We start from the raw sequence: 53,885 nt of genomic DNA on the forward strand, positions 1-53,885 counted from the left end.
TGGTCAGAAAAGGCTTCTCTACAAAGGTGATATCTGAGCTGAAAGGTGGGAAGGAGCCATCTTTGAGTTAGGGAAGTATGTGTGCTCTAGGCAGAGAGAACAGTAAGTGCAAAGGTCCTGAGGTGGGACTGGGTTTAGTCAATTTGAGACCCAGAAGAAACCTCACTGTGACTGGAGTATCATGACTGAGAGTCTGGTAGGAGATGGAAGTGGAGATGTGGTTAAGGACCAGAATATCCATGTGGTTAAAGAAGGAAAGGAGTGGGAATTTTATTCTGACTGCAATGGGTTACTGAGGTCTTTGAGTCTCGGTGCTCTCACTTCTGAATGGAGATAATGATGGTACTCACCTTATCCTCTTGTGAAGATTGAGATGACTGACATAGAAAAGAGTCTGGAACCGAGTCCAGGACTTTGCTTGCAGGGATCAGCAATTCACTCTGTGAGCTAAAGTTTAATGAAGTAGTCAGTTAGGAGTCAGAGGGTAGGGTTAGTAGAATTCACAGAGCTCAACTGTGGAAAACAGAGAGACCACAGAGGAAATAGAAGGTCAATGGACCTCTCTCCATCTCTATGTATCTTTTTATGTTGCCTCTATTTTCCTGTCTCTCTCTGAACATTATCTTAATTTTTCTCCCCATTTTTTATATGCCCTTTCAATTCAAGAGGTTACAATCATTTGATAGACTCAGTTTCTCAGTGTCTCAATTCCAGACACTGTCTCTTTCACTTGAGACAGAGGATTTGACAAACTGACTTTGGTCAGGAGCCAATACCTGGTCCAATCAGGTGGACTTCAGAGCATAGGGTCCCTGAGAAGAGGTTCTGGATAGAGCCAGCATGAATGGTATATTTCTCCACTGTAGAAACAAGTGCATAGGGAAGGGATGGATGCCTGCAGGATTTATGTACGCATGAATAGAAGAGGAATAAATGAATGGCAGATGGATGGATGCTTATCAAGCCCAAACTAATCAATTTAGGAGAGATGTGTTGTGGGTTCTTCTTTTAAGTTTAAATCCAAGTTAGTTAACATATAGTGTAATAATGATTTCAGGAATTGAATTTAGTGATTCATCACTTACAAATAACACCCAGGGCTCATCCCAGCAAGTGTCCTCTTTGTTGCCCATTGCCCATTTAGCCCATCCTCCCACCCAACACCCTACCAGCAACCTTCAGTTTGTTCTCTGTATGTAAGAGTCTCTTATTGTTTGTCTCCTTCTCTGTTTTCATATTATTTTTGCTTCTCTTCCCTTAATTCATCTTTTTTTTTGTTTCTTAAATTTGACATGACTGAAGTCATATGATATTTGTCTTTCTCGAATTTTGCTTAGCATAATACACCCTAGTTCCATCCACGTAGTTGCAAATGGCCAGATATCATTCTTTTGGATTGCCAAGTAATACTCCATTGTATATATACACTACATCTTCTTTACCCATTCATCCATCGATGGACATTTGGGCTCTTTCCATAGTTTGGCTATTGTTGATAGAGCTGCTATAAATATTGGGGTTCATGTATCCCTTCGAAACAGCACCCTGTATCCCTAGATAGATACCTAGTAGTGCAATTGCTGGGTCGTAGGGTAGTTCTATTTTTAATTTTTTGAGGAACCTCCATACTGTTTTCCAGAGTGGCTGCACCAGCTTGCATTGCCACCAGCAGTGCAAAAGACATCCTCTTTCTCCGCAGCCTCGCCAACATCTGTTGTTGCCTGAGTTGTAACTGTTAGCCATTCTGACAGGTGGAAGGTGGTATCTCATTGTGGTTTTGATTTGTATTTCCCTGATGATGAGTGATGTTGAGCATTTTTTCATGCGCCGGTTGGCCATCTGGATGTCTTCTTTGGAAAAGTGTCTATTCATGTCTTTTGTCCATTTCTTCACTGGATTATGTGTTTTTTGGGTGTTGAGTTTGTTAAGTTCTTTATAGATTTTGGATACTAACCCTTCATCTGATATGTCATTTGCAAGTATCTTCTCCCACTCCCTTGGCTGCCTTTTAGTTTTGCTGATTGTTTCCTTCACTGTGCAGAAGTTTTTTATCTTGATGAGGTCCCAATAGTTCATTTTTGCTTTTATTTCCCTTGCTTCCAGAGACACGCCGAGTAAGAAGTTGCTGAGGTCAAAGAGGTTCTTGCCTGTTTTCTCCTCCAGGATTTTGATGGCTTCCTGTCTTACGTTGAGGTCTTTCATCCATTTTGAGTTTATTTTTGTGTGTGGTGTAAGAAAGTGGTCCAGGTTCATTCTTCTGCATGTCGCTGTCCAGTTTTCCCAACACGACGTGCCGAAGAGACTGTCTTTATTCCATGCATATTCTTTCCTGCTTTGTCAAAGATTAGTTGGCCATACATTTGTGGGTCCATTTCTGGGTTCTCTATTCTGTTCCATTGATCTGAGTGTCTGTTTTTGTGCCAGTCTCACACCTTCTTGATGCTTAAAACTTTGTAATACAGCTTGAAATCTGGAATTGTGATGCCTCCAGCTTTGGTTTTCTTTTTCAGGATTGCTTTGGCTATTCAGGGTCTTCCCTGGTTCCATACAAGTTTTAGAGTTGTTTGTTCTAGCTCTGTGAAGAATGCTGGTGTAATTTTGATAGGGATTGCACTGAATATGTAGATTACTTTCGGTAGTAGCTACATTTTAACAATATTTGTTCTTCCTATCCAGGAGCATGGAATGTTTTTCCTTTTTGTGTGTGTGTTTTCAATTTATTTCATAAGCTTTCTATAGTTTTCAGCGTATAGGTTTTTCACCTCTTTAGTTAGGTTTATTCCTAGATATTTTATAGTTTTTAGTATAATAGTAAATGGGATTGATTCCTTGATTTCTCTTTCCGCTGCTTCATTATTGGTGTATAGAAATGTAACTGATCTCTGTACATTGATTTTATATCCTGTGACCTTGCTGAATTCATGGATCAGTTCTAGCAGATTTTTTGTGAAGTCTTCTGGATTTTCCTCATAGATTATCATGTCATCTGTGAAGAGTGAAAATTTGACTTCCTCCTTGCTAATTTTGATGTCTTTTCTTTCTTTATGTTGTCTGATTGCTGAGGCTAAGACTTCCAACACTATGTTGAATAACAGTGGTGAGAGTTGTGTTGTGTTCCTGACCTTGGGGGAAAGCTCTCAGTTTTTCCCCATTGAGGATGATATTAACTGTGAGTCTTTTGTATATGGCGTTTATGATCTTGAGCTATGATCCTTCTATCCTTACTTTCTTGAAGGCTTTTATCAAGAAAGGATGCTGTATTTTGTCAAATGACTTTTCTACACCTATTGAGAGGATGTGTTGTGAGTTCTTAACTAGAGGCTCATGGATAGGCTTGAGAGGGTCTGAGAACATTTGAAATCATCTTTGAAAAAGTACACATGTGTATACATGTATTTCCTGGGGAGAGGGTACATGGTATTCATCAGAATCCCTAAAAGCTCTATGACCTAAAATGTTCAAGGCCCCTGCCTCTACATTTTTGGGATCTTGTTCTTACTAAATAAGAAAAGCACCTGACATTATAACATCTTACAAAAACATCCTTTCAGGGGTGCCTGGGTGGCTCAGTTGGTTGAGTGTCTGACTGTTGATTTCGGGTCAGGTCATGATGTCACAATTCATGAGTTTAAGCCTCACATTGGGCTCTATGCTGATGGCATGGAGACTGCTTGGGATTCTCTCTCTCTCCCTCCCTATGCCCCCTCCCCCTCTCTTAAAATAAACATTAAACAAACAAACAAACAAATTCTTTTGCATGCATGGAAAAACTATTTGAGCCAGAAACAATCAGGAGAGCTGATATTCATCCCCCTTCCGCTAAACCACCTCCATCCCATGGACTCACTAAGCCTCACTCACTCTGTCCATGTTCTCTGCTTTTCCCATAAATAAGGTCTGGTTAAAAAGTAGGTAAAAGCAGACAGTTTCTATGTTTTAACTTAAATCGAGGAATGTTGGCTATATCCCACTCTCACTCCATTCCTGGCCATGAGTGTGTTTCCTGGTTTATCTGGCTGCCTAAAATCATGTCATCAGAACCACAAGGGCCTTGAGAAATCAATTTGGTTAGTATGTCTAAGTGGGTGGACTCACTCCCCAAAAGATATCAGAATATTCAAGTGCTTAGAACATTTAAAAAATATTTAATATCATCATATTATTATATATATAAAAAAGAAATTAATTTTCTAATAAAGGCCATCAAAAGTAAAGCTTGAAAATATTTTTGTTTAGTGGGAATATATGGAAGATAAATTTAGCAGGGGTAGAAAAAGATATTATAAGGCCTGAAGTTTATGTAATTTGGAGATCCTCCTTTAAAAATAATATAAAATAAAAAGAATATAAAATTACAAATAAAGCAATCCCTATCAAAATTACACCAGCATTCTTCACAGAGCTAGAACAAACAACTCTAAAACTTGTATGGAACCAGGGAAGACCCTGAATAGCCAAAGCAATCCTGAAAAAGAAAACCAAAGCTGGAGGCATCACAATTCCAGATTTCAAGCTGTATTACAAAGTTTTAAGCATCAAGAAGGTGTGAGACTGGCACAAAAACAGACACTCAGATCAATGGAACAGAATAGAGAACCCAGAAATGGACCCACAAATGTATGGCCAACTAATCTTTGACAAAGCAGGAAAGAATATGCATGGAATAAAGACAGTCTCTTCGGCACGTCGTGTTGGGAAAACTGGACAGCGACATGCAGAAGAATGAACCTGGACCACTTTCTTACACCACACACAAAAATAAACTCAAAATGGATGAAAGACCTCAACGTAAGACAGGAAGCCATCAAAATCCTGGAGGAGAAAACAGGCAAGAACCTCTTTGACCTCAGCAACTTCTTACTCGGCGTGTCTCTGGAAGCAAGGGAAATAAAAGCAAAAATGAACTATTGGGACCTCATCAAGATAAAAAACTTCTGCACAGTGAAGGAAACAATCAGCAAAACTAAAAGGCAGCCAAGGGAGTGGGAGAAGATACTTGCAAATGACATATCAGATGAAGGGTTAGTATCCAAAATCTATAAAGAACTTAACAAACTCAACACCCAAAAAACACATAATCCAGTGAAGAAATGGACAAAAGACATGAATAGACACTTTTCCAAAGAAGACATCCAGATGGCCAACCGGCGCATGAAAAAATGCTCAACATCACTCATCATCAGGGAAATACAAATCAAAACCACAATGAGATACCACCTTCCACCTGTCAGAATGGCTAACAGTTACAACTCAGGCAACAACAGATGTTGGCGAGGATGAGGAGAAAGAGGATGTCTTTTGCACTGCTGGTGGCAATGCAAGCTGGTGCAGCCACTCTGGAAAACAGTATGGAGGTTCCTCAAAAAATTAAAAATAGAACTACCCTACGACCCAGCAATTGCACTACTAGGTATCTATCTAAGGGATACAGGGTGCTGTTTCGAAGGGATACATGAACCCCAATATTTATAGCAGCTCTATCAACAATAGCCAAACTATGGAAAGAGCCCAAATGTCCATTGACTGATGAATGGATAAGAAGATGTGGTGTGTGTGTGTGTGTGTGTGTGTGTGTGTGTGTGTGTGTGTGTATACACAGACACATACATACACACACAATGGAGTATTACTTGGCAATCAAAAAGAATGATATCTGGCCATTTGCAACCACATGGATGGAACTAGAGGGTATTACGCTAAGAGAAATTAGTCAGAGAAAGACAAATATCATATGACTTCACTCATATGCGGAATTTACAATACAAAGCAGATGAACATAAGGGAAGGGAAGCAAAAAGAATATAAAAACAGGGAGGGGGACAAAACATAAGAGACTCTTAAATATAGAGAACAAATATAGAGGGTTGCTGGAGGGGTTGTGGGAAATGGATGGGCTAAACGGGCATGGGGCATTAAGGAATCTACTCCTGAAATCATTGTTGCAATATATGTTAACTAACTTGGATGTAAATTAAAAAAATAAATAAATTTTAAAAATTACAAATAAAAATTTGGCCTCAAAAGTGAGTATTTATTTAGAATGAGAATAAAAATTTTAAAGTTGACAGATAACATTAATATCAATGGTCCAAAAGGTAACACATATTTATTAACACTGACCCACCTTTCTATTTTTCCCCGCATCTTTGGCTGCTTTTGGCTTACCTGTTCATATGACAATGATTTAATGAGATCATTTTCCATCAAGAGAACAGAATGAATGTATCCCTAACACGGTTGGCTGAAAATTGTTTTTATTGTGTTTTATTTTTATTGATAGCTTAGACAAATTCCTTTCTGTACATCTGTAACTTTCTAGGCAGTTGCTTACCACGTGTGCTTCTTTCCCGATGGCAAGTTCTAGAAGAATGCCAGCCCTTTGTCTACTTCTACGTGTCTCACCTCTCTTTCCCCACCTTCCCACTGTTGTTTTAGGGCAGCTCCCCTATGTAGCAGGTGGTCCCCAATCAGGGAGCTGAAGCCTCTCTTTCAGATGCCTATTTTAGGGGTCACATTAAGGTCTGGATGCTTTTGAGTCCATCAGGAGGAGCTGGCTCTGGGGGCTGGCTGGTCCACAGTCCCTTCCAGAAGGGCCTAGAACCATCATTAGGGCATACGGGGTGGTCCTTCCACCACCCTCCCAGGCTGGGGTGGTTCCAAACAAGGGAGGCTGGGCAGGGCTGTTTCTTCCCCAGAAGCCTCAGCTTCCTCTGCTTCCAAAGCAAACCTGATTCACTCTGGGCTTATTAACTATTTGGCCTTAGGAAGACTTTTTAACCTTAAAAACTATTGAAGACGCTAAGAACTTTTATCTATTGGCCTTTACTATATTGGGAATTAAACCTGAGAAGTTTTAAAAAGTGGTTATTTATTGATTTATTTAAAAACAGCAATAATAAACCTATTACATGTGAGCATAAATATTTTTATGAAAAATAACTATTAGCCAAATAAAATAATTAGAAGGGAGACATTGCTTTACATTGTTTGCAAATGTCTTCAATGTTAGCCTTACTAGCTGGATTCTATTGTCTCCGCTTTATCTGTTGCGATCTGTGTTTTCGGTGAAATGTGTGAAGAAAATATGGGAGAAGGAATTACTTTAATGCTCTTTTCAGATACCGGTGGATGTTCTTTTAAACTTCACAAAAGCTCTGCCAGGGGTAGTTTCTCAAGGATGAGTTACAATGTTGAGTGCGAATCCTTTGGCCTGTGGTGTACATTGAAATGTCTTTTATCATCATTTTGTCCTATCATCATTAGTCATTTGGAAAATATGAGCTGACAGAGTTATGCAGATCTTGTGACTATTGCCCTAATGCATTATACAATGTCAAAATCACACTTGTTAATATCACCACACTCTCATCATGGGAAGCTAATGAGCTCACGGTAGCAGACGCAAGTTTCCCAAAATTCCAATTCTCACTTGAGAGCTTGAGTTTTATCACTGGCAACACATTCTGTCAGTTATTTTTCTTGAAGTGACAAGTTAACTTTGTTCTGTTTTTTAAGAAAATGTCTGCCAAGTATCCAATTCTGAGTAACCATGGTCCGTCTGTCGGGGGTTCTTCCCAGTAGAAATGATGTTCCATGAAAATGGTAGCTACTTCGGCTCACAAAGACCATCATAAAAGTGTTTTTCCTCGAGCTGACCATCCTCTTTCCATACACAGGAGACATGCTTTCTGTTGATGTGCACTTCCCAATTTGTCATGCAGAATGTTCTAAAGATGTGTACTCAGGACCAAGATTTAAGAAAATTGACCATTTTGTTGCATCTTTTAAAAGAAAAGTTATTTTTGAGACAGAGAGAGAGAGTGAGCACAAGTGAGGGAGGGACAGAGAGAGAGGGAGACAGAATCCGAAGCAGGGTCCAGGCTCTGAGTTGTCAGCACAGAGCCCCACACCAGGCTCAAGCCCACGGACCGTGAGATCATGACCTGAACCAAAGTTGGATGTATAATCAAATGAGCCACCCAGGCGCCCAGTTTTATTGCATCTTTAAGGACAGTTTGAAGTGGAACCAGCTTTGTTTTTCTTTACCACGAGTGTGTGGCAGTGAAGAATATGATAACTACTCAGTGCAGCTTAGAGCCACTGCCTTGATTCACGCTACGTAGGGCACTAACAGATCTACCTACCAATGCTTTGGAACGGGTAGATCACATTTTAGCCAGCCAAAGGGAAAACAATGTCTTAATTTTATTATGAAAATCGTTCTGACCTCATGGACCCTGAGAAGCTTCTTAGGTACCCCCTCCCTGCCCCCCCCAGGCTTCCATGGAACACACTTTGAGAACTGCTGGTTTAGGTGCCAGAGTCATTCTCAGTGAATCACACTGTATGGTAGCTGGGGAGATGGGAGGGCAGGGCAGAGGAGAGTTGTACATCAAATTCTCCTTGGAAACGTTGACCTGACCCAATACTCTCAGGGTAAACATGGAGAAATGGAGGCACAGGGAGATTTGTTTCAAGTCGCCCAGCTCGACTGTGGTAGGGCCAGGATTCATTTCCAGGTCTCCCGACTCACACAGTGGATACGTAAGCCTCTATCAAGTTAGGTCCCTCACACTTTGTACACCTCTTATGACGACCTATCAGGCTCTTATTGTGTGCTAGGTATATTAAAGATAGGAAATCAAATGCTGTTTTCCTGCTCTTTGGAGCCTGTAGTCTAGGAAGCCCATGGACAGGTAAATCAAAGGTTACGGTGCAGCCAGTGTTAAGATAGGTAAGTGGGGGAGACTCAGGAGCTCAGAGGAGAGGTGCTAGAATCTGACTTCAGCTCCTACTGACCAGAGTTGGTGATTCTGAGGCTGAGTTGGGAAGGAGGAACAAAAGTTGGCCAGATAAGAGAGAGTGAGGCTCTTCCAGTCGGGGGAGAGTCCACGGGAAGGATCTGGCATGGCGAGTCACAGGAACTTCAAGCATCCTGAGGAATGAGTACGGGAGGTGGCTGGAGGTAAGGGATGGGGTGCAGGGTCTAGGTTCTGGAGAACTATGTGTGTCAACCCAACAGGTCTGGACTTTGGTCACGAAAGCTTTTGTGACATTCCAGCTTGGCTAGAATGACAAGCTGGGGCTTCTTCTAAATACCAGGTGGTCATGACACTAGGACAGGCCGTGCACTCTCAGGGCCTCTTCTTCCCCAACTACACCTTGAGTCACATGCTTACACAAGTTTGTTACATGGATTCTCTACCTACCAGAAAGGAGCTCTTGAGGGAGTGATTTCCCATGGCTTAGAATTGATCCCATTTTCTTGGCCTGAAACTTGCTACAACGTGCTATTTATTTTTCCTGTGGGCTTTATGGCTCACTCTGGACTCTTAGAAACCATTACATCAGTTGTGTAATGCTGAACAATGTAAGATCTATAATTTGTAATATGTGGCCTTGCCAGATTGGATCCTAGAAAGTGTTTCTGAGCAGTGGTTTCCAAGCCTTGGAGAGATATCTGAGATGAGTGGTTAAATAAATATGGATTTCCAGGCACCGCCTCTAGGGCCCAGGAATCTGTATGTTTATTTAGATCCCCAAGTTATTCTGGAGTAGACAGCCTGGCCCTGGTTTCCTGCCCAGTTACTCTGGGTATCACTAGTTAAAACTAACTAAAGAAAGATGTACATTTATTTATTTTTAACATTTATTTTTGAGAGACAGAGAGATAGAGACAGAGACAGAGCATGGGAGGGGGAGGGGCAGAAAGAGAGGGAGACACAGAACTGGAAACAGGCTCCAGTCTCCGAGCTGTCAGCGCAGAGCCCAACACAGGGCTCAAACTCACAGACCATGAGATCATGACCCGAGCGAAGGCGCCCCCAGAGGCACGTACATTTAATGGCCAACTACTCCCGTTAAAGACTGATTCGCCAGATCTCCTGGATATGTGTATGTGTGGCCACCTCTGTGGTTGGCATTTTTCACGTTACGTGAAACGTGCTCCTCTTTGTGTGAGTTTGAAACGTCAACTTACTTCATTTCCCACACTGCTTTTCCAGCCCCCAGTCTTTTAAAAATGTCTTCTGAGGGCCATTTCTCTCTCCTTCCCTTCTTAGCGGAGGTTTTGCCACCTCGTGGGAAGGTTACCAATTGGCTTATTTATTTACTTTTATTCTTTGCGAACATATTGCTTCACTATAGCAGTTTGAATGACTATATATGCAAGCAGACACTGACCCTGTGGGAGGTGTCATATACAAGATTATGAAGATCAATAAGCAAGGCTGGCAATTCCTGTGTAATCATAACAGTCTGGGCATGTCTGGCATCCCAGAGACAGGCAACATATATACAGACCAAATCAATATTTGACACTAAAGCATTACAAGTTCAGCCTATAGGAAAGGAGAGGCTGCCAGATCCAGACAGGGATGGGTGGGTGGTCCCACCAGAAGCCTGGGAGGTGCAGCGGAGTCTGTTACATTTCCAAGGGTCTTGGAGATGACATAATCCCTTTGGGGGCCTTCTGAATAAATGATGATAACACATCAGGTTTAAATTTGGACGTCGCTCATGGTGTTTCTATGAAACAGGCATAGAAGCAGGGTCCAAGGTTTCACAAAGGCCCGCAGGCCCTGGGCAAGTAGATGGAGGGTGATGACAACACGGCAGAGAGCTCCCCGCTGAAGAGAGTAGCGGTGGTTAAGGGCATCCTTTGTCTGCCCTGGGGGTCACATTCAGCTTTTCTGAACAGTTGCCTTTGATGATGCTTAGAACGCACTGTACAGACATGGACCAGAATAGGAATCTTACAAGTGGAGAGAAACCCAGAGAGCTTCTAGTTCATGATGGTCAAGTGCCCCTACAGGGCTGTTTGAGAAGCTCTAGCAGGTGTGTGTGGGGTTAGGAGGGGAACATGGACTGAAACAAAAGGTTTGGGGCACCTGGGTGGCTCAGTCGGTTAAGCATCCAACTTCCGCTCAGGTCGTGATCTCACAGTTCGTGAGTTTGAGTCCCGCATCAGGCTCTCTGCTGTCAGCACAGAGACCACTTCATATCTTCTATCTCCCTCTTTCTCTGCCTCTCCCCCACTCTCTTTCTCTCTCTCTCAAAATAAATAAACATTAAAAAATCTTAAAAACATTTTTTTTTAAGTGTTAAGGAATGCTGATCTTACCAACCACCTCCTTTACTTTACCAGTAAGGATATCGAGGTGCAAAGAGAGAAAGTCATTTTCCCTCAGAGCTTGTTTGTATCGGGGACAGATTTGGAACCAGATTTCCTGGCTGGGTCACCCCTGACACAACATGCCGTCTCTGTGCCCTTTGTTTTATTACTGCAGCTCCTCCTTGCATCCGTGTGGTACTTATTCTCTCCTTTCACTCCGGCTACCCTCTTTTATCCTCATCAATACTCCTGCCAGAAATGTGGGACAGGTGTTATTCTCCCATTTAATAGTGAGAAAGATGAAGTCCAGGAAGATGAAGGAGTGTCTAGCCCGGGGTGGGGGCGGGGAAAGCTTTAGGAATGAATAAAGATCTTCAAGTATTAGAGGGCTGGTATCTGGGGGTGGGACCACCACCATCTGCATGTCCCCAGGGTGCAGATCCAAGACCGGTGAGTGGAGCTACAATGGCAAGGTGCCAGGACTGTGTGGGCTTCAGAGCTCAGAACCCAGATCGCTCACACGTCAGCTGGGGGATGCTGGCAAGACAACCTTTCTGAGCTCCCGTTTCCTCAACAGTAAGGGGGATGATCAGAAATAATCTGTCAGCTCCATGGCCAAAAGCAGATGCCCATCACCAAGGTCTAGAAGTAGGTTTCGGTTCAACGTAAGAAAAGACTTTCTGTCCAAGAGAGCAGCCTGTAAATCTAAGGTGCTGCCTTGCAGAAGAGGGAGATTCTTGGCACCGAAAGCCTTTAAGAAGAAACTAGAAGGCTAGCAGTCAGAGGTAATATAGAATGGGAGAATTGGACTACTAGGAAATTTCATGCTCCTTCCAAGATTCTGTGACGTGTTCTGGGATAAACTCAAATGTTTTGTATTCTTCTTGGTTCTTCATTCTCTCTGCTGCCTTGGAGCCTATTCACTCTGTCCAGAATGCTGGTCTCAGTAAATCTCCCTTTCTCAGGGAAGCATTCCCAAGCCCAGCCTCCTGAATTGACTGAATTGCTACATGCAGTTTAATGGTTCACACAAGAAGCAAGCCAAGAGCCTAACTCCCAGGTTAAGCCCTTTTTTTTTTTTTTTTTTTTTTTTTTACCAGGTTTGGCTAACTGTTGTAAGCCTAAAGTCCATCGCCAGCTCCTAAAACAAAGCTACCATGGTGCAAAGCAGTGAGATTCTCAAGCAGCTGTCTTACTTGCTTTAGAGAATGAGGCTCTGCGACCACAGAGTTCCGTGTTCACTAACACGTATTAGGTTCTTGACTTGTGCCAACCACTGTAACTCTTGCTGGGGGTTCAAAGATAAAAATAAGTCATAATACCTATGCTCAAGGGGCACAGTCTAGAGGGGGAGACTAATAATTTTGATATAAATTAGGGAAACACCTAGCCTACCGTGGATACTTGAGAAGGGAGCTCTTGCCTGAAGCTGGTGTCCGGAGAAGACATCTTGGAGGAGAGGACCCCTAAATACTCCACTGCCTCCTGTTCCTCATGATCGAGAGTGTTCTTGCTATATTATATCTCGCGAGTTACTGAGTATATCCTTGAGGCAAAGCTCCAGTTGCTGGGTTTTCATTGCTTCATGGTTTATCTTTCAGAACTTCCGCAGAAGTGCAAGATGCCTTCATGACCTACACGGTGTATGATGACATCATCACCATTAAGCTCATCCAAGAGGCCTGCAAGGTTCTCGGTAAGTCTGAAGAGGGCTTTGTTTTGGTATCTTAGGGCTGCTGTAACAAAGTACAATCGATTCTCATCAGCCACAGTGGTTCTGCTCTACCAAGTCCCTGCGAACACTGAATTAGCAATACTGAGCCATTGTTCCGAGAAGAAACACAGGTTAGATTCCTGAAAGCCTTTGGTCACAATATTTTCATCAACCAATAAGTCAATAACCTTGTTTTATGCATTTCTGTTTAAAGATCTTAATATATTTATATATATTATATATAATATGTATATTGTTAATATATATAATGCTTATATACATTTATATATTGTTTATATATATATATATATATATATATATATATATATATATATATATATAGTTATTAACATTGGACTCATGGCCAGTACCGCTATAACTCATACCTGAATGAATCTTATCTAACACACGTATTTTGTCTGTAAGGTACATCACAACCTTCTTAGGAACACCAGACAGCACTTCAGCACTGTTCTTGGGGCATTTTGAACAGCACAATCACCAACAAAAAGTGCACAAATGTAAAACCATAGCGCTAAATGAATTGCAGAAAGGCCGCTTATTTATGAGAAATGAAACAAGAATACAGAGCACACGGCCTCATTTGATGTTAGCTAGAAACATGTGTGTTGGGGGACTCCATTGTTTTGCCACTCTGCACCTGCTCAGGAGCGATGGCTAAGGCTCTGTGCTAGAGATTTTGGGGTTACAGATACATTTTAGTGAGTGGGTAAATATGCAAATATGGAATCTGCAAATAATGAGGATCGACTGTACCTACAAACTGGATAGTTTTTATTCTTTCATAGTTCAGGGGACTGGAAGACTGAAATCAAGGCATCAGCAAGGCCAGGCTTCCTCTGAAGGCTCTAGGGAAGGATCCTTCCTTTTCCAGGTTCTGGGGGCCCCAGGCGCTCCTTGGGACAGCATCACTCCACTTTCTGCTTCCATCCTCATGTGGCCATTTTCTCCCTGTGCCTGTGTCTCTATGTCCACGTTTCCCTCTTTTTATAAGGATTAGATCCAGGCCCCACCCTAATCCAGTAATCCATCCTTTCCATTTGAATAGCTTCTTACCAACGAACATCATGAGTGTCACTCTTGAGTTTTATCATCTATACACCACTTTCATGTTTGGCCTTGATGATGGCTTTGACAGAGGTAATAACTTTGAAATGGATCGTCACAATTAGCCCTGGGTTCACAGGAGGAACAGCATTGAAAATCCTCTTATGCCAACCACACTTGCATTTTTCTAGAAATAGACACGGTGTACTTTGTGGGGGGCTGAGGGCCCTTCTTCCCCATCTGCTCTGCCACGGGAAGTCTTCCTATCTATCCAGACATTAAAATGCCATTGACGGGGTCATAATGGGGGAACCCTTGTGAATGGTCCCACTTACAATGCACGTGGACTTTCAGGCTGATTCCTGGTGCAGATGACTCAGCAAGGGATGGTTTATTCTATTAACTTGCTCACTCCCCTGGCCCAGATGGGAAGAGGGTCAGGACGAAGAAAGAATACAGTTCTGCTTCTTTCTAGTTTAATGGCTGAGGGCAATTACTTACTCAGTTGTCGTCTTCTCATTGGTCTATGAGAATAATAATATCTACCCCTCAGAGTTATTTTTCGGATTATATGAGATGATATATGTGAAAATATCAAATGTGGTCTCTGGCATAATTATACGCTCTCAGAATCTATTTCCTTCTTTCCTTCCTTCTTTCTGCATTAATTTCCCATTTCTAAATAAGGTGACATTTGGAGGTTCCAAGTAGACATGGACTTTGAGGTGACACTTTGACCCAGCATACCCTCCTTTCCTTTACCCTCCCTTCTCACCAGCATGGAGCACACAGTGAGCTGGGGCCTGGAGAGGAAGGAAAGGCCAGCAGCCTCTGCTGCCCAGGCTCCAGGGGGCTTGTGCAGAAAGCAGAGAAAGTCCTCTGGTGCCTTCAGGTTCTTGGACGACATGACATCCCTCTTTGGGTCCCAGTTGATCTTCCTTTGCCCTCTCCTGCAGCCACTGTGGCTTTGGGTCGTGCTGCGATGGCGTTTAGGGATTATTGCTGGCGGACCCTGTGTCAGCATCCTTGCCTGGTACCTGAGACCCTGGGGCAGAATTGTTGCAAGTGTGAGTGAGGCTGGGGAGGTTTAGGCTGGTTCCTGTGCAGCCCACAGGGGTTCAGGCAGCAGGGGCTGTGGTTTCTGTTTTTCATGGCGTCTCTGAGGGCACAGCAAGTCAGCCTTCTGTCCTTAGGGCCTCCTCCACAGGTGGTCACAGGGAAAAGCCAGCCCCAAGTGCATAAGAACCAGCCCAGCAGATGCGCTTGAGAATGCACGGGGGCAGTTAGCTGACACTAAGCCCGAAGAGACAGGTGGCTTCTCCAGAGCCCAGCCGTGTAATGTGCCCGTGTTGGGCGAGGCAATGAATTTGTTTGTCTTTCCCCTGAATATCAGAGGAATTCTCTGATGAAAAAAAAAATTGCACCGGTTTTAACCCCATGCACCTGGATTCAATAGAAAAGGTTTCCCCCTTGTTATCACCTGGCAGTTTGACATCTGTGTCTCTTCTCATGTTCCTGGTCATTTCCTGGATACGGAAAACCTTTCAGGTGTCTGCATCTGGGAGAAGCCCCAAGTCTCCGCAAAGTTGGGTGGGGGAAGCTTTTAAGGCTCAAGGAGCTGAGTGTGCATGATGAGCAGATCCTCTCTTTTAAGGGACTGTCCCCTGCTGCCGCTGGTTCATCTGGCTGTTTTGGGTCTGTCTTGGAGCCACAGGGCCAAGTAGGGGCCAACAAGGGTTAGTGGGATGATGACAGTTGGAACTGGGAGGAATCCAGGCTATAACTGGTCATGAACTTCCAAGCAGATGTGTGTTAGCTCCTGGTCACTTGCCATCCATACCTCCTAATCGAACTAGACAAGGTTGTGTCTGAGACTGGACATAAGGTATAGGAATGAACTGTTCGTTTGCTCCTTCAGCTCCTGGAGCTTGGGCTCCAAGAGCAGCAACATCTCCTGGATGCCTTCTAAAGACAGTGCACAGCCTCCCCCTGCAGTGATCCTCGAAGGAAGGCAAAGGAAGTTGGCAGACAGCACTCATGTAGCTTCTCAGAATCATAGCTGAGCACCTGTCCCCCATTCCCCATTCCAAAGAGGTTCACAGAGAGAGTTTCTATGAAAAAGACAGGCCAGGGCCTGGGCTGTATCAGCAACACCTGCGAACCCCACCTCTACCCTGTCCAACCTGCTTTTAGGGGGCTCCTTTGGGCCCCTTGCCTCTCCTACAGTTGATGCCAATGGGAATTTGCATGGAGCTCGGCCTATCAAAAAGTAGGTGGGGTCGGGATTTCAGGAGGAGTCTTACCCCAGGGTATGTACTCTTCATAGTGCTGTGGGGCCCGCCCTGGGCTGGGATCCTGGAGACCCACCTTCTAGACCCAGCTCACCTCCTGGGTAGCAGTCTTCCTGCCCATCACCCAGCAGCCTGTCCGCACCAGAGTGAAGCTCTCGACCTTCTTGTTTAACACACCTGCCAAAGAGATTGTGTGGTTTATTTCCTTAAACACCGCATTTTAATCTTTTAAAGTATGTGATTATGGTATTAAATATGATTCTCAAACCACGCAGGCAGACCCCTTCCTTATTCTGCTTTGCTCTACCCCACATATGCGAGACCTGGCCCTCAAATAGTCCTGCGGGCCCCCAGGCAAGTCTGAGTGTTTACGATGGCCACCTTTCTCCCAGCTAACGTCAGGGGAGCATCCGGTTACTTTTCTCCCACAGAAAGAATAAAAATCATGAGGTGGGAGTTCTGTACTGGGAGGTGACTCTAGATTGACCTGAAAAGCTAGAGTTTTGACAGAGTTCCGGAAATAAAAGAGCAGTATAGCTTGCACTGGATGGTTGAATGAAGGTCTCCTTCAGACTTCTCTTGATTTGCTTTCAAGGGATCCCAGCAGCAGGGGCCTGTAGTGGCTACATCACGCAGTTTCCGTTTGGTTCCGAGCCCGCTGTCAAAGGAGGTCCTGTCGATATTCTAGAATGGGGGCCAGGGGTTGGATTCTGCTCTGTCATGTCAGCTGTGTGACCTTGGGCCAGTGATAGAAATTCATTGACAGGGGCGCCCGCCTGGGTGGCTCAATTAGTGTAGGGTCTGACTCTTGCTTTCGACTCAGGTCATGATCTCACGATTCATGAGTTCAAGCCCCACGTTGGGCAGGTCCTGACAGTGTGGAGCCTTCTTGGGATTCTCTCCCTTGCTCTCTGCCCATCCCTGACTCACTCACTCGTGTTATCTCAAAGTAAATAAACTTAAAAAAGTTCATTGGCAGTTGATGGCCTCCTCAAAAAGAAATCATACTGACTTCAAACGGTCATGGGGAAGGAAGGAATCAAATCAGGCAACAAACGTGAGGCACTTGGCAACATGCGTGGCCTAAAGCGGGTGCTCAGCAGATGTAAACAGAATGGTGACTCTGGAAGGGAGGCAGGGACATATCTATGCCTTGTGTCTCTGGCTGTTGCCCCTTAAAAGTAGAGATAAGCTCTGCTGTTCACCTCATACAGCTGTGGTATAATATTCTGGGCCCTGGGGCAGTGATTGACAAACCACATGCAGCCCGGTGGCCGAATCTGGCTCCCTGCCTGTTTTTGTGAGTAAAATCTTCTCGGAACTCAGTTGTGCCCATTTGTTTACAGATGGTCTATGGCTGCTTTTGTGTCATCGTGGCAGAGTTGAGGGATTGCAGCAGATACCTGGAAAGCTGAAAATATTTACTATTTGCCTTTTGCAAAAAACGGGTTTGTCATCTAATTCTCTGGAGAATGGATCTTTTTCAAGATGTTTTTAAAGCCCTTTTTATTTGAGAACTACTATGGACCGAACTATGTTCAACCCCCACCAAATTCGTACGTTGAAGCCCTTCTCCCCAAAGTGATGGTATTTGGAGATGGGGCCTTTGGGAGATAACTAGATTTACATGAGGTCATGAATTAGTGCCCTTATAGAAAGAGGCATCAGACGGCTAGCTCGCTCGCTCTCAGGAAGCACGGGTGTGTGCTTTCTCTCTCTCTCACACTCCCAGGCCCACATCATGTGAGGACATGATGAGGAACCAGGAAGAGAACTCTTGCTAGAGCCTGACCACACTGGCACTTTAATCTTGCACTTCTGGCTTCCAGAATTGTGAGTCAGTAGGTTTCTGTTAAGCCACCAGCTCACAGTATGTTGTTAGTAGCCCAAGCAGACTGGGTTAGGAGCTCAAGTAAGCTTTACGTCTCCGGAAAGAAACACTTCCTATGTCTGATATCACACTCAGACCATTTTGTACTTTTGTGAATGTGAACACCGTTTGGGGTGGTGGTACCTTTAGTAGAGAGATGCCTTCCCATACCTGCCCTCAGGCGTTCATAATTCCAAACCAACCAATACATTTGGAGGCAGAAATGATTTTATAGACTTTTAGAGATTTTATAGTGTGTGGGGCTTTCTACCCAAAGCCAAAGTCTATCACTGAGATTTCTCTCTTTAGCTTCTTGTTGCTTATTTCCATAACATCTCTTGGCCTATACCTGAAGGGGTATATACATATGGTGAATGCGTTTTTCAAATAAAAAGTTAGGATGCAAAATCAAACGAACATGTGCGTAAGTGTTGGAATCTGGATAGCTCTGAGAAACACGGGCTGTATGGTTTCTCTCTCTACACACACACACACACACACACACACACACACGCACACACAAATACATACATACACATAACATTCCATGAGTCAGAGAGGGAACATGGCCCTGCCGGTGGTGAGGAAGTCTACAGGAAGGACACTTAACTGTTTAACAAAATACACTGGTCAGTTGAGACAAACTCTTCCCTTAGACAAAGAAAAAAGCATGCTAGTTAACCACTAGTCCATGCTTTGCTTTCTGAGTGAGCTCCAGAATGCAATTTCCCTACCTTTAAGCAATTGTTGGGACTTTTGCAGACCATTCTGCCACTGCATAGCTCTGTGCTTTCAATTAGCATAATTCAGGATGGGACCAGATGGCAGGTTAAGCATTGCATAAGGCATTGTTCTGTACATGAATAAGTGCCTACTTAGTGTGTAAGTGGGTTATTAGTGATCTGAAGTGACAAAATGCAAAACAACACACAACAGCCATTTGGCACAGCTGTGTCGGTCTAGACTTTGCTTGCTAAGAAACCAATAGTAAAATGTGTTTCAACAGTTAGCTATCAGCAAATGCCAACAAGCCTTCTCTGCACTCACTTCCTTTAAAAGAAGAGTAACACCATAAAATTTACAAAGTCCCCAAATCAGGCATTATAACATTTGATCTTTCCCACGACCCCCGGAGGTGGGACAAGTAACCGAGGAAAGTGACTAACTGAAAAAGAAGGCCTGAACTCTGGCGTCCTGGCTCTGAGCCCCGTGCTGAAGCACACGGGCTAGAGGAGCAGCTGACTGGTGGGCACCAGGTCTGTAGCAAGGACTTTGGGGTCGGACGGACCTGGGTAGAACCCCTGGCCGTACCGTCCCCTAATAACGTAACGTAGGGCAAATCCCCCATCGGTGATTAGCCACGATGCCTACGGCCCCTACCTCAGAGGGCCATCCTAAAGATGAAGCACAATCATGTGAGCAAAGTGCCTAACACAGAGTGGATACTCAATGGAGCAGATGCCTCTCCTTGTCCCCCTCCCCGAGCCTGACCCAGTGGAGTCCTGGTTAGACCAACTTCTCTGTTCCAAAGTTTGCCAGGAAGCAGGCAACTTGTTACCTATCAGGCTTATGTGAGACTGCTTCATCACCGCAGAGGACCTCCCGCCTGAGCTGGTGTGGTCCATGGCCAAGCTTCCTTTTCTCTATGCCCTGGTAAACTTATTGCTACCTCTGGACCCAACCCTCCAAGCTTAGAGTCTGTTTCCTCCTTGCAACCTGTGGGTAGCTGTTTCCTGCTTTTCTTCAACTCCTTTCTCCTACTCAACAAGATTTCTCCCACCCATTATCTCATGCCTGGCTTAGGTGATACTATTTGAGGAGAGTATGCTCGATGAAGGGCTCCTTCCAGACATCTGAAGATTTATTCTTCTGGATACATAAGCCTTGGGGGAAAAAGTGCCCACTTTCGATGGAAAATTTTGTAAAACATACCACGTACACTTGCCTGTCTTGTGGAAGAACACGTGTTTTCTCTGGGTGCCTCAGGTGGGTCCCTTAGAGGAATAGCTCTTGTTGCCTGTATCTGGGTGATGGGAGGTGGGTCCCTATAAGGGTGGACCCCATGCCCAGAAGGCCCAGAATAGGCAGCTGTGTCTCTGGCTTCCCTCTGCCTGTGAGCCCCCGCTCGGGGTTTAGAGGGTATCCTGTCCCCTGGACAGCCCACCTCTGCTCTTTCCAGTCCCTTGAGCTGTCACCAGGAAGAAGTAAACATTTCCTGGTGCTGCTGAAGACCCAGGCTTGTTAAGTCAGAAAATTTGAGTTTATATCATTCCAACTGAAAAGCTTCTTAAAAGACTCCATACTTCTTCTAGGAAGGCAAGCATTTAGAAAATGGACACTTCCCGACAGCTGTTTCTCTTCCAGCAAAGATGTCTTCCATTAAAAGAACCCCCCAAACAACCCTTTTAATAGAATGTTTCACACACACACACACACACACACACGCAGAGAGAATTGTACATTTAAGCGCTTGTATCCTTCACCCAGCTTCAATAATTATGAATATTTCACCAATCCTGTCTCATTTCTCTGGTCCCTCCACCCTTTTTCTGGTTTTGTTTTTGCTGGAATGTCTTAAAGCAAATCTCAGGTTTCCCATAATTTTACCCATAAATATTTCAGCATGAGTCTCTAACAAGATAAAGACATTTTAAAACATAATCATAATGCCTTGATTATACCTAACAAAATTGATAATATTACAGAGGCCCAGAATCCAGCTGTATCTCAGCTGGCCGTGGATAAATGCGGTCTTTGTGGTCTTTTTGTATTAGATTTACTAAGGTCTTTTCAGGACAATCAGCAAAAACTTCTGCTTTGACATAACTTCAAACTCACAGGAGGTTTGCAAGAATAGCACAAGGAATTCCTATATACTTTTCATCTATATTGCCCAAATGTTAACATTTTACTATATTGGCTCTATCCTTCTCTCTAGATCTACGTATTTTTTTCCCTGAATCATTAGTATGTTACAGATATGATGTCTCAGTATCCCTAAAAAATTCTCTTACATAACTACAGTACAACTATCAAACTCAGGAAATGAACATTTGTGTAGGGCTATTATCTAATCTGCAGACCTTATTGAGATTTTTCCAGTTGTCCCCATGACATCCTTCAGAACAAAAGAAAACCTTGGATCATCTCAGCTGTCACATCTCTTTCATCTTCTGACATCTGGAATAGTCCCCGAGTCTCTCTTTGTGTCCTATAACGTTCGTGTCTTTGGCACGTTCTGGTCAGCTATCTTGTAGAAGGCCCCTCAATTCCAGATTATCTGACAGTTCCTCCAGATTCAATTCAGGTTATGCTTTCTTGGCAGGAAGACCACAGAAGTGATATTTTGTCCTTCCCAGTTCATTATAGCAGGGGGTATACGATGTCCATTTGTCCCATTGTCCCATTACGGGTACTAACTTTGATTGCTTAAGGTGGGATCTGCCAGGTTTCTCTACTGGAAGTTCCTATCTTTCCCTTTCAAATTCAGTAGCTTGTGAGAGGATACATCGAGACTATGAAAATATCTTGTTGTTTCTCAAACCCCTCCCTCCCCAATTTTAGTACTCATTGGTGATTTTTGCCTGAAACCATAATTATGGTGACCAAATGGTACATCATTTTTTATGTTTATTAGTTGGATTTATAGTATAAAGAAGAATTTCTCCCTCTTTCCCATTTATTTGTAGCAGTGTGAACTCTTGGTTCTTATTTTTTAAAAAGGTTGTAGACCTTTGCTTTCATTATTTTTTTGATGCTCAAATTCTCCAAGATTTATCCCGTGGGAGCCCTTCCACTTTAGGCACATCATCATTCTTTGATTACTTCTTTTTTTTGATGTTTATTTATTTTTGAGAGAGCGAGCGAGCAAGCGAGCACAAGCGGGGGAGGGGCAGAGAGAAGGAGACAGACTCTGAAGCAGGCTCCAGGCTCTGAGCGGTCAGCACAGAGCCCCATGTGGGGCTCAAACTCATGAACCGTGATTTCATGACTTGAGCCGAAGTTGGACACCCAGCCAACTGAGCCACCCAGGTTCCCTTTACTTATTAACTTTCTGGCATGACTAGATGCTATAGACTCATCTTATCCTTTCCGTGTTCCAGACCTGAAATCTGCCATTTCTTCAAGAAGACCTGAACTCACTCTCTCTCTCTCTCTCTCTCTCACACACACATCCATCCATCCATCCATCCATCTATCCATCCAACCAACTAAAACCATGATGAGTCCTGTGGTCTTATTATGGTAGATTTGCTAATTCACTCCCACAGACTTCATTCTGTTCTTCCCCTTTCCATAATTGTAACTTCCTTCTCACACAGTGAGGAACCTGCTCCCCATTATTCATAGTATATTTACTTATAGGATGAATCCTCAAATGTTCAGGAAGTTATTTCAGAATTGCTCACCACCATCTTGGGAAGGAAGCATAGAAACTACAGTCAATTATTTGTTTAAAGTCTGGTTTTGTTTTTGTCTTTAGCCCGAAGACAAAGCAGTCTGAACCCTATGTTCAAATGTCACTGGGTTAATTTGTTTCCTGGGTAATTCGATCATTCAAAACTATTCTGTTCAAATAGTTTTCTGTTCAAATAGTTTTCTGTTCATCTGTTTGTGTTTGTATTCTATCTCAGGGTTTTCCCAATCTTTATTGACTGTATTTATCTTCTTTATTTTCACTATATGAGTCATTAACATGATTCCCCAAACCAAAACGTCCAAATAGTTATGCTCAGAGCATGTCAGACCCCCAGCCCCTACAATTTTTTTAGCCTTTCTACCTCATTCCCACCAATACCCTGTAGGTAAGTCATCTCAATAGTCCCTGGTGTTTAGTTTTGCACAAATAAGAAGATAGACGCATATTTCCTTATTTCCCCAGATTTGTTACACAAAAGATAAAATACTAAGCATACTACAGATTCTCTTTTGCACTATCAAAAAACACGGGGCACCTGGGTGGCTCAGTCAGTTAAGCATCTGACTTTGGCTCAGGTCATGATCTCACGGTTTGTGAGTTCGAGCCCCGCGTCGGGCTCTGTGCTGACAGCTCAGAGCCTGGAGCCTGCTTCAGATTCTGTGTCTCCCTCTCTCTCTGCCCCTCCCCTGCCCATGCTCTGTCTCTATCTCTCAAAAATAAATAAACATTAAAAAAATATGGGGGCACTTGGAGGTTCAGTCAGTTAAGCATCTGGCTCTTGATTTCAGCTCAGGCCATAATCTCCAGGTTCCTGAGATCAAGCCTGCGTCAGGCTCCGCACTGACAGTGTGGAGCCTGCTTGGGATTCGCTCTCTCCCTCTCTCTCTCCTCCTCCCCTGCTCATGCTCACGTGCACTTTTAAAAAATATGTTAAGGCACCTATGGCTTGTTCAGTTTTCACATTTTCTTGCCGTTTCCTATCTGTCCCTGACTCCCTATGACTTAAGAGAACTCACGCAATCCTAAATTCACAGAGATGAAACTGTGTAACGTAACAACACAGGAGTTGGTTTTTTAGTGACCTTTGTCCTCTGCTAGACAAACATTCTCAGTCAAGAATCTGAGAAGAAGCCCCAAACCCAGCACGGATGGAAAATGCCACGACCAAACCCGAGATCCGTGTTTAAGCAACAGTCTCCGAGCCAGCCGTCCTTTCCTATTAACAGAGCTGGGCGCCCAGAAACAAAATAACAGGGTCTGGAACGGGCATCTTCGCGGAGTTTTGTAGGTTTAAAGACCTGAAAGAAAAGTCAAGCAGATGCTCTTTCTTCACAAGCCTGCCACCGTCACTTTACTATACCTTGCTTGCTGACAGCCCAGTCCTCCTGAGCGTGGTTCCCCGGGAGAAGGAGGCCTCTGGGACGTGTGCTTTCTTGGCCGGTAACAGGATGCACCTGCTTAGAGCTCCAGCCTGGGGGACGCACAGCACAGCTGTTTTTTCTCAGCCCGAACAAGCTAGATTTAGCAGGAAAGGAGTGGGGGAGGGAGGGAAGAGGAAGGAACGATTCCACACCTGTCCCTGTACTTTTCAGGATCTCTCCTCCCAGGGACTCATAGGCAGTGGAAAGGACTTGAGTGGAATTTTTCTCAGTTCGTTGGGGCTTAGGAGGTGGCTCTTGATTGCTGTTATAGACAAGCCTGCCTGCATCCAGTTAGGGATGGACCCACAAGCAGAGAACCCAACAGAGGCAGTTAATGTAAGCCATTACCACCTCTGCCCTGCCATCCCAAGCTTTGTCTAGATTCAAAAGAGCTGGCTAATACATTTTTGGGATGTATGTGTAACTCATCCCTGATAAGACCAGGCCAACTCAGTGGGGACTCTACCCCGTTCAGACTGCAGAACAATTATCTGCCCAATAGTCTAGGTGTGGACACGAGCTATAGGGACGAGCTGCTCAGACCATCTCTGGAAGCAGGTAGAGGCTGGGAAGTGCCCAGACCTTCTGTGGTCCCCTGCCACCCGTGCAAGGATTGCTCTTACAGACATAGTTCAATTGTGTGTGTTTGAACACTGAGAAAGAAATTGGAAAGCCCCTTGCTGTGAATTCTAGATCCAGCCAGAGCATCACAGGACCCAGCCAAGGATTATGGTGATTGTGAATTCCTCAGGACTCCCATGAACCTGGGCATTCCAGACCTTCTTCCAGCCCCCAAGACCTACCAGAGTCACCACACCACAGGAAATACGAGAGTGTTCTCTCACAGATGTGCCAGGCCACCGACATCAGTGAATGCCCTGTCTCCTGTGTCAATGGTGACAACCCATCAGTAGCCCTCACCCTGGGGGAGACCTCTTATTTCTTTGCTGCTCCAGGGGCTATGGGATTTGGTATGGGAATTACCGAATTTAGACTTAGAAACTCTGCCACTCTGCGTGATTTGGGTGAATTTACAAAGCTGACGCTCACCCTCAGAAAGGGGACATGATAATAAGATCATCTCCCTTACAAGGTTCTGGCAAGCACTGGGCAAAATAATTGATGACGTTGATTACTGAGCGTTTAATGACTGAGTGCTTCGGAAATTACAAAACATCCTGAAAAAACACTTCCGCCCCTCTAGAAAGCCACCGATCACATGCTGTCTATTGCAACAGTGCAGACAGGGGCAGCGGCTCCAGCTAGAGCTACAAATCTGCCCCCAGGTATGTATCAAGCACCTGTGCTGTGTATCGCCCAGAAAACGTGTCGTGTGCGGTCATCGCCCCTCAGAGTTATCGCAGAGTTGGGAAGAAAACAAAATGCTGCACTTCGGGAGGGTGCTCAGGGTGACGTGGGATATTCAGAGAAGACTTTATGAAGGATGCGACGTGAAAAGTGCGCCCCACAGGGACGCCAGGATGTGGAGAGGGTGAGAGAGAAAGGGGAAGCCACTGTGGGTATTTGGAGATAAGTTTGTCAGTGTTGTTCTGTAGTCGCAGTGTTAGTTCTTCCTCAGAGATAGCTTTTTATTTTGCTTAAAGCCATAGTATTTGAAGATGTCCAGAGGTGGAAGGGAAGACCGCAGAGGACCATCCACTGCCCTGCCCAGGGCGAGCCTCCTTCTGGGTGCCAGACTCAGCCATCATGGGAATACGACAGCTTCCCATCCCCTTCTGGACCGGAGAGGGATTTAAGCCACGGGGACCACAGAAAAGATTGGAGTAGGGGGTAGGAGGAACTCACGTTTAATGAGCACCTTCCAGACGCCGGGGCTGCACTGGGTGCCTCACTGTGGCCCCGAGACAGGGATGTCATTGTTGGCATTTTACTGACGGCGAAAGTAAAACCTCAGGGAGATGTTCAGTCGTGTCATCACACAGCCAGGATTTGAACTCTTTGGGAATCACTGAAGACCCCCAGAATGAGAACAAACATTTTGCAGGTGCTTTTATTTTGGGGGTGTGCTTTGGGTTCTGCAGGTGTCTCCATGGAAGCCATTCTGAGACTCTTTGGAGAATATTTCTTTAAATTCTGTAAGATGTCTGGCTACGATAGGATGTTACGGACACTGGGAGGAAACCTCACGGAGTTTATTGAAAACCTAGATGCCCTCCACAGTTACCTCGCACTATCTTATCAGGTAAGGCTATCTGAGTCCAGTCTTGTTGGCTCGGTGAGGAAGCAAATGCCTGTGGGAGTTCTGGGCCATCTTCCCACAACCCCGGAGAGGGGTGCAGTTGGAAGGGATGTGCAGGATCCCTGGTTCGAGGTGTCAGGAGTCCCCTGGGGAAAGGAATGGAAAATGATAACCTGTTGGCCACTTTTATTAACTGGCCGGCAACAACCAATGAGGGACAAGCTGAAGAGGTTGGCTTTGTGACAGAGGATGGTCTCTTCTGACAGTCGCTGGTGTGGGCTTGGAATTAGATCTGGAAGACTGATCACAGTGGGGACAAAGACGGGGAAACAATCGGGTTGTAGTGGACTTGCAAAATCTCCCCTCGGGTTTCCCGGCTTTGATGGAGCTGAGAAATAGCTTCGGTAGCCAGATTCATTTATTCACGTATCAGAAGGAAAGATTTGATAGGGCCAAGAGCCAGAGTCGGAAACCGTCCGATGCTGATTAACCCGCGGGGTGACCGCCGGAGGTGTTAAGAAACTAATTTCCCTATTGGGATATATCCTTCTGGAATTCATTCCTTGGCTTTCTTGTTTGTAGGCATCGTTGGGAATTTAAACGCCTAGACTTCCTCTTCTTTTTTAGAAAAGAAACAGCCTTATTAAAAAGGCAAACAGGCATTTACGTAGCTTTTAATAATAGTTTGTTATTTTATATGAATTATTTGTACTTATTTTTAGGGCCCTTTATAGTTTACCAGGCTCTTTCTCCACTATTTTTATATTTAATGCTGCTAACCACCCTTGAAGGGTTGTCGTGAGGGTAAAATGGGGTTGTGTGTGCTAAAGTAACTCATCAACCATAGTGCACCCTTACACGTGTTCAATGGGAAAACTATTATTTTCTCAATTTTTCACGGAATATTTCTCCATATTTCAAGGAATAAGAAAAACCTTAACTGACTTCAGACAGGATGAGTAGGTGGGTCTGTCCTGCTGTCAATGAAGGGAACTACGCAAGGGGATAGAAAGAGCCCTGGATATGGGGTCAGATGCACCTACTGCGCTGTCTGGCCAGCTCTGCAATTTACTAGCTGTGTGATCCTGTACAAGTTATTTGCCCTCTCTGGCCCTTGATTTTTTCACTTTACTCATTTCGTAAATATGTATTGAGGCTTTACTCTGTAATAAGCCCTATTTTAGGCATTGGGAAAACACAGAGACAAAGAGGAGTAAATAGGAAAAAAACTCCTATCTCATATATTGTGTGAATTCAAAGAGATCACATGTGGAAGTCCCCAGCATCATAATCACTTTACAGAAGGCATTTCATAAATAATAATAACTTCCTTCTTTTCTCTTTTCTCTCTGTTCAATACGGCCGGTTTAAAAATTACAATAATTTATGTGGCAGCTTCCTTTCCAATTTCCTAGCTACAGCACTGCACTTAGACACAAAGAAGTACAGTTAGGCTCCTTCCAGAATCTCCCATAAGATTCCTTAATATGACATCTCTCGTCTGAAAATTTGGCTAATATTTCAAGTCACGGTTCTGGAGAAAGTTAATAGTCTCCCATTCGTGTTAATTCATGGATGTGCTCCAAATACTGTAGTTACCATATTACTGCCACTCTTGTGAATAAGTGTGAATGGGACCGAGAGACTGAAGTCCCCGCCCATTGTTTGCACACAGCCCCACTACCTTTCCTCTGGGGCAATCATCGGTCATTCCTTCCTGTGCCAAAGTCAATGCTAAAGAAGAGAACTTCTCAGGGTGTAAGTGAGGACATTTTGCACATAATGAGATGAATAAAATATATCAGTGTTATAATATGCAAGCTGTAATAAAATACACGCAATAATAACCTGGTAGCTCCGTAGTGTTTTACACTGGACGGAACGTTCTGTCTCTTTAAGCAAAAATAAAATAAGGTAATGCTGACTTTTCACTACGTTTGCCTCTAGTAATTTGCCAGTGCCTTAAGGCATACATTTCTGGTTGTAGCTGTGCCTTTAATCTTTTCTTTTTTTTTTAAGCTAACTTTCATTGGGTGCTAATTATGAAGCAGGTGTGGGGCTAAGTAATTTATAAACATTGAATTGTCCTCCTTACACCAAGATTAAGTACTCTGATTTTTTTTCTCATGATACAGATGAGCAAACAGGTCCAGAAGGGTCAAACATTTGCCCTAAGTTGCTGGGTTGTGGTGGCCCAGCCAGGACATGACCCCACGTGTCTGTTTCCAAAGACCATGCTCTGGTCTGTTTCCCATTATTTTCCCTTTTCCCTGATTCTCTACTTTCGCAAGACCCTATTTTAACTAAGAAATAGAAGTACAATCTTGCTATTTAGAGAGTCAGATACACTTAACAGAAGAATTAAAAGCACAAATTTTGGGAAGTGCCTCTGGGAAGCAGCCTCGGCTGGGGGCGACGAGTGAGGGGAGACAAGGTAGCAAGAACATACGAATTTTCATTTTAGCCCCTTCTGGACTCTGGTTATTTTTTTTCACGGTGGAGAGTTTGGATGGAAGTTTTTGAAATAGCCTTTAATCTCCTGGTTTATTTCATACTTTTTATATGTGCCACCTCAACTCCTCTGAAGATTTAATCAAGATGCAAACACACATACATACAAACATATACTTTCTCTATGTATATGCTTTTGAAAGATAAAATAAATTTGTTTTTTAAAAGAAGCTCATTTTAAGTGGAAACCCTCCCACCATAGAAGGAAGCAAAGATCTTGGTACGAGCCCAGCTCCTTAAACTCTTCCCTCGCTCAGACCACAAGCTGTAAGCCAGGGTACTCAGCGGCCTACACATCAGGTCGGGGAGAAAGGTGCTTCTCTCGGGGATCCCCCAGGTGAAGTCTTCATCCTTATTTCCTGACGTACATCTACCGTGAGATGGTGCATACTTAAGCGTCAACATTTATTCCTAGAGAAAGAGGATCTCTTCTGACATATCTTGATTTTCCAAATGAGTGACTTTAGACCGCAGACGGCATCCTACTTCCAGGATGAGAAAGCAACTCCTCTCCAAATTGCTCTGAGCGCCTGATCTTTCTGAGGGTGAAGATGCCCGTGGTCCCTTGGTCACAGGCCGAGCACGGCCGCTGGCCCCGCCCTGGAGTGTGGGCAGAAGCAACACGCGTGGTGAAGGCTCACTGGGGTCCAAACATTGTTCCTCCCTTCCTTTACCCTTGACTCCACTGAGCCTGTTTCTTCTCTTTAAAAGGGAGATAATACTTGCCATCTAGGGTGGGTTAGGGAATTAGGGATAATATCAAATTCCTGACATAGGGTGCCCCAAACCATAGTGGATTTTATGTGATTGGGGGTATAGTTCTGTGTGCTGTAATGGATAAGCACTGTTGTTTCACAAAGCCTCAAGAGCATAATTTAAACAACCTGGGTTCACTGAGAGAAAACACGTTGTGTCTTTTGGTTAGGAGATGAACGCGCCATCGTTCCGCGTGGAGAGAGAAGCAGACGGGAGGATGCTTCTCCATTACTACTCTGATAGGAGGGGTCTGTGCCACATCGTACCAGGTATGGGAATGTCTTAACCAGTCCCACCGCTACGAGGCCTCTGGGGGATGGTCCCCTCGCAATTCTCCAGGATGGCTAACAGCCAACCCAGCTCTTCCATAATCTGAGTCTTTGCTGTCTTTACCGTTACTTCCAAAGTCTTTGAGCCTTTAAAATAAGTTCCCAAAGTGCCAAAAGGAGGAATAATTTCCATTTTTGTTTTAACATTTTAAACTAGGTATTTACATAGTTATGATAATTCTGCATATATTATTTTGTATCAACCTTTCTTGTGTATTCAGCATTATGGAGAAAGCATCCTTCCACGTTTTTACGTGGTCTTTAAAACTCATTTTCAGGGGCTCCTGGGTGGCTCAGTCGGTTAAGCGTCCGACTTCAGCTCAGGTCACGATCTCGCGGTCCGTGAGTTCGAGCCCCGCGTCGGGCTCTGGGCTGGTGGCTCGGAGCCTGGAGCCTGCTTCCGATTCTGTGTCTCCCTCTCTCTCTGCCCCTCCCCCGTTCATGCTCTGTCTCTCTGTCTCAAAAATAAATAAACGTTAAAAAAAAAAAATTAAAACTCATTCTCAAAGGCCGAACGGTATTTCATATAGTAATTGACCAGGCCCCACTGTTGAATTTGTAGTTGGTGCTACTCTTTTGCTATTGTAACCAGTGCTGTGGTGAACATCCTCATGCGTGCTTTTCCCATGTTTACATTATAACCCAGGGATAGATTTCTGGAGAACCTCTTTTTAAAACATGATCCTTAATGCTTTTACAACTAAACTTTGTTTACATTATTTCTAGAGTGTGTTTGTTTAGTGAGTGAAATGCCTTCCTGAAATAAACAAATGAATAGATGCTGAGCTAGAAATTAGAGTGGCAGGGATATATTTGGTATCCAGACATGTACAACTTAAACCTCTACCTGTAAGTTATTTTATTTTTGAATTTTATTAATCTACCGTATGCTGCCTGTCTTGATGCAAGGCCTGGACTTAGTGAACCCTGGAATGTTCATCTGAAGTTGTATAACTTGATTATTTTATGACTTTGGCTGACATAACTGCTTCTTGCCATCCCTCATCAGTAGGTGTCCTTCTGCTGCAGGTATCATTGAGGCTGTGGCCAAAGACTTCTTTGACATTGATGTGACCATGGATATCCTCAGCAGGAATAAGGAAGAGGAGAGGACAGGAAAGAAAGAGCATGTTGTGTTTCTGGTTGTACAGAAGTCTCACAGCCAGATGGGAAGGGCAAAGCCAAACAGGTTAAAAGGCAATCAGGATATCCAGAGGGACCAAGAGGTATTGGGTTTGCTATGTCTTCAGAAAGCACAGATCCTCCTAGTGGATCTACTGGTCTTGGAACAATCTGTGCAAAGAACAGAACCAAAATGGACCTTCTCATAGTGGATTTAAGGCAGATATTCTTAATCTCCACCATTGGCATTTGGGACCAGATCGTTCTTTGTTATGATGGCCTGTCCTGTGTGTGTTTAGCAGCATTGCTAGTCTACCCACTAGATGCAAATAGCACCCCCGCTCCCCGCTCCTCAGTTGTGGCAATCAAAAATGTCTCCAGGCATCACCATGTATCCCCAAGGCAGGGGTGGGGGACAAAAATCATTCCTCGTTGAGAACCTCTGGGTTAAGAAAACTTGGATAAACATTGGGAAGTATTCTGGGATGAACCTTAGCCTGGAACATTTTCACCCCTGAAAACACCAATATAAAGGCCGGAAATTTGGATTTGGTGGCTTATTTTGCAATCCTTCTAAAATAAATTGACCTTTTGAAGTCCTTAGTGCCCACTTCCGTAGCTGGGGCCAGTTAGGAGTCTGGAGTCAATGTGCCATCCTGGGATTGGCTGCCTCAGCTGCAACTTGTGGAGTGAACATTATCTATTTAGGTTCTACATATATTAGGTACACAGCTCTCTGTGTCCACACAGCTTATACAAATATCCAGATAATGTTGTGGTTCCTGGAGCCCACGGTGTTGATATCTTAGAGCATTCAAAGCCCACCTCGGAGCCTGTTTGCTACAGAATCTACAACCACAAGGAGACAAGATGGTCAGATGTCATTTTTCTGCCAGCCCTGTCTTGAGATTTGCAAAAAAAGTTCTTGCTGCCTTTGGCAGAGAAACAACATGAGGATTAATTAGATAAAAATCTTGGGGATAACAATGTGTTGCTAACGTTGACCTTGCAAGGCCTTGCTGTTCCTCTGGTCCCAATTACAGCAGAAGGGGCTTGTGTGTCTCCAGTTACACGACCAGTCACATGACACGCGTGCTTCTCTCCCTGCCACCTGTAGGCCCTGGAGGCAGCTTTCCTTAGGATGAAGGAGAAACATTTGAGTGTCTCTGTTTGCCCTGTGAAGAAATCCCACTGGGAAGTTGTGAGAAGTATAGTCATGTTTGGAAAAGGTGAGTCGGCCATTCTCCTGACCTTGGCTCTCAGAGCAGAATCATTGCTTGGTGCACACAACTGGGCAAAGCCGTCTATGATGATGACGTCACTGATTTCTGCAGAGCTTGGATTTGGCGGGCATGGTCTTACGCATTCAAACATCAGACTCTAACTTGCCTTCCTTTGCCCCTTTTGTTTGCGCTGGGTGGCACAGACACACAGTCTCCCCAGTAGTCAGGGAAAGCCACCAGAGAGAGGAGGGGAATCTGTCCCAATTGGTCACTGTGTTGAAAGGAAGGAGGAGTGACTACTGACATATTCTCAAGAACAGTGAATTTTCTACAGCTTCTCAGGCCTTCTGGACTGGGATGCATTTCAGGCCAGGAAGCCTGTGGTTAATAACCACAGTATCCAGTAGTGCAAAGGACACTGGATTAGGAGCCAAGAAAGCAGATCTCTGGCTCTGTCCCTCAGGAGCTGAATGACCTTGAACAAGGTCCCCCATCTTCCATGTGAAAAATGAAGGCATCTGGCTTTCAAGGCGCCCTTGTTGACACTGAGCCCGTCTCATGATCAGCACCTAATGGCTGAGCCAGAATGAGAGCCCCGCCCCGTGGGGAGCCGGGGAGCTAGAGCCCTCCCCATCATGCCCTGTGGGTCACGGTGACATGCATCTGGGAGGAGGTCTGCAGGGCTCAAAAGGCTGCATTTTGAGTCCCTCAAGCCATGGCAAGCGAGTCAAACATGCAATTGACATCCTTTGTCTGGGAGATTTTCATATCAAAAAGGCTCCATTTCGAATCTCTACCCCCTGCCAAATAGGGCTGTTGGTTAAATTTTCATGTGCCACCCAAAACTGTCAGTCTAAAAAGCTCCATGGCAAATGTCCCTGACGCTGGGCCGGGCACACACGCTCTGCTCCGCTAGCTCATTGTCTGGCTGTCACCGTTTCAATGCCGGCTCTGTTTTCCTGGCGAGACGTACTCAATTGGCCCAGAGACTCTTCAGCGGCGGGCAGAAACTTGGCAGGGGCTGGGGGGGCGGGGGGGGTGCTTCTCAACCCAGTAGCAAGTTTTCTGTTTGTTTTAATTTGGAAGAATCGCTGTGGCCATCTGGAGACGCCAAGGGGGCCTCTGATAGAGAGTGGGGACTGCTCTGTGGCCATGAAACATTTAAGACACTACCCCAAGCTCTGCTCTGTGTCAGCTTGGTGGCGTGAACGGCCTCTGAACAGGACTCTCTTTTTCTACATCCAGGGCATCTCGTGAACACCTTTGTGCCCATTTATCCCGAGCGTCTCTGGATTGAACAGAAGACATTCTGCAATGCTTTTCCTTTCCACATTGTATTTGATGAATCAGTAAGAGGCCCTTTCCCGCTGTAGCTTGGACTGGGGCTAAGCTGGGAAGGGAGTATGTCGTATAGTCTTTCATGTCAAGTCCCTGAGGAGTCCCCAGGGGTTGGGGGACTAGGGTTTAGCCTGGCATGACCATTGGCTTCCTTTTCATTGTGGCCTCCTTCAGAAACTAGAATGTTGGAACTTCTCCGTGCATATGGTGGGGGGGGGCAGCAGCAAGGGGTCTGCACTGATGAGTGCACGGGAAGGTTTGCCATTAGAGAAAAAGGAAGTGATACCAAAGTTCACGACGCCAAGAGACAATAGAATGCAGTCGGTAATGGCAGGGTGAGATTCTAGATGTGATCCCTCACCATCCTCGTGGCCACTGCGGTTGTCTCAGTCCCAGTAGGGTTCTCCCTCTGCATCTTGAAGGCAGGGGAGAAGTCTGTGCCAACTCATGCCACTGTTCCGTGGGAGTTGTGACGATGACCATTAATGACAAACGTTTGGTTGTTATCAGTTTCCTTGGATGAAATATATGTCAACTGAAGTGACTATGAGCTCCTTTCAAAGGCAGTTAGGTAAAATAAATTTGGTCAAAAAATCAATTAAAATGGCTTCAGGTAATTGCGATTTTCTCTGCTAGTTGTTTGAATGCAGAGATATGTTTGGATCATCACCTACCAGTTGACTGCTGGATACAGAATCTATGAAATTTACTCATTTGAGGGTCATCTTTGCTTGCAAAGAATTGATCTGAGGAAATCAAACACTCCTATAAGAAACAATTAGGGAGGGGCACCAGGGTGGCTCAGTCCGTTAAAAGTCCGACTCTTGATTTTGGCTCAGGTCGTGACCTCAACAACTAGGGAATTGTAAAGTAATGTACTTTGGCTTTTCCCCAATGCCGTGAGGACACTATTATTGCTATTATCAATGTTTTAAATTCCGATGTACTTTCTTTTCATTTTTTTTTTTTTTTTTGAGAGAGAGAGAGGGAGAGAGAGATTCCAACCAGGCTCTGCACAGTCAACACGGAGACAGGCTTGGGGCTTAGTCTGATGAACCTTGAGATCATGACCTGAGCCGAAATCAAGAGCAGGTGTTTAACTGACCGAGCCACCCAGGTGTCCCTGATGTACTTTTTTTTTTTAATTAAAAAAATTTTTTTAAATTTATTTTTGAGACACACACACACACACACACACACACACACACACACACAGAGCAAGCAAGGGAGGGGCAGAGAGAGAGAGAGAGGGAGACGCAGAATCCGAAACAGGCTCCAGGCACTGCGATGTCAGCGCAGAGCCTGATGTGGGGCTCAAACTCACAAACCATGAGATCATGACCTGAGCTGAAGTCAGATGCTTAACCGACTGAGCCACCTAGGCTCACCGGTACCCCTGCACCCCCACCCCATCGCCCATACTTTTAAAACTCCTTTTCCTTTTTAAGTTTTGGGCATAGAATAACAGTAAGTTTAATGATAGTTATTCCATAATGTTAAGTTGATTTCTGTAGCCTAACAGAGTGCCCGTGGTTAGTGAAGTTATGTATTCCTGGACAGCCTGTGCAGGCATTGGATATTTTATGTACTCTTTGCTTCTTTCTTCCGTGTGTTCCCTGGAAACAGCAGTGAAAAATGTCTCCCCACCTCCATGATGGACGCCTTCACCTGGGCCTGGGTGTCAGATCTAAGTCACAGAATTGGCTAGTTTCTTTGTTAGTGAATTCTAAGAAGTCCCACAAAGCTGGGGAAGAACTGTTACTCCAACTGAAACATTTAACCTCTGTTTCTTGTCAGTCAAAGGTTTGCTGTTGAACACCCCATGCTATCCTTTTCTCTTTCAGAGATGAGCTGCAGATTTGATTTTTAAAATAATATTTATTACTTCCACGGTGTCTGACCATTACTGACCCCTTTTAGTGAGTCGCAAAGCATGCGGAGTGATATTTGCAAGGGAGAGTTTACGGTGAGGGTTGCTTTCTGTTCCCCGGTCTTACACCTGTCCTCTGTGGGTAGCTGAGGGTCAAGCAAGCCGGAGTGAATATTCAGAAGTATGTCCCAGGACTCCAAAACCAGAAGATTCGATTGGATGAGTATTTCTCCATCATTCATCCCCAAGTTACCTTCGACATTTTCAGCATCTGCAAATTTATCAACAGTCAATTTGTCCTGAAGGTCCGAAGAGAAAGGATGCCTGAGGCATGGAAAAGTCAGCCCGCACTCAAACTGCGAGGTAAGTAACTCTGCCCTTTCCCATTGCTCTCTGCAGTGTGGGAGATTTCTCGGAAAGGGACCAGGCAGAGCTTTCTGATTTCTTCAGAAAAGCTGGCTAAAAAGCTGGAGGCTGCCCCGGGAGAACTAGTGAGAAGCTTTAACTGTTTATTTTTATCATTGAGAGAGCGAAAGCACATGCAAGCAGGGGATGGGCAGAGAGGGAGACAGAGGATCTGAAGCGGGCCCTGTGCTGACAGAAGAGAGAAAGCCAGATGCAGGGCTTGAACTCACAGACCAGAAGATCATGACCTGAGTCAGATGCTTAACTGCCTGAGCCACCAGGCATCCCTAGAGAGAAGCTTCAAAGTGTTGAGTGCAGCAAGCCGTGGCGCCGGGGTGGTAACTGAGGAACAGATTCAGGAGATAATTAAGGCAGGAGTTGCAGACTGGATGTCGGTGTTGAAAAAGAGAGGATATTTAGGATAAGGATTAGCTTTCTTGCTCGGGTAACTGGGTGGTGAAGGTGTGATTAACAGAAAAGACCCCATGTGAACTTCCTGGGGCAGGGACTTTGCCCATTTGGGTCACTGCTGTATCCTCCAAGTCTAGAATAGTGTGCCTGGCTCACAGTAGAGACCAAGTGCATGTGCGATGAAGCAATTAAACAGAACATTTGCAAAGAAGCTTGAAGACGAGTTCAGTTGCAGACATCCATGCATAAATATTAATAGGCAATTAAAAAAATCACTGTTGATGGGAGTATAAATTGTCACAATCATTTTAGAGGGCGTTTTAGCAATACGCATCGAAAACATTAAAAGTGAGCATATTCTTCGCCTCAGTAATTCCATTTCTGAGATTATATCCTTAACAGAATTGTCACGATTATCCACAACGACTTACCTTAAGCTTGGTCATTGCGATGTTGTTTATAGGGTGATAAAAGGGGTGTAACATAATCAGTGCTAGCTAGTTGCTTAAGTAAAATACAGTATAATCAATGTGGCCAGCGAAAAGTATGATGCATATCTCCATTTATGCCATGGAAGGATATATCTATTATAAAATTGAAGTGGAAAATTCAGATTACAGAAAAAGAGGGCAGAGAACCCCATTTTTTAGTAGTTATCTGAGCGGTGTGATTATGGGTGACTTAAAAAAATTTTATTACAAAAATATTAATGTCTATTTTTGAGAGAGAAAGAGTATGAGTGGGGGAGGGGCAGAGAGAGAGGGAGACACAGAATCCGAAACATGCTCCAGGCTCCGAGCTGTCAGCACAGACCCCGACGCGGGGCTCAGACCCACAAACCGCAAGATCATGACCTGAGCAGAAGTCAGGCACTTAACCGACTGAGCCCCCCAGGCGCCCCTATGGGTGACTTTTAATATTGTCTTCAGCCGTTTTCATTTTCTGCAATGCATGTGTACCACTTTCATAATAAAATAATAAACAGATCTGTTTTTAAGGAAATACGCATTGAGTCCAGGCAGCAAGGTTTTTCTGGGAATTCAGATTCATTGTCAGCATGGTGTCGGAGGCTGTTGTGGAATACTAAGAGAGAACGCCAAGACAGAACCCCGGGGAACACCAACTCATTGAAGGAATGAGCGAAAAAACCTAAAGGAAAAATTGCAAGAAGTGTCGGGGAAGTCCGTGAAAGTGAGGTTTCAGGGAGGGGGTTCTGCCCAACGCCATCCAACAGCAGAAGGCCTCAGTAAGGGAGAGACAGATAGACTCATATTGGAGTAGGTAGATCGGAAGCCGGGGATGGGGCCACTTCCAAGTAAAGAGAGGCGCTGTGAGCCAGGGAAGATGGGTAAGTGGAGACAGGATGTATAGACAGATGGCTGTCAAGAAATTTGGCTAGAAGGGAAGGGGTGAGACCGTGAGGTGGATACGAGGGCATATTGTGTGGGTGATGATCTGGCGAGCTGTAGCACCGGCGGGTGACCTGCTGCATTGTCACCTTTCTCTCGTGACGGCAAGGCCAGATGATCTGGATGGAGTCCGCGCGGTGCATGATATACCTGTGCTCCCCGAAGCTCCGCAGCCTACGAGAGCTGGAGGCGCACCGGATGCACCTGTCTGACATCGCCCCCCACGACACCACCAGGGACCTCATCCTCCTGAACCAACAGCGGCTGGCAGAGATTGAGCTGTCCAACCAGCTGGAGAGGAAGAAGGAGGAGCTGCGGGTCCTCTCCCAGCACTTGGCCATAGAAAAGAAGAAAACCGAGACCTTGCTTTATGCCATGCTGCCGGAACATGTGGCCAACCAGCTGAAGGAGGGCAAAAAGGTCGCTGCGGGTAAAGCATTCCCTCCCCTTCATGGGTGCCTCTGGGCAAGAGTAGCGGTGTGCCTCAGGGGTTAGGGGCACAGGCTCCGAAACCAGACAGCTCTAGGTTTGGATTCTGGGTCCATCGCTTGTTAGCAGCATGATCTTGGGCAGGTTGCTTGAGATGCACGTCCTCAGTTTTTTTCTCCCAACATCAAGAATAATAAAAGTAATACCAGAGTGAAACATGGATTAAGTAAGAGTGCCTGTCAACTTCACCCACCTATGGCACATTCTCTAAGACCCGAAAGCTATGGCTTGACACTGGCCTTTTCGTCAGTGGCCACGAATAGAGTTCTTTAGCTGGAAATAATACACCCACACGTTACCTAAATCATGGGCCTCTAAAGACCATTCTGGGAGAGCAAGCCATTTCTGGAGGAAATGATGCCATGTTTACTCTGACCTCACGTCCCATTTGTCACGGGTGGGTGTTCACCCCCAGACATGTGTGGTAAACTAACTCAATGCCAGGGTGCCGCCAGGTCTCGAGGACCCAAAGGAGGTCACAGTCTTGGGTTTGACAGACATATACAGAATAATTTCACAGGGGTGGCGGTAGCCAAAGGAAAGGGAACTAATGTGCATTAAAGAGCAATTATTGTGCCAGGATCTGTGTTAGACGTTTTTAGACGTGCCATTTCATTGAATTCTCTGAACACTTCTATGAGCGAGGTGCTATTATCCAAAACAGCTGAGTAAATCCACATTCACCCCAGTTTATGAGTAAAAGAGCTGAAGACTAATCAGAAGTCCGTCTAACTCCAACATTCATACTTTTTCCATGACAAAGGTGTGGAAACACAGACGCCAGGGAAATTCATGATAAAAAGGCGTCAGAAGGGAAGAGACCGGAGGCAGGGGCTGTGAGGGTTTGTATATATCAAGTGTATGGCACTTGAATTAGACCTTGAGACTTTATTTCAGAGGAAAAGCAGGGAAAGGCATTTTGGGAGAACGGGATTGCAGGAGCAAAGGTGAGGCAGTCTCAAGATAAATACCGCAGCCTGTAGGATACTCCACTTGACATGACCAGTAGGTAGCTAGGAATTGTGGGGAGAGCTCGAAGAAAGTTCCTTGGGTAAGCTATCGATCTAGGAATTATTGCAGTGTTGGTGGTGGTTAAACACCGACTCTATGAATTATAAATAAGGTCATCCAGGGGGCAGGAGGTGAGAAGGGACGAGGGTTAGGTTTTGAAGCTTAAGGAACACCTATTATTTAAGGAGGAAGAAAAGCCAGTGGAATGTGTGAAACAAGGAGATCAGAAAGGTAGGGAGAATATGAGGAGAGAATGGCAGGCCAGAAGCCAGAGGGCAGAGGAAGCTACGTGAAGGAGAGATTATTACCAGAGGTATAAATAATACAGAGAATGCCCAGCTGTGTTCAAGCAGTCACCCATTTGGTCATCCAACAAGTATTTATTGAGGATCTACTATGTGCCAGGCCCTGCTCTAGGTGCTGGGGATACAGCAGAGTACAAAACAGTCTCTCATCTCGTGGAGCTTACAGTCCAGTGGGGAAGATAGGCAACAAACAAATAAAAAAATTCCATATAAAATATGCCATGTAAGGCTTGTGGGGTTGGGGGTGGAAATCAGGCCAAAAGAATAGAGTCTAGGGACTGTTATTTTAGATAGAGTGATAAAGGAAGTTCTCACTGAGGTGGTTACGTGTGAGATGTGAGACAGAGCCCTTTGGATATTGGAGAAAAGAGAAGTCAGAGAAAAGAGGCAGAGGAAACAGCAGGTGCCAGGGGCCTAAGCAGGAGGCACTTATGAAACCCCAAGGAGGCCAGTGTGGCTGGAGTGGAGTAAGCCAGAGAGCATGGAGACGTGAGATCAGAGAGATGGTGGGGACAGAGGGGACCCCTTACTGGCCATGGTAAGGATTTTCTTTCTTTTCTTTTTTTTTTTTTGAGGGGGGGGCAGTGGGGAGAGCAGGAAAGAGCACATGAGCAGGGGAGAGGCAAAGAGAGAGAGAGAGAGAGAGAGAGGGCAAGAGAGTATCTTAAGTAGCAAGGAGCCTGACACAGGGCTTGATGTGGGGCTTGATCCCACAACCCAGGAATCATGACCCGAGCCAAAACCAAGAGTCGGGCACTCAACTGGCTGAGCCACCCAGGCACCCCAAGGATTTTCCAGTTTAGTCTCAGTGTGTTGAAATCACGGATTTGAGGCACAGGATTGGAGGGTCTGACTTCAACAGGTCATCTGGCTGCCGTATGAAAATTAGCAAGACTGGAAGCAGCCCAAGGAGTTAGGAGGACGCGCTGAGCACACGGTAGCCCTCTCGCCAGACACGGATAGTGGAAGTCGCCACTTCGTGACGACCAGTCTCTGTCAGCCCCGGCCTGGATCTCCTGTAGTTCGGGCTCCGCAGCAGGCCACCTGCCAGAAGCTTCTCTGTAAGCCAGGGCCCACCCAACCTATTCCTGTCCTGCCGTGGCTCTCATCACACCTTACCGGGTGCTCGTTTACTCTTACATCTTCTTCACTGGACTGGGAGCACCTCAGAGGCAGAGGTGCCGTCTGTTCCACGTTGCACGCGTCTCCCCGAACAATGACCAGCTCACAGCAGGCACTCAGGGAGTGTCTGTTGGCCGAATGGACCCGGCTCCTTTTCCCCAAGGCTCAGCCAGATTTGGTTCCCAGAGAGCACTCGAGTCTAGAATCCAGATAATCATCATCCCATATCCTTGGCTCTCACTGACGCTCAGTTTACGTTTTGCAGGAGAATTTAAAACCTGCACCATTCTCTTCAGTGACGTGGTGACATTTACTAACATCTGTGCTGCCTGCCAACCTATCCAGATAGTGACCATGCTGAATTCCATGTATTCCAAGTTTGACAGATTAACCAGTGTCCACGAGGTCTACAAAGTAAGTGTTCACCTACTGTGTGTGTGTCACAGTGTGTGACAGGGCTCAGGCAGGGCGGGAGCTCGGTTATCGGTCTTCCTTTGCCTCTCTCTTCGCTGCTCTGTGGTCTGGTGTGGATGGGAATGGTGTGAGGAGCTACAGGTAACAGGGAATTGGAGATATTTTAGCAATTTTAGTTTTTCAGAAATCCTTTTATAATATCCAGTGCCAAAAGGCCTTTGAGGGGCACACTGTTTTCCCAGAGAGTAATTCTACCCCTTCCATTCAGCAGAGAGTCTAATCTGAATAACGTACGTCTGATATATAGCATCATATGCCAACTCAGGAGCCATGTCTTCTATGGAGCTTCCACCAGAAGCAGAAAGCCCTTTGGGCTAGCTCATTGGTGGTTTCCTGAGTCAGTTTTCCTTTCATCCCTCCCTTATGCTCCGTGTACTCCTGGCCAATAACCACCAGCTTCGATATGGTCCTTCTGTCAATATGTGGAAAATGACAAAAATATTTAGTGATATATTGAATGCATGAAGGAAACCATCTGAATACCCTCTCTTCCCTCTTACAGGTGGAAACTATAGGAGATGCCTACATGGTGGTAGGGGGCGTACCAGTGCCCATTGGGAGTCATGCTCAAAGAGTGGCTAACTTTGCTCTGGGGATGAGAATTTCTGCAAAAGAAGTGATGAATCCTGTTACTGGAGAGCCCATCCAGGTAGAGAGAAACTGAGTACTTTGTTTGATATCGACCATCCCACACACTACAAAGTAGAATTCTGTTTATTAGTCTGCTCACGTGGCTGCTGGGCATGTTACAGTAAGTACGATGGGTAACGTCTCCCAACTCTTGTCTTCTCTTGAATATGTTTTAAGCAATAGAAATATTAGCAAAGATATCATCGTCCCAAGTTTTCTTAAATTTCAGGGGAGGCTTTGGAGCGTGGGATTTTCATGTGATTTACCACGAGCGTCTTTCTCCATAGCTTGGGACGGTGCTGAGCAAGCCTCTCCACTTGCTTTGCAGGGCTCGATCCGTCTTGGTATCTGGCTCGTTCGTAATGCCTGCTTTTTTATTTGAGCATCCAACCTAACAAGTGGCTCACCCCGCCCGCCCCTGGGGAAACTGTGTACTCAGCATGTCCTCTCCCAGGTCAAGTCAGGCTGAAGCAGGAAACTGCTTCCAGCCAGCAGCTCGGACACCACGATGCCATGAGAGATTTAGAACAGCGTTCCTGCCACCACGTGGCCCTGAGTAAGACATCTGCCCACCTTTCTCACAGGAACCTGCTCTTCCAGGCATGGACATTTGTTCACACTATAAAAGATGGACAATTTTGGAGATGAAAAGCAGGTGCCGTCTTCTGTCTGCTCAGCAGATCCCTGACGCCCTGAGATGCCTTAGAGCAGGGCTTCTGCATTTTAAAATGTAATCCCTTCCCTGATCCTGACAGTCAGGTCTTCAAAATAAACTACACAGCCAACCGAAACTCAATAAAGACAAGTATAAGACAGAATCGGATTTTTCTAAATTATGACCCTTATGTAGGAGATTCTGAAGATGTGTTCAGCTCACCTTCACCACAAGTCAGACACTGAGAAATGCTGCAGGTTCTGGTTCTGGTATGCACTGTGTGCTTCTGAGTAAAAGCCGGCTTTACGTAATTGCAGGGACTACATATCCACAATATTTGGTCCGTTGGAAACACGCAGATACATCCGTTGAATAAAAGCCCCAGGATCATAAATAAAAAATCAAGATGGGAGGGAATGAGATAAGAAGGTCAGATAAGAGATATGTGTTTCAGTTAAAGGGCTCTAATATAAGCCATTAAAGAAAAAAAGAATTGAATATATACCGTTGTGTAAAGTGTGTGTGTGTGTGTGTGTGTGTGTGTGCGCGCGCGCGCGCGTGTGTGTAAAAGGCATAGCTATAGAGATGACAGTAATGTCATACCAGTAAGAATGAAATTAAACAATGAATTCCTGGAAACTATCCTGGTGGATTTTACCCAGAAGAAAGCAGGAAAAGATGTTATCAAGTTTAAGATAAGAATAGGGACATAGGAGCATCATTAAAAATCCTCCAGAAACAACCTACCGTGTGGGTTTATTTAAGGAAGTAGGGAAAAGGACTTGAAACATTTCACTCTCTTAGAAGAACTGTGCTGCCATTTCAACAATTTTTAAATTAGTACTCTTTGAGATCTTCTACTATTTTATTCACATTTCCTTCAACGCACATGTACTGAGGTCCTACTCTGCATGAGACAGTATTCTCGGTGTTTGACAGGCTCATTTTCCTAGAGGAATGCGTCTTCTTATTTCAGGGAGAAGAAAATCTAGCCTGAAAAGATAACTAAGTCTGGTTAGGATGTAGAAAGCTGCAATAGGCTGCTCTTCCCATACTAGTCGTTAAAAAAACTTAGTGAGCAAAGAAATAGAAATAAACTGATTCCAGAAAGCAACCAGCCCTTTCAAAGAGGACAGCCATAGTTATGTTCATGTCTAGTAGAGCTGCAGGTGAGGGTGAGAAGAAACCAGTCTGAATTTTAGTGAACTTTAATGGCCACATGGAGGCCAGAATGATAGGTTAGAATCCCAAAGATCCTGTCTTTTGTCAGTTCTAGCCACAGAATCTGTACCCGTCTACCAACTCTCCCACAGGCCTTTGCCAAGTACATGTGGTTATTCAGTCAAAGGATGGGGTTAGGAGGATAACTGAGAGAAACCCCCAGTCCCTGAGGCATGTGAGGCACATTCTCCAAATGCGAGTCAATGGCCCATGAAAAGGTAGGGTTAGAGTCAGAGAACAGACAGAAATCCCTGTGAGGTATTCTTGGCCTTTACCAAGTGCACTACAATGACACTTTGAAGTCTAAGGGCAGAGAAGAATGGTAAAGAGAAATCTCCCAATGTGCAGAGAGCCAGCATGGGACTAAAGAGCAAAGAGACCCCCAAACACCTCACCTCACAATTAGGCTGTAAATCAGAAAGAGATCTTCCACAATTTAGAAAGCTGGAGACTTACTGTAAAGTATAAGGAGGTTCTCAGATCCTTGCTTGTCCCCACATCCCGAGCCCTGATGGTGATAAAATCCTGATCTAGCCTTCTTAATATATGAAATCATATATTGCATGGAATCTAGCAGTATCTTGGCAAAAGAAGCCCAGACTCAATTCAAATACAGATAAAATTAACCCAGTCTCCACTCTAGAAGCCTGACAAAAAAGAGATTTGAACTTTACTGAACACTGAATATTATCTACTTCAGTCTCTACTGTAGTTTCACATACAATATAGAACATACAACTAAATAATTAAAAATATGAGATGCTAGAAAATCAAGAAAAATGTGGTTTAGTGTATAGCCAAGAGAGGAAATAGTCAACAGAAGCAGGTCTGAAAATGGCCTGGATGTTGGAATTATGGGACAGAATCTTTTCAATAACTACAATAAAGATTTTAGGAGATCTACTGAAAAAGGGGAACTGGTTTGAACAGATGGGAAATACATGCTATCTATCTATAACTATTAATCTATCTACCCAATGGAAATGAAAACCATGATATCAGAAATCGGGAATAGAGAATTCATTTTAGGGCTTTAACAGATTCTAGACACAGTAAAGGAAAGGATCAAGGATTGTGAAAATGAACAATACACTGAAACACAGAGAAGGAAGCAGTGTGAAAAAAATGAAACAGCACATCCTAGATCTGTAGGACAATAGCAAATGGACTACCACAAGTGGAACTAGGGTCCTAGAAGGATACAGTGAGACTGGGTCAGAAGAAATATGTGAAGAAATAATGACTGAGAATTTTCCAACATTGATGAAGGATATCAACTTACATATCCAAGAGCTTAGCAAACCCAAGCAGGATAAATACAGAGATAAGCACTTCCATTCTTAAATACCAAAAGCCCTACTCAGTGCAATTCAGCAAGAAAAAGAAATATAAGGCATAAAGATCGGAAGGGAAGATGTAAAATGATCTTTTTACAAAGACCATGGTGCACTTATAAAACCTCAGCTAGATCAAAATACCAAGGTCACAGGATATAAGGACAGTGCACAAAAATTAGTTGAATATGTACATACTAAGGACAAAAATTTGGAAAATGAAATAAAAACAAACTACCTAAATTTAGTTTTAAATGTTGGAAAATAAGAAAACTGGAGGACTTACACTACCTAATTGCAAGATTTATTGTAACGCTACACTAACAAAGACAGAGTGAAATTAGAAGGATAAACATGGATCATTGGAGCAGTACAGAGAGCCCAGAAAGAAACTACATATTTAAAGTCAATTAATTTTTAACCAAGGCACAAAATCAGGTCAGCAGGGAAAGGAATTTCTTTTTAAGAAATGGCTCATTTCTGGGGCAGCTGGGTAGCTCAGTCGGTTAAGTATCCAACTTCAGCTCAGGTCATGATCTCACAGTTTATGAGTTTGAGCCCTGTCTCAGGCTCTGCGCTGACAGCTCAGAGCCTGGAACTTGCTTCAGATTCTGTGTCTCCCTCTCTCTCTCTCTGCCCCTCCCCCACTTGCAATCTCTCTCTCTCTCTCTCTCTCTCAAAAATAAATAAAAGTATTTTTAAAAATTTTAAAAAAGAAATGGTTCATTTTAATTGAAAATACATACGGAAAGAAAAATGTACCTCAATCCTTCATATATAAAAATTAATTTGATATATATCACAGATGTAAACATAAATGCTAGAACCATAAAGCTTTTTGAAGGAAATATAGGCGAATAGCTCCATGAATTTGGGGTAAGCACTAATTTCTTAGATTGGACACAAAAAATATTAATCATGAAAGTAAAAAAAAACCTCATTATTGTGGGCCAAATTTTGTTCCCCCCCAAATTCATATATTGATGCTTTACCCCCCGGGGCTCAGAATATGACGATACGTGGATATAGGGCCTTTACAGAGGTGGTCAAGTTAAAATGAAGCTGTTAGGGTGGGCCCTAATCCCATTTGACTGGTGTCCTTGCAAGAAGAGGAAATCTGGACATAGGAACAAACACCAAGGATGCACAGGCACAAAGAAGAGACTATGTGAGGCCATCCACAAACCCAGGGGAGATGCTGCAGAGGAAACGAAGCCTGCCAACACTTCGATCTCATACTTCCAGCCTCCAGAACTGGGAGAAAATAAATTCCTGTTGTTGAAGCCACTCAGTCTGTGGGTGTACAGAATGGGAAAAATACTTGAAATATATGTATATCCCATATCCAAGCATATAGTAGAGAACTCCTCTATGTTAACGATGAAAGATAATCCCGGTTTTTATATGAGCAAACTCTTGAACAGACTTTTCAAGAAAAAAGATACAAGAACGGACACAAGCTGCATGAAAATGTGCTTAACATCGTTAGCCGTCAGCAACATGCAAATTAAGACCACAACGAGGTAGCATTTCACACCCACCAGAAGACCAAATGATGGTGAGACTGTGGAGCAACTGGAGTGTCACATTGCTGATGAGAATGTAAAATGGTGCAAACACTCCGGAAAATTGCTAGCAAACGGTCTGTTTTTTGTTTGTTTTGTAACATTAAATACGCATCTACCTTGTGATCCAGGAATTCTGCTTGTAGGCACTTACCTAAGAAAAATGAAAATGTGTGTCTACAAACAGATCTGTATAAGAGTGTTCCTAATGGCCCCAAACTGGAAATAACCCAAATGTTCGTGAAGTTAGAAGCCTGGATAAAGAAACTGCGGTATGTTTTTACAATAGAACAGTCGCAGTAATAGAAGAATGAATGACTGAAACATACAACAACATGGATGAATCTCAGAAACATTCAACTGGATAAATGAAGGCAGGCACAGAACAATATGCTCTATGATTCCATTTGTGCATAGTCCTAGAACAGGCAAATAATTCTTTGTAAAAGAAATGAGGAAGCCGTTACCCCTGCAGAGAGGGAGGGAACTTAACTGGAAAGGGCAACAAGGGGACGTCGTGAAGTAATGAAAGTAGTCTGTATTTTATTCTGGATGGTGGATTATAGGGTATATGCTCCTGTCAAAACTCACGGAGCTAAATGCTGAAGATCTGTCTTTCCGTTTTAGGTATATTATACCTTAATTTAAAAATAAAAGCAAGAGTATTCGACGGTCCCTTTTCAGTGAGATTCTCTTTGTACAGATCAGAGTGGGGATCCACACGGGACCAGTCTTAGCAGGTGTGGTGGGAGACAAGATGCCGCGGTACTGTTTGTTCGGTGACACTGTGAACACGGCTTCTAGGATGGAGAGTCACGGGCTTCCCAATAAAGTGCACCTCAGCCCCACGGCCTACAGGTAGCCATTCATTTATTCATTCCTTCCTTTGTCTTTTCCTACCTCAAGAATGCTCACGGTGCCTGGCAGCCGTGGGATCGGGGGTAGTGAAGGAAACCCGTGGTTCTTCTCCCGTGCCACACTGGCTTATAGAAGACATTGTACCAGACAACAAATACTGTCGAGCCTCTTCCATAAGATAGTTTTGCTCCCAAGGAGCATATGGTCTAACGCAGCGATTGGCAAAGCATAGTCATAGGCCAAATCCAGTCTGCTGCTTGTTTTTTGTAAATAAAGTTTTATTGGAACACAGCCATGCTTGTTGATTTACACATTGTCTATGGCTGCTCTCATGGGACAACAGCAGAGTCGAGGAGCTGTGGCAGAGGCCGTATGGCCTGCAAAGCTGAAAATATTTACTCTCTGATCTTTTGCAAAAAAAGTGTGCTGACCCTTGGTCTCGCAGAAAAAGAAAGAAGTGTTCACTAATAATTATTTTGAAAGTGTGATAAGTACAATGGTAAAGATAAGCATAAAATAATACTTATGGTTTCTTGAGACCTTACAGGAGGTGAACCAAATCCTGTTCTGAGTTATTTTATATATGTATATGTTCATTTACTCTCACAACGGCTCTATGAAAATGTACTATTATTCTTATCTACAGAGGAGAAAAAAAAAATCAGGCACAAAAAAGTTAATGACTCGCTTCGGGTCCCAAGTTGGCTAGGAAGGAAAAGAGCCCAGATCAAATGTGGGGTGAAGCTCTGAGTCCCTGCTTTATCCACTGTACTCTTGTGCTTGAGGTAATTCAAGCGTGTGTGTCTTGGGAGACTAAGCGGGGTGCCTCATCCAGTAAAGAAATCCTTTGTGGAGGAGGAGATTCCTGAGCTGAATCTTGAACAAGGAGTTCCGAGTAGGATTTAGCCAAAGCTGAGGCTTTGGGGGAGAAAACCCAGCAGTACCAGCACGGATGTAGAGTAGGAGCTAAGAACTACAATTTAGCTTGCTCGAGTAGACAATATGGAGCAGAAAGTAGCGTGAGCTGTGTGTGCCCTGTCGAAGAGCAAGGGTGTGCATTGTAGGTGGAGAAGAGCCCCCGGGGAGTGTGATATTGGAGACAATGGGGGGCCCAGGGTTTTATTTGATGCTGATACTCAAGACCATGCAAGGACAGGGGTACCTGGGTGGCTTAGTTGGTTAAGCATCGGACTTTGGCTTAGGTCATGATCTCATGGTTTGTGAGTTCAAGCCCCACATCAGGTTCTGCGCTGATGGTGTGGGGCCTGTCTGGGATTCTCTCTCTCTCCCTCTCCCTCTCCGCCCCTCTCCCACTTATTCTCTCTCTCTCTCAAAATAAATAAACTTAAAAAAAAAAAAAAGACTGTGCGAGGACAGATTTGAGGATCAGGAAACAGGACAGAGAGGACCTGTTAGGAGCTGGGTTTGAGCCAGAGCATTGGTGGTGGGAATTTGGGGGAAAGTAAAATCAGCTGAACCTGGTAACTGCTAGAAATGGAGAATGAGAAAGAGGGAGAAGCCTTGAATGTCTCCCAGGCCTCCATCCTGCTGACAGCGACCTGAATCTCACCACTGGACGCAGGACAGGTAAGAGGGCTTCCAGTCTACAGGGGCAGACGATGAGTTCAGGTTCGGAAGTGTTGAATTCAAAGGAACCGCAGAGCATCCTAGGTAGAGGTGCCATTACATGGATGGATGAAATATGGAGTTGAGGTGTTGGCTGGGGCTCCCAACTTGGCGAAAGCAACATATGGTAGGTAATTCAGCCAGGGGATTGATGAGATCACCCGGGAAAGGTGCAGTGGGAAAAGAGCAGCGCAAAGAACCAACATTTAAGTGGCAGGTGGATGAAGAGGGGGCCGTGTGAGAGGCAAAAGAAATAAGAAAGAAACGGCAGAGTTCAGGGTGAGAGGCACCCTTGGAGATATTTTTAGGGAGGAGGAATTGAACAAAAATGTCAAAATAGTGACAGGGACTGAGACACGTGCACCAGAGGTTTTGGGGACACGATCAGAAGTAGTTGTGGTAGAATGGTGGGGATAGACGCTGGGATATGGGTTGAAGGATAAATGGGAGAGAGTGTATAGGATTAAAGGAGGAGATGATAACGTGGGAAGGTTTTCGCTTCTGTTTGGGAAGGAAGGGACCTTAGCAGACTAGCAGGCTGAGGGAGGATGCAGACGGTGGGAGCCAGAGAGAAAGTGAGAAGTGGCTGGTTGGGCCAAGCCTTGAGCAAGCGGGAAGGGACATCGATCGGGTGCCCCTGCACAAGACACGGCATCCTCTGAGACACCTCATCCTCAAAGACTGGGGAAAAGGGGGCGTGTAGCCGGTGGGGTGAGAGGCTGTGGGGTCTTACCTATGAATGGCTAAAACTTCATACAAGAATCAGATCACAAGGTAGGAAGCACAGAGACTTGAGGGTGAGGAAAGCAGGTGCCAAGTGGGGGGCACAGTGAAGGTCTGAAAACTCCACAAAACTGGGAAAGGACAAGGGAAGGTCAGTGAGTGCTAAGACCTGGCTGAGGCAGCTGACCACGAATTAGAAAATCTCTGGTCTGCACTGTTCTGTGGTTTCTCTCCATTAGCTGGCGACAGCCAGTAAATAAATAAGCAAGAAAGCATTCCGTAGGTATCCCATAGCTCTGTCTCTTTTCACAGGCCCCCTCCCTACACCCTACACCCTTCTCTTCTGTTCCTTGGCAGCCAGAAGTCAGGGAGCAAGCTTGGGTGGTTAGGATGAGCAAGCTGGGGTAACGGGGTGCCTGGGGAAGATGGAAAGGAGAGCGCTGATCTCCAAGGAGCCTCCTGCTTCAGAACCACGTGGGGCTGGCGCACACTTCCGCCTCACCCTCTCCATTGTTGCCAAAGCTTAAGTTATACATCCGTGATCTTTGATACCTGGTGCGATTTGTTCTCTCTGTGCAGAGCTCTGGAGAATGAAGGGTTTGAAATAGTTGAGAGGGGTGAAATCGAAGTGAAAGGGAAAGGGAAAATGACCACCTACTTTCTGATCCGGAACCTGCATGCCTCGGAGGACGAGATCATGGGCAGACCTCACAGCCGGCTTGATCACAAGGGTGAGCAGAAAAGAGAAGCCGCATCTCAGTGTCAGATATTTTTTCCACTAACAACTTCAGATGTGTTTAGTGGGGCCCTTGGGCATGTGGGGTCAGCGTGGGTCATCCCTTTGCACGACTTTCTTTGGGTCGAGGCTCCCAAGGATCAGAGCAACCAGGATGAACACTTGGATCCGGAGTAGTCTGATGCCCCTGGAGCTGGGCTGATGCGCCCAGCCTAAAGGGTCCCTCATGCATTCATTTTCAAGGTTCTTGCCGGTCCCACAAGGGGGCTTTCACATCTGTCTGTCCTGCAGCTGGGGGATGCCTTTAGAAGCTCTCTGCTTCTCAGCCTCAGAGGAGACTCCAGGACTGGCTTTCCTCACACCCTGAAACCATCCACCTTTCTCATTTTCTGCTGGCTTCTAAAACTGGGAAGAAGGACAAAATCTGTGATTCACACAGCTCCAGGAATGATGGGAGAGTGGGTTTAGGTTAAAACAACCCAGTGCTAAGCCAGCCCAGGGATCACCATTTGGCTCACGGTGCCGCAGCAGATGGAATCCAATGAGGAGGTTTCTATCGGCTGCCAGGCAGGCCCGTCCGCCCCACGCGGTCAGGGCCCCTTAACATCTGCCCTGGTTAATGCTGGGAGGTGCTGACCCGACGGGGAAACCCAGGAGCAGGAGGAAAACCTCCCTGAACCTCTGAAGCAAAGTGGAGGAGGAAGTGGGTTCGTTCTGACAGGAGCTAATCTCTAGCTGCTCCAGGGGCTTGCCAAGGAAAATCTCGAAATTCAGGGGTTTCTGGTTGCTAATACGTGCGGGAGGTGTCTTTGGGACACACGGGTTAACGTTACTATTTTTTAAAGTGGGGCTATCCCAATAAAGAGATGGGTATTTAAAGAGCTTGAAATATTGTTTTCATAGCACGTTCACCTCGCATTGGTCTCCCTGTGAGCTGGGACGGGTTGGGGCCACATTTGACTGATACAGACACTGAGATAGAGAGATCTAAGTTAAAAACTAGGAATAACTTTGGCTGGTATAGACCAGAGGGCACCCTTAACAGAGTTTTGGGCCTGAATTTCTAGGCTCAAGGTGCCTCGCCCATGACATCACCTTCTCCCTCCCACCAGCATGCCCTCCCCACAGGGAGGATTGCCAGAAAGGGAGAAGCAAGGTTTCCCCCCTGCCTTTTTTGCTTTGTTGTCAGAACTAGACAAAGTAAATGGGGAGAGGCGTTGTGCCACCTGATTGTGTGAGAGGAGAGACGGAGCTGGAGGCTTTAGCACCAGGACGCAACAGCATCCAGCCCAGATGCACCTAGCTGAAACTCGATACCGCTTTCTCCCTTGTTGCCCCTGCAGGGGTTCTCAGATGGGAAAGTTTGAGAAACAGGATTCTAGAACATGGCGTGGGTCAGTCGACTCTAAACCGCGTTCGGTTCTGAGCTGGAAAAACAATACTAACCAACAGCAGGATATGAGTAAGCTGCCTCAGTTAAAGATTTCACTGTGGACCTTGAGAAAGAGAAAGGGTGTGAAAGAGAGGGAGGGCTAGCCCCTTCTGGACCCTAAACAGCATCTCTGTGCAAGTTGGGGAAAAGCACACTTTGGGGGGGGGTAGATATCTCCCCAGGTATGGTTGATGGCAAAGGAAAGTCACCTGTTCCTCTGGGCTGCGGTCAGCCCCACTCCTGACCTCCTTGGCCAGGTATCTCCATGCAGAGAAATGGCAGAAAGATCTCAGCCTTTTTTCTTTCCATGCTTCTCTCCATTTCCCCCTCCCCATCAGCCTAGGATCTCCTGCCAGGAGCGGAGGTTCCAGCCCTGGGGAAGGGAGTGCCTGCCTCTCCCATCCCCACTGCAGCGCAGTGCTGGAGATGGCCCCCAAACATGATCCTATTAGCCTGCAGGGGCCAAGGGACTTTGCCCCACACAGCAAGACCCAGCCTCTCAAAGCCAGTGATGGGGGAGGGGGATACAGAAACACTAATATGCATGCTAATGTTCTTCCTGAATTGGCCTCTTTCCTCAGATTATCTCCCATAGGACACACACACTGGTGTTTTGGGTGATTTGGGGGAGGCGTGGGAAGAAGTCCAAGGAGATGAAAGTGAGCAGAGTGGCACTGAGGCCCACGCTAAGAACTATGGGTAACTGCAGTGGAGCAGGGTGAGGGGGCCTCAGCAGTGACCTTCCGGTGCCCTTGTGGGTCTGAGCTCCTCCCCCACCTGGCAGGAGGGGACACCTGGGAGGTAACAGGAGCAAGAAAGGATGGCACCCCGGAGCGCTCTTGCTCAAACCATTCTCCTTTCTCCCTTTTGTTCTCCAAAGCAAGTGCATTGACTGATTCATCTTCTAGCTGGTGAATGCATTAAACATATTAAATGTCACATAATCTCCCCAGCAGTGACATTTAACAGGTGGAACCACTGTCCAGCAAGTCCTTCACACGACGGGCACCTGAGGAAATACCCACGGGGCTGCTGATGTTCAGAGGCACCAAAGAAAGGCCCCCACTTCTGCAGCTCATGAGGTTGGCTTGCCACCCTCACTTTCCCTTCCCCACCTGCTTGTTTGCAGAAGCAAGTACTCAAGGACGTCAAGACAGAGCAGCTGTTGCCATCATGCAGTACAAGGACAGTAGGCAGCTGTCCCTGAAGAGTGACACAGCAGATGGTGAGTTCACTGACCACTACAGACACCCCCAGCGCTGCGGGGCAGGAGAATCGGTGGGTTCAGAGGTGTGGCTCGTGGGGGGGTGGGGCAGCTCAGGTGGAGTCCCTGCCTTTATACAGCATGCGTTTTAGTTGTGGAAGACACACAACATAGAGCAAATAAATAAGATCACCTTAGGGAGCGACCGATGTTAGGAAGGAAATGAAAAACTGGGCAATGGAGAAGAGGGCAATGGAGGCTCCTTTGGGGCAGCAGCATTTAAGCTGAAATGTGCAGGATAAGAGCCAGCCATGTGGCTGTCATGGGGACTTTCAGACAGAGCCATGGTCTAAGCAAACATGAGCATGGTCAATTAAAAGAAGAAGAAGAAGAAGGAGGCCAGTGTGTCTAAAGAGGAGTAGAAGAGGAAGGGGGCAGTAGGGGATGAGAGGTAAGCAGAAGCCCTGGCCAGTGTGGTTTTGAGCTTTCCTATCCACACACAGAAAGTCTGAGTGTAAGTAAGGGGCAAGGCAGGGAGAGATGGGAGCTCCATGGAAATGTTCCATGGGCGAAGGTCTCTACCACTTGAGTTCCTAAGTGACTGCTCCATAAACAGCTCGGAATGGGAAGTCTAAGAACCCTTCGTGCTCTAGGAAGGGGAACAAATTCATTGTTCAAACTTGCGCTACATGGGGATCCCTCCACAGGAGAGATGAACAGGTCTTGGTAGGGGCTGGGCTTCTTGCTTAACATGAGACAGAAGTTTCTCAGCTGGGCCCCTGATTCGGTATCTCCTCCAACTGCTGCTTTCCTGGACATACACCAATAGCAACAACTAAAGAAGGAGAAACTGAGGTCACTTCAGTTTGGGGGTGAAAACTGGATGGGTAGAGAACTGGCATTTGTTGGGCAACAAGTTCGTCCTGGGCATTTTACCCACTTTATCTCATTTGACACAAGAGTCCTGTGACTGTTCCCATAACAGAGGTAAGAAAGTTGAAGTTCATAAAAGTGATGTAATTTCGATGA

General features: G+C 45.1%; 2 protein-coding genes across 2 annotated transcripts; both read left to right on the top strand.

Moving 5' to 3' along the window:
• Nucleotides 1-37,476: 37,476 nt before the first annotated feature.
• On the top strand, nt 37,477-41,536 carry LOC128313990 (guanylate cyclase soluble subunit beta-2-like). Its single transcript, XM_053214886.1, has 3 exons — nt 37,477-37,961; nt 40,664-40,812; nt 41,375-41,536. The coding sequence occupies exons 1-3, from the start codon at nt 37,586-37,588 to the stop codon at nt 41,534-41,536; spliced, it is 687 nt and encodes a 228-aa protein (XP_053070861.1). The 5' UTR covers nt 37,477-37,585.
• A 5,225-nt stretch (nt 41,537-46,761) lies between these two features.
• Nucleotides 46,762-53,008, top strand: LOC113600968 (guanylate cyclase soluble subunit beta-2-like). The gene is made up of 3 exons (XM_027064777.2): nt 46,762-47,135; nt 50,064-50,215; nt 52,782-53,008. Exons 1-3 carry the CDS (start codon nt 47,035-47,037, stop codon nt 53,006-53,008), a joined length of 480 nt encoding a protein of 159 aa, XP_026920578.2. The 5' UTR covers nt 46,762-47,034.
• The last annotated feature ends 877 nt before the right edge of the window (nt 53,009-53,885 follow it).

The sequence above is a fragment of the Acinonyx jubatus genome, chromosome A1, assembly GCF_027475565.1.
Source record: "Acinonyx jubatus isolate Ajub_Pintada_27869175 chromosome A1, VMU_Ajub_asm_v1.0, whole genome shotgun sequence".
NCBI lineage: Eukaryota > Metazoa > Chordata > Mammalia > Carnivora > Felidae > Acinonyx > Acinonyx jubatus.

What these genes read in the sequence shown, in the direction of transcription:
- LOC128313990 (XM_053214886.1), top strand. Translation starts at nt 37,586, where the DNA reads ATGATCTGGATGGAGTCCGCGCGGTGCATGATATACCTGTGCTCCCCG. An exon ending in AGTAGCGGTGTGCCTCAGGG is followed by an intron (nt 37,962 to 40,663) that starts GTTAGGGGCACA and finishes TACGTTTTGCAG; the next exon opens with GAGAATTTAAAACCTGCACC. An exon ending in GTGTCCACGAGGTCTACAAA is followed by an intron (nt 40,813 to 41,374) that starts GTAAGTGTTCAC and finishes TCCCTCTTACAG; the next exon opens with GTGGAAACTATAGGAGATGC.
- LOC113600968 (XM_027064777.2), top strand. Translation starts at nt 47,035, where the DNA reads ATGCCGCGGTACTGTTTGTTCGGTGACACTGTGAACACGGCTTCTAGG. An exon ending in CTCAGCCCCACGGCCTACAG is followed by an intron (nt 47,136 to 50,063) that starts GTAGCCATTCAT and finishes CTCTCTGTGCAG; the next exon opens with AGCTCTGGAGAATGAAGGGT. An exon ending in CAGCCGGCTTGATCACAAGG is followed by an intron (nt 50,216 to 52,781) that starts GTGAGCAGAAAA and finishes GCTTGTTTGCAG; the next exon opens with AAGCAAGTACTCAAGGACGT.